We start from the raw sequence: 72,089 nt of genomic DNA, 5'->3' as shown, positions 1-72,089 counted from the left end.
CACATCCACCACTGCTGGCGGCTCACCTCCAACTGCGCAACGCTAAGCGCTGTTAACATCCAGCTGCCCAACACTACAATAGCGAACAACAATGCAAACCAGCCACAGACTGCACACAGCACAGCCAGTGATTTTCATACAGAGCGCTACGTGGCGTTACCAATAAAAAAACCTAAACAGCCTACTTACAGTCGGAGCGGAGACTATGTATAGAAGCAGCTGGAAGTTGCATCGAATAAAATATTTGTGATGTTCACAGTGGCTTCCATTTCGCGACCAATTATACCTTGGTTTCTGAAAAGCACTCGTAAGTAGTATCGCTGCCATACAATAATTAATTACCGCCGGCCGGTGTGGCCAAGCGGTTAAAGGCGCTACAGTCTGGAACCGCGCGACCGCTACGGTCGCAGGTTCGAGTCCTGCCTCGGGCATGGATGTGTGTGATGTCCTTAGGTTAGTTAGGTTTAAGTAGTTCTAAGTTCTAGGGGACTGATGACCTTAGAAGTTAAGTCCCATAGTGCTCAGAGCCAATTAATTACCCATTCACGACCACGAGCCAGTTCCACCCAAGGCCTTCGTTGCTGCTAATGCCACTTCTAATCCCACCAGACCAGTATTGTGACAGAAGTTGTGCAACTTCCCGTGCTAATCCCCAGCAGCGGGCGACAGCAGCGCCAGAGCCCGATGTCGTCGCCGCCGACGCCGTCTGCGCCGCCACCGTCCCCGCCCCGGCCTGTGCCATCGGCGCCGCCGCCTCCTTATGAGGAGGCTATCAGAGACCGACGGTCTTCGAACCCAGGACGCCGGCTGGAGCACCCTCCAGTTACCGCCGTCGTCATTACTGCGAGGCCAGGTAGCGGCTGCGACTTGTACGAGGTCTGCCTACTAAGATTTTACAAACGCAGTGGGGCAAATTGTTCTATTATTTCTCAAAATACTCACCTTTAAAATTAATGTGTTGTCCTTAGGAGATAAACCAGATGAATAGGGGCAGGGAAACATTTACTCGTTGCTTTTATTTCTCAAATATCCAACTGTTAGACGCGCTGAGTAATTGAAGAATAATGCGACGTTTTCCGTTGTTTTTGTTGATTTCGTTGGCGACCTATAGCTTACAAATGCATGTAGGCCCTATACCTTTCAGGACTAATCCTTCTTTCATATTTTCAAGCAGTGGTTCCCTACTTTTCTGAGACCATTACCCTTAAATGCAGTGAGACATCAGCTAGTACCCTCCCCCCACAAATTACACTACTGGCCATTAAAATTGCTACACCACGAAGATGACATGCTACAGACGCGAAATGACTGGAAGAAGATACTGTGATATGCAAATGATTAGCTTTTCAGAGCATTCACACAAGGTTGGCGCCGGTGGCGACACCTACAACGTGCTGACATGAGGAAAGTTTCCAACCGATTTCTCGTACACAAACAGCAGTTGACCGGCGTTGCCTGGTGAAACGTTGTTGTGATGCCTCGTGTAAGGAGCAGAAATGCGTACCATCACGTTTCCGACTTTGGTAAAGGTCGGATTGTAGCCTATCGCGAGTGCGGTTTATCGTATCGCGACATTGCTGTTCGCATTGGCCGAGATCCAATGACTGTTAGCAGCATATGGAATCGATGGGTTTAGGAGGGTAATGCGGAACGCCGTGCTGGATCCCACCGGCCTTGTATCACTAGCAGTCGAGATGACAGGCATCTTATCCGCATGGCTGTAACGGATCGTGCAGCCACGTGTCGATCCCTGGGTCAACAGATGGGGACGTTTGCAAGGCAACAACCATCTGCACGAACAGTTCGACGACGTTTACAGCAGCATGGACTATCAGCTCGGAAACCATGGATGCGGTTACCCTTGACGCTGCATCACAGACAGAAGCGCCTGCGATGGTGTACTCTACGACGAACCTGGGTGCACGAATGGCAAAACGTAATTTTTTCGGTTGAACCCAGGTTCTGTTTACAGCATTATGATGGTCGCATCCGTGTTTGGCGACATCGCGGTGAACGCACATTGGAAGCGTGTGTTCGTCATCGCCATACTGGCGTATCACCCATCGTCATGGTGTGGAGTGCCATTGGTTACACGTCTCGGTCACCTCTTGTTCGCATTGACGGCACTTTGAACCGTGGGCGTTACATCTCAGATATGTTACGACCCGTGGCTCTACACTTCATTCTATCCCTGCGAAACCCTACATTTCAGCATGATAATTCACGACCGCATGTTGCAGGTCCTGTATGGGCCTTTCTGGATACAGAAAATGTTCGACTCTTACCCTGGCCAGCACATTCTCCAGATCTCTCACCAACTGAAAACGTCTGGTCAATGGTGGCCGAGCAACTGGCTCGTCACAATACGCCAGTCACTATTCTTGATGAACTTTGGCATCGTGTTGAAGCTGCATGAGCAGTTGTACCTGTACACGCCATCCAAGCTCTGTTTGACTCAATGCCCAGGCGTATCAAGGCCGTTATTACGGCCAGAGATGGTTGTTCTGGGTACTGATTTCTCAGGATCTATGCACCCATATTGCGTGAAGATGTAATCACATGTCAGTTCTAGTATAATATATTTGTCCAATGAATACCCGTTTATCATCTGGATTTCTACTTGGTGTAGCAATTTTAGTGGCCAGTAGTGCATGAACTTCATTGCCTAACGAAACTTTAGAATGAAGAAGAATTTCCCTTGGCCACTATTATTTTTAAAATGACAGAAAGATAAATGACATTTATTTTTTGTACGCGTTTACGGAGCCAACGACACAATTATTAATGCTTTTTTCTTCAAGCTTTATTTACAGATTGATTAAACAATTCTCAGTTCGTCGCGAATGTTACCTGCAACTCCTCCTGAGAATGGAAAGCCAACCATGCACATTGATGGTATACACACATTAATGCTAGGACTAATCCTCTCCCTAGCAACGCTTGTTTCACCCACACCCTGCATCCACTTTTAAAGACAACCCAATTAAAATGTGTACATTATACTTATTGTTCGTAAACCACTTGACTGCTGGAAGACTTACTTCTGAATTGGTAGAAATTAGGTGTTTTTAGCATGTCAAAGTTTTGAGTTCTGACCACTATCAATAATAATAGTAATATAATAATAATAACATTAGTAAACATTGTAGGCCCTGCAGCAATGTAGTAGCCATAATATAGTACATGTTGTGTTGCGCTGTCAATTAGTTCGTTTCTCTGTTGCGAAGTGAATAATAAAACAATTTCTGGTCAGACCAGGAACTACCTAAAACTCGCAGAACACATTTTCTTGAGATATTTCAGCTGGTGTGTCGTGTATGTCTCAATTTTATGTCATACATGCATCGTACAAAGTTTAATGTAGCTTAGTTGCGAGCGGACAATGTGAGGAAGGCATTTTTCGTAGATTCGTTCCACAGGTTGTAACCTCCTCATACTGTGTCAAGCGTTAATGCTAGTGTTTGAAAAAAATTAATTATGATAACGTACGTAATTAGTATTATAGTGTTACGAAACAGTGGTAACATTAATAGCCGTTTTGTTTTCAGCCCTCAGCAAATTTTAACCTGCTTTAAACGAATGGCCATGAAATCTCCAATGATCATTTTCTTGGAAGTGCTTCACGGAAGAACTACTTTTGAAGGTTTAGGTTCAGACACTTGATTGCTGCTTATTTTCCGGCACAAATGAATATGTCGGAATTTTGTCTGCTGCTGTCACATGCGGATTATGCACTTATTCGGTCGAATTTTTGAGCGTTTCCCTCCACCGATTAACACGAGACTGCTTTTACTCTTCGGTCGAATTATGTGGAATCCGTCTGGAATAGATACCTTTCGCATAAGAATTCTGATGCAGATTCGATTTTATTACAGTCTTTTGTATGTCTAAGGGTGCCTCTGCCTAAGTCAAATGCTGTCCCTTATGAATCATGTCGAGCATACTTTCCTGTATTGACGAACACTCAGACACGATACGGCACCTCAGCTGACCAGCTGACTCACCCGACTTTGCCTGGACCGTGGGTTGATCTTCCTATCTTTTAAGCCCGTTTTATCTCCCTTCATTTTGTTGTTATCTTGTTTGTTCAAAAGCATGTTCCAAGCTTCGCGGAATGATACAGAAACATCTTGGGTGCCCGCCACTCATAAAGAAAACAGTTTTGCTTTTTTTTCATTTCACTAATGAGAGTGCCCGTATACAAAGATTGCATTCTAGTTTCAACGATAGACGGAAGTATCGTAGATTTATGCTTACCTATAAATGTGACCGAGCACGATGAAGATGTCTCGGTGAAAATATTCGTATTAAATGGCAGTTTCTTATTTGCGATTCCCGTTCTCGCCACTTTGGGAAAGTTAAGTTCTACTCTATACCTGCTCATCATTTACATTTTCAGCATGTTCCACCAGGTACGTACGAACCTGTATTGTTGACATTGCTGGACATGCAATAGCCGGCCGGGGTGGCCGAGCGGTTCTAGGCACTGCAGTCTGGAACAGCGCGACCGCTACGGTCGCAGGTTCGAATCCTGCCTCGGGCATGGATGTGTGTGATGTTCTTAGGTTAGTTAGGTTTAAGTAGTTCTGAGTTCTAGGGGACCGATGACCTTAGAAGTTAAGCCCCATAGTGCTCAGAGCCACTTGAACCATTTTTTTGCACATGCAATAATAGTGGGAAACAACACTGCGGTCACAAAAGTCATGGGGTACCTCCCAACATCGTGTCGGAATTTCTTTTGTCCGGCGTCCGGCGTAATACAGCGACTCGACGTGACATGATCTCAAGTACTCAAGTCGTTGGAAGTCCCCTGCAGAAATATTGAGTCATGTTGCCTGTATAGCTGTCCCTAATTGCGAATGTGTTGCCGCTGAGGATTTTGTGCACGAGCTGACCTCTCGATTATGTCCCATATATGCTCGATGTGATTCATGTGACGCGATCAGGGTGGTCGAATCATTCGCCCGAATTCTCGAGAATGTTCTTCAAACTAATCGTTAACAACTGTGACCTTCCGTCGTTGTCTGGGAACATGAAGAACATGAATGGCTGAAAATGTTCTCCAGGTAGCCGAACATAATCCTTTCCCGTCAATGATTGACTCCTTTGGACTAGAGGACCCAGTTCGTTCCACGTTACCACACCCCACACCATTTTGGAGCAACCATCAGCTTGCACAGTGCCTAGCTGGCAACTTGGTCCATACTCGAACTCTGCCACCATACTCACACTCTACCATCAGCTCTTACCACCTACAATCGGGACTCATCTAACCAGCCCGCCGTTTTCCAGTCGCCTAGGATCCGATCGATGTGGTCACGAGCCTAGGAGAGGCACAGCAGGCGATGCCGTGCTATTAGCAAAGGCATTCGCGTCGGTCGTCTGCTGCCATAGCCCATAATCGCCAAATGCAGCCGCTCTATCAGAACAGATACAGGGTGAGTCAGGAGGAAAGGTACATGCTTTGAGACGCGATAGTATTAGTGATTCTGAACAAAAACCTTCCTATGGACATATCCCCTATTGCGAATGGTTTCCGAGACAGAACACGTTTACTATCACTTTCGTACGTTTTTCTTTAATAACTCGACAACCGCACACCCCAGCGAAAACGTGTCTCAGTATACAGTTAAACTAAACTAAATTTTCTACAAAAAGAGGTCCTATTTATTTTTATCTAGGACTAACAGTTTGCGCGGAGAGGTCGCGAGAATATTGAAAATCTCGCGGGACGCACGTACGCTGTAGCTTAGGTACTTTCCGTAGGCAAGTTTGAGCTACTTTCCCGACTTGATTGACAACAAGCGTCCTTATCAAAATGTTCGTCTCAACATCCTCTATATTCCTCTGTTACGTTGTGAGCAATGAATAATACAGAAAATAAACAGAAATGTACATTAAAAGTGTTCTATCTCAAAAACCAATCGGAGTAGGGCATACGTCCACATCAAGTTTTTTTGTTCAGAAACAGTAATTCTATCACCCGTCAAAACACATTCCTTTTCTCCTGACCCATCCTCTATGTTCGTCGTACGTCCCACATTGATTTATGCTGTTATTTCACTCAGTATTGCTTGTCTGTTAGCACTGACACCTCTACGCAGACGCCACTGGTCTCGGTCGTTAAGTGAAAGGCCGTCGGCCACTGCGCTGTTCGTGGTGAGAGGTAATGCCTGAAATTTGGTATTCTCGACACACTGTTGACTCTGTGGATCCCGGAACACTGATTTCCCCGACGATTTCCCACACGTCTAGCTCCAACTACCAGTCCGCGTTCGAAGTCTGTTACGGTAGTTCCCGTCGTGCGGCCATAATCACGTCGGAAACGTTTTCACGTGCGTCACCTGAGTACAAATGGCAGCTCAGCCAGTGCACTACCCTTTTATACCTTGTGTACGCGATACTACCGCCATCTGTATATGTGCATATCGCTATCGCTATCCCATGATTTTTGGCACCTCATTATTAGTAGTGTGCAAGTAAGAACGTCAGTGAACGAATAGCTCTGCAGAGAGAGAGAGAGAGAGAGAGAGAAAGAGAGAGAGAGAGTGACAGAGAGAAGGGTGGGAGAAAGGGGGAGAGGGAGGGAGAACACTATGCGGTGTGTCTGTTGTACGCAACATGCTGCTGCTAGCTGGCATCTCCTGGATAAGCGCCAAATTGGGATACTCTATCTGCTTCTAACTCTGTTAATGTAAAACTTGTCGAGTTTCCTGTATATTCCCCACAATGAACACCAAAATTGCTAAATACCGTAACCATACGTAACTCAGCATGTAAATCACCGTTACATATTCCATGTGCACCAAGAAGCGCGCTCTACAGACAGGTGCGGTAGAATGATGGTATAGGCTGGTATGTGTGTTGCACTACAGATGGATCGAACTCGTCCATTCCCGTGAGCTACTTCATTCATTTCACTCTTTGCCGTGAAGCGTTCAAATGAAGTAGTTCATTCATGAAGTACGGAAGCCTGCCGAAGTTGCCCGCTTCGCCTCGCTCGTACAATAAAGCTTCGCAATACTTCATAATTTTACCAACAGATGGCCGAACTATGCAGTAACGTGCATGCAACGTTTTACGCTCTTACGGCGTCTGAGTTAACTTAAATAGAACATGGTCGAAGGGGACAAAGGAAAGATAAACAGAGAAGCCTGTCACATATAAAGAAGGTATCACATTTAACCTTGTTCCGCATTTTCTCATGAAGCGCCCAAAAAAAGTCTTTATCTGCCAAATGAAACATTATTTGTTGTATTCATGGACTAAAAACTAGGGCTACCAACGAAATGCAGTCCAATTTTATGTTCCTTTTAAAATTTAATCCAAAATAGAATGAGTATGTTTACCACTGTCACAAAGTCTATATACCTACGTTAAGTAATTATTCAGAAGTTTTCCTGTAGATTTTATTTTTGTTGAGAATAATAACCCTCCAGATTGAAAACGTAAACTGTCACCTGTAGTCATTGGTACGATTTCGGGTAAAATCCTCTCTTTCAGTGTTATTAACAAACCTTTTATTTTCATGTTTGCTGTGCGTGCTCACACAGATAGCCTCTTCGTTGGTCTCTTTAATATTCATTTGTCTGCAAGCGCTGCCAACGGTAGGCTACCCGTAGACGTGAAGTTTAATTGCACAAATAGTCACGGCTAATGATGTCACCACTCTAGGAAGCAGCTGGCTTCAAATGGTTCAAATGGCTCTGAGCACTATGGGACTTAACTGCTGTGGTCATCAGTCCACTAGAACTCGGGAACTACTTAAACCTAACCAATCTAAGGACATCACACACATCCATGCCCGAGGCAGGATTCGAACCTGCGACCGTAGCGGTCGCGCAGTTCCAGACTGTAGCGGCTGGAACCGCTCGGCCACTGTGGCCGACAGGAAGCAGCTGACGCTGCCTTCCCCTCGCCCCTCACCTCCCCAACTCCTCGTAAACCTATCGTTCCCCACAAACACCGCACGATGCGTCGACGGGCAGTAGAGGGAGGACTGAAGTGAAGGGAGGATGAGTGACGTACCGCCGATGTAGTGGGAGAGGGAGAGGGGAAGAGAGTGTGTGAACTAGAAAAAAGTGTGGAGTGTGCTATCTGTGAAGAGTTTGAAGTGCCAGTTCATTGAAATTGAGTGGTTAGTTCACACTTCACTGGAGTGAAGCGTTCATTTGGACGACTCATACACGAGCTCCCCATCAGTACCTTGCACCCTCCTTCTTACGTGCACATCACTACAATGCCAGCATTGCGGCCACGAGGATGACAGCGCCGCACCACCGTACGTGTGTGCAGTGTACGGGCGGCGGGGCCTGCAACCGTGGCCAATGGAGATGGTGTGCCCCTACTGCGGCGCCTATATCGTCACCGCCACCTACTCCGAGCACAGCGCGGCCACACACGTCGCCGCGTGCATCCTCTGTTTGCTGGGGTGAGTGCCCGCATCTCACCAGTACGGGATGCGTTCAAGTTCCAAGATCTTCAGCTTTCTTTTCATAAAACAGTCAAACAAAAAAAAAAAAAACTGAAAATTGAAGAATTCCACTGCATCCATGTACACTTTTCACAAGTCGATGTCCTCATTCCACGGCCACGGCGAACGCGGCCCTATGGGATTCGCGCACAGGATTGCCTCTCTGCGATGGATATGGCTGGTCTTCATGTTTTCCGTCGCGGTTGGAGCAGATTTCCACCTTGGCTCCTCCGGAGGCCCAGACTTATTTTAGATTTGACTAATTTTAAGAAAGATAGTACACCAGATTTTACATTCCAATCTCAGTTTTTTAACATCTTAGATGCGCATCACGGTTTTACCGTCGTTTACACTGATAGCTCCAAACAGGAGAATTTCATTGGCTGTTCTGTAGTGTTCCCTGATCATGTTACCCGGATTCGCCTCCCTGATGAATATACCATTTTCGCAGCGGAGCTCCACGCGATCCTGAAGGCACTGGAGCGGATGAATCGTGTTCGGGGCAATCGATTTCTCCTCTGCTCCGATTCTCTTAGTGCCTTACAATCATTGCAGAAACTGTACCCAACTGAGGCGTTGGTCCAGCTGATATATGACCAACTCTACCTGCTCCAACGGCGGGGTAAGGAGGTGTCCTGCTGGGTGCCTGGTCACGTGGGAATATGGGGCAATGAACAGGTCGATCGGGCTGCCAATGAGGCCTGCAGAGAGCAGGATGTGGTCCAGTGTCCTATTCCCATGCAGTCTGTGATTTCTGCACTCCAGAAGAAGTGCATGGAGTTGTGGGAGGAAGAATGGCTAGCGGTGACGGCCAATAAACTGCGGTTGGTGAAGTCAACAACTCGGCCGTGGCGTACCGCTCAGGCTGCAAGAAGTGACCCTCAGGCGTCTTCGGATTGGGCACTGTCCTCTCAAACATAGCTTTCTATTACGGCGGGAGGATCCTCCGTTTTGTGATGTTTGTGGTGTGCACATCTCTGTCCGGCCCATTATAACAGACTGCATTTTATGCCGTGATGCAAGGGCAGAAGCACAAGTTGATGGGGATCTGCCCTGTGTTTTAGCTAATGATGAGACGCGTGTGTCTAGGGTTTTAAAGTTTTGTGATGTGTCTGGACTCCGGTCTAAACTTTTAGATTGGAGGTTTTAGTGTATTGCAAAGTGACAGGCTCCTCCGTTTTTCCTTGCGGTCAGACAGCCACTACCATCTGCTATATTGTTTTAGCTCCCTCTACCACTTTCTTCCTGGATTGTCCATGTTTTACTGCTGGCGGCATTCTTCGTCCCACGCTTCGGTGTAGGTAGGCACATATTTTTCCAAGCTAGTTTCCTGTGTGTTACGTTCTGTTTAATCTTATTGTTCTGAGTCTTTTCTTGACACCCGTCTCAATCTGTTACTGAGCAGGCGCTGAAGACCTTGCCGTCGTGCGCCCTTAAAACCCTCTCAATCCATCCACACACAACATTTAGAATTAAATTACAATGAAATCCAGTCTGTTTTGAGCACTGAAAAATTGCTGATGCAGCAGCGACCCGACTGGAGACTATGTGAGCAGGGAGTGTGTTTTTCAAAACGGTAAAAAGCAAAAAATCTCTAGCGTGAGGTTAGGTGAGGTGAGTGAGGAGCACAAGAAACCACTTCAAATTTGTATTCACGAAGAATCGGTGGCATCGCGTTCATCTGATGCGCTGGTGCATCGCGTTGATGAAAGAGCACACGCACTGTTTTCTCACAATTTTGGAGGGAGCTAGTTCTTCAAAACATCTTTGTAGTCTGCAGCTGCCACTGTGGAACACAATGAGTAAGCATTATCCAATTTCTTCTCTTCTTCTGTAGTGGTCAATCCAAGGATTGGTTTGCAACAGCTACAATGCAAGCTTGTCTCCATTCTGTGCATCTTTCAGTTTTTCTCTTCATTTCCTTATAGGTGTTACATCTCACATCTTTCACAATTTGATCCATGTACCTCAGTCGTGGTCTTCCTCTTGGTCTTTTTCCCTCGACATATCCCTCTATGATTGTGTTCAGGAGTCCTTTATGTATTAATAGATGGTCTGTAAATTGCACTCTTCTTTTAACAATGAAACTCCAGAAGCTTCTCTTCTCATCTGCTCTTTCCAGAACCACTTCGTTTGTGACCTTGTCGATACATTTTACTTTGAGCATGCGTCTGTAGCACCACATTTCAAAAGAATTTAGCTTCTGGTCTTCCTCTGTCCCGAGAGTCCATGTTTCACACCCATTGCATGCCACACTCCAAGACATATGATTTCAAAAATCTTTTCCTGATTTCAAGGCTGATGCTTTTAGATGTTAAGATGTTTTTCTTCTTGTTAAAAGCAACCTTTGCTTGAGCAATTCTACTTCCAACTTTTGCCTTGCTCTTTCCATCGCTGGTAATATTACTGCCCACATAAGTAAATTTATCAACTTGTTCAAGCAGTTCATTGCCTACATGAACTTGGACTTTCACTTGATCTTTTTTGTCGCATGCCATTACTTTTGTTTTTGCTTTATTAATTCTCATATTATATTCTTCCCCCATAACTTGATCCATTCTATTCAGTAGGACTACAAGATCTTCTTCACTTTCAGCTAGGACAGCTATATCATCGGCATATCTTATCATATCTATTCGTTGGCCATGAATTACTACACCTGTCTGTGAATTTTTCCTTACTTTTTTCAGCGCCTCTTCAATGTATAGGCTAAAGATAACAGGGCATAGGGCGCAACCTTGCCGGACACCTTTCCGTATCTGCACTTCTTCTTGTTTTGTCCGTCCACGGATAACTGCTGTCTCGTTTTTGTACAGGTTCCATATCATTTTTCTGTCTTTATAGTCTATTCCTACTTTTCTGGGTACTTCAAACATCTTATCCCATTTAACATTAATAAAGGCTTTCTCTACATCTACGAAAGTTATGTATGTTGTCAGGTTCTTATCTAGTCGATTCTCTATTATTAGTTTTAGAGCAAATATTGCTTCTCTGGTTCCTCTATCTTTCCGGAATCCAAATTGGTCTTCAGAGAGTGTAGCTTCGACTTTTTGTTCTGTGCGTTTTAGGATAATTGAGGTTACTATTTTAGAGGCGTGAGTAACTAGGCTGAGCGTCCTATAATTTTCACATCTTGTAGCATTTGCCTTCTTTTGAATGGGGATCATAATGTTTTTCTCAAAGTATTATCCAATTATTGTACAAAAAATGGCTATCAAAATCTTTTCGGCACTGGCCCGTACCCTACTTTTTTTTGGTCAGTAGTGAGTCTGTGTTCTTCCAACGAGCTGACCGACGCTGCATTTCAGATCTGAATAACAGCATCCACCTCTCATTCATTGTCACAGACATTTATATCTCATCCATTGTCACATTGTTGAAAGCAAGTCCTGTTCACGCTGCAATCAGTTGCCAACATTGTCTGGCAAACTGCTAAGTACGCAGCCTTGACATCATCTCTCAACATTCGTCGTACCCACCTGGAGGAGACATATGGTATTTTCAAGTCATAATGCAAGATTTGCGCTCAACCCGCCAGGGTAGCCGAGAGCGCTAACGCGCTGCTTCCTGGACTCGGGTAGGCGCGCCGGCCCCGGATCGAATCCGCCCAGCGGATTAACGACGAGGGCCGATGTGCCAGCCAGCCTGCCTGGATGTGGTTTTTAGGCGATTTTCCACATCCCGATGGGTGAATGCCGGGCTGGTCCCCACGTTCCGCCTCAGCTACACGGCTCGCAGACATCTGAACACTTTCGCACGATTCCATGGATTGCACTCGACGCAGACAGTTGGGGTACACTACTTCCGTCCCGGGGGGTACGGGGTGGCGGCAGGAAGGGCATCCGGCCACCCCTTAAAACATTAACATGCCAAATCCGATTAACGATGGCTGACCCTGCGTAACTGCGGTACAAGGCTCAAGCGATAGATAGAATGCAAGATTTGAACTCAGATCCCATGGAAATGTCAACAATGAAACCTGTATCTTTCAAACTCAAACGGCGATTCTCCAAAGTAACTGTATCCGTTCATGACCATGTTGTCAGATCAGCTTGTGCGATGATCGGCCTCTTTTGTCGCGCATTGCGAACGCAGATTCTTCTCAGTTATGACACGTTCCCCATGTGCAATGAATTTAGACGAGTATTAAGCCTAACGAGTGGAGAAAACGAACGATTACTTGATGTTCTTGTAATGTAAATGTCACCATTTCTAGTATCAAAATCACTCTCTACTCTCAGGGCAATAACTAGACGTCTGTCTGCCGTAAAATAAAGCCATCTCTGTCAATAATGCACCAAGATTGCCGAAGTGGTTTAAGACAACTTGTGCTTGTATCTGCTCCCAATTCCGAGTAACCTAATCGCACTCCTTAGAACCTGAACACACCCAGCAAAAATGTTAACTCTTCTAGCGCATACCGTCAAGGCACCTTGCAGAGACCACCTCTGACATGTAGCTCTTGACTTATATCACATGATCACATGATGTCCACCCCTGGTAGCTGAGTGGTCAGCGCGACGGAATGTCATATCTAACGGCCCGGTTTCGATTCACGGCTGGGTCGGAGGACTGGGTGTTGTGTTGTTTTTATCGTCATCCTTTCATCCCCATCGACACGCAAGTCGCCGAAGTGGCTTCAACTCGAAAGACTTGCACCAGGCGAACAGTCTACCCGACGAGAGGCACTAGCAACACGGCGTTTTCATTTCCATCACATGATAGTCACTGGTGAACGGGGTATGTCGCTAGTTAACATTTTGCTCTACACCGTCTTCGGTAAAGGAAGAAAAAGGGTGATCACTATACGCAAAGAATGCAGGATTTCTTACATAACGAAATTTGTGGACGTCTCTATAGTAAAAGTCGTATTTCCTCTGTATCAGTGACGCCATTGTGAACACCTGTCGTGGTAAAAGCTGAGCCCCAAGTGACGCTGCTGACCGAAGGAAACATCTACAGGAGGGACAGCTGACATTCTGTGGTGGAGAAGTCACCATAGAAGTGAACCAGAAGTCTCGAACACACTTGTTTATCACGTTTCACTTAACGTTATTGCAGATGGAGCTCTGGAACAGGCTCACGGCAGTGATCTGCTTTCTCTTTATGGTATATGCTGCCTGCAGACAACAGCTCCCTCTCCGACGAGTTAAGTTTTCTACGTTATACGAAGGATGTATGAGAGTCGGTCTAGGGTGAAGTTAATACACCTAAAAGGCAGACGAGAGGATTTTGACAGTTACTCTTCTGCATTTGCTAAGAGAGGACCCTAAATGTAGTCAGGTTTGCAACCATCTTTTGTATTCACAGCACTAAGAGCACAAAGATGGAAATTCCAAATGATGTAGGCATCATGAAAAACACACATGTGGGAATATAGACAGTGAAAAAAGAACACCAAATTACAGACATTCTATTACAAAAATTCTGTTGGATACATTCTTTTGAAAGATTCTGTCAAATACTTTCCATTTGGGTCCCTTGACAGATGTCTGAAAGCAGGAGACTGACTTGCTAGATGAGCGTCAAGACAGACGTAGATGCATGTCCTGAAACTCACACACAGCTGGAAGTACGGTCTGCACAGGTGGTCATCACGTAAATTATCAGTTAGTGGCATACGAGACACACTGCAGCCTCAGCTACAGACACAATGGATGTAACCTGCTACTTTACAAAGCATTCCGAATATCAAAGATGGATAAAACTGTTTACCAGGGAAAGCCTCTCACAGTAGTTTACATAATTTTAGCGAAGGATTCAAAAATTTGTTCCTTCCAAAAGCAATTACGACCTCCTGTTAACGTTTTCGGATACTGTATACTGTATTACAAATGACTATCGAGTAATAGTAATAGAAATAAAAAATGTTAAACTCATGAGATTGCAGTTTGATGTACAAATAAATTCATTCTCATAGTAAACGCGTGTACTGATACGTCGACAGTGTCATTCCCTGAAGCGAGAATATATACTATAATCACATTTTTATTTAACTATATTCGCGTGCCCGTTCTGAACAGTTATAATAACCCATAATTAAATAATTAATTAATTGTAAATTAATTGTAAATCTTCTGGAATGGAGGTTTCTTGAAAGCAGGTATTAGTCACCTAATAGCACACAGTAGAGCGACTTAGCTAAGTGGTTAACATTTGTACGGACGAGAATCGATATGCTAACCCTTATCCCGTCATACTGACTACAATTTAGCTCGCTATCATTAAATCACCGAAGGAGAGTTTTGCGAAGGTTTCTCCATCGTGATTCAACCTTATCCATTCGGATTTATTCGCATTAATCCGTTCCTAATAACCTCGATGTTGACCGGGTGGTAAATTCTGTTAGATGTTAATTGATTCACACGTTCAATGTGATTTTCTTCTGCACACAGTCATATTGTGAAGTGCAGTGGATACGTAGTGGGCACGTGACAAACACCGCCCCCTCTCACTATAGAGGCTAGCAAGCAGGATGAGTGAGGTGTCGTGAGATCCTTAACTGCCGATGGTTTGCTAGAAAAAAAATTTCTCACTTAATACCTCCAGTATTGAATGAAGCTGGTGTATCCCCGAACCCTTTCATTCAATAGTAGTTAATTCTGTCTCTGTGAGGTTTACTAGTTTTGGGTGAAATACGTGATGATGTGTGTGTTGTACTTTGTTCTAATTATCCGCAAGGCTGTGTTTACTGGTAAGTAGTAAGTGTTGTAAGTTTTCGCGTATGTGTTTGCTGTGTGTATATTTCAGTGTACTTTCTCCGATGTGTTCAGTTTTCTGTATCATGTTGATCATCACTTTCGAATTATTAATAAATGTAGCTAATTTGAACGTACATAACATAAAATTCTATTACGCACGAATTTCTTAGCACAAAGTGATTTGATTTCGTTTTCCAGTCAAATCTTTTGTGTGACCGATTTCGTTCTTCGTGTTATCTTTGGGCTGTATCTTACATTTACATTAATATAACCTGCGATTACATTATTTATTTTGCCAGTTTGTTTGAATCTGATGTATTGACTTGTCTTGTGGAGTCTGTTAACTGATACCGTTGACTCTGAGGTCCAAAACCTCCTTGAGAAAAAGGGTTACTGTTCTTGGAAAGCTGCTGTTGGCTCATCAAGGATCTGAGGAAGACGATGTTCAGCAGGAATACAACAGTACTTAGAAAGAGATTATAAACTATGACACCAGCATAATTTAAGTAAGTATTAAGAAAATCAGCTCTGTAGATCTGGAGACTTGGATTTCCCTACGGAAATACAACAGACGATGTGTTGATGTTTGATACCTGATACTGTGTACTGGTCTTTATCTTATACATCATCTCTTATTTTGCAAGTTACATCGAAACTCAAATGAGAACAGAATGGTCCAACACAAATCTGCTGTTCACTGTACACGTTATGATGTCCGTTGCAAATATAGCCTCCTATGATGAATGACACCTCAGATATGTAGTAACTTACTGAAGCCTTCTGAACATCACTCTAGATTACATCACTAGTAGAGTACGATTGTAAAACTACCTGTCCGTCTCTTTCAGAGTTTGGCCTGCTTCCAATCTGTCATGACCTTCTTACAGTGATCGATAGCTTCGTCTAAGTTGGCCATGTCAACATTCTTCTCTCGCTTTCACGTCTCCACGTGACGCCCAATGCTCAACATCCGGTGTTTTTGCTACGTACAGACGGAACAAATACCATCAGTGGCCACTGGTATGCAGGTGATACCACTGTGAGCGTTATTGTACTAACACTTTAAGCATAAAGCACCCCGATAGAGGAAGAGAAAGACGAAAGTAGCACTGTATGTGTGGGACTAGAAGAACTAGTGTGAGAACTGGCAGAGGGGTAAATGAATAACATAATGACTAAGCCAAAGAAAGAGCACAACAGGAAAACTTCAATTAGAAAACAATACTAGCAAGAAATTAAAAGACAAATTGCAAAGATCATAGTCACCATAGCTGATAAAGGAAAACCACAACATCGATCAATAAAGGAAAACACACAGAAAAAACCAAAGAATTGATCTTTTCCAAACGAAATCATAACACAATATGAAATGAAGAACAACGAAACAGTCTTCTTCTTTTTCCTGCCTTTACCCATATCTTCACACAGTCATCATGTTAATTTTCAGATCTAGCTACGTTGGTGGTGGAGGGTGGTCACGTACCCTTCCTGTGACTATCCCTTCCTCCTGTCCCCTCCCTTCACCCGGCAAGACATTTGTGTGCCCCAGCAGTAGGTATCTAGTATTACCCAATGTGAAAATGCAGATCTCAATACCAACTGCAGACACCATAAAATTTGTCGAATAGAACCTCTTCACATACAACAAACTACCTGCAGATAATATCAGAGAAATACCCAAAACCTCTAAAGAAATTACATCTCAGATTTACTTCCAATTTGATACGGAGTATTACTTACAATAGTATAGCCTCCCAGCAAGGTCCACAATACAAGGAACATTGGGAAACATATTCATGAGCCATATAGGAAATGCAATGTTTGATACAACAATCAGCAAGAAAGGATACAAAATAGTTTACTGTTGCAGATTTGCGGATGATGTAATGTTTATTATAGATGAAGCAACATAGAAAATAAATAAACTTTACACAGACATAAACATAAACGTAAAAATATCAAATTCTCCTCGGAAAAAGAAGCACACGAGCAAATACGCTTCTTGGGCATAAGGGCATAACAGTAAAGAGAGATGGCAATAAGCACGAATCTGACGTTTACTGAAAGCCAACAGCAGTAGATGATTGTACGTGCCACATCAATTAACCCACAAAATCACAAACTAGAAGCTCTCCAATACATCATCAACAGACTGAACAAAATCCCACTCATCAAAGAAAACTATGAAAAATAACTAAAAACAACACGTTTCATATCCAACATCAATGGATATAACACCTATATGACAAGAAGACTCAACCCCAGAATCAAAAAACAACTAAAGGAAAACGAAAATAAGCAAGTGACACAAACACTACAAAACTCTGTAACCATTAATGGGCACCACAGTACACGCAAGAAAGCAGGACAGGAACATTCAGGGCATGACTAACAAAAATAAATGATACACATCAAGACATAAACGCGAATTAACACACAGAATAGCAAATATACTCAAGAAACAAGGATTGCACATAGTACAGTGAACAAAGAACATACTCAGATCACATTTACAAACAGTAATAGGAAAGCGAAACAAGTATCAAGGAGCTGGTATACAGTAGCTAGAATGTCGAGATTGCAAATCAGTGCACCAGAGATCAACAGACAGACATTTCAAAGCCACATACGAAGAACACACAAGAATCTGGAAGTACGAAAATAGACGGTCTACCTTTACTTAACACCTTACAAAACACCGAAATGAACAATTTAACACGGAAAAGTATACGAAAATTATTAGAATTAACGTTTACAACAGAAACTCTTATCATTACAGGCAAACTTTCACATACAAGAATCTCTTGCAACGCACAACAAAGTAATAAACCAGCAAATCAATTAGAGTAACAACTCAGTAACCATGTTAACCAGTAATATAATGCCAAGGAGTGATGTAAACCATAAACAGGCTAAATAACGACTTGATGTAACCAACACAGACATTTAATACAAAAACTGCGATTGCCTCTACACGAAATTCTGTAGTTTGCTCAGAGCAGGCACCACTATACCCAATAACATACAAATGTAAAATAGCAAACAAACGAATGTCAAACTGAATACAGATAACTGAAACACAAAAGGACCTAATAACACACAGCGACAGCTTTCAACGTTAGTAGTAAAGGCAAGTGTACAAGTAAAATGTGCTCAAAAACGCTGAAAATCGGACACGTTGAGTTCGCAGGACAACTAACAAGAAAGTACAGCTCCAGGATGACACATATGGAATAATAAGATCACAAAATCGTAAGTCGAACCAAACGGTAATTTAGCCTTACGAAACTTGGACTCTAAATAGTTGTTTGTTACCCAACAACAATAAAATGCCAAAACATTACAATCTAGTAATATATCTGGGAATATTAGGTTGTTGTATAAGTACATAGAGGCTTTGTTTAGCATGTTGGTACTCTTGAGTGATATGGGATAGTTCATCGATTGTCACTTTTTATTTGTAGTTCAATGTTGATATTTGAGCTTACATATTGTCGTACTGTCATTTGGAGATACTGAGTGGAGCTGTGGACGCTAGAAAATGAAGTGCCAAGTGAAGAAATCGGAACATTTCCGGCATTCTGTTTGAGTTAAGTAGAGGTGTGACATCAGCGGAGAGAGCCAGAATTATTTGCACCGTGTTCAGGCATAAGCAGCCGGCCGAAGTGGTCGTGCGGTTAAAGGCGCTGCAGTCTGGAACCGCAAGACCGCTACGGTCGCAGGTTCGAATCCTGCCTCGGGCATGGATGTTTGTGATGTCCTTAGGTTAGTTAGGTTTAACTAGTTCTAAGTTCTAGGGGGCTCATGACCTCAGCAGTTGAGTGCCATAGTGCTCAGAGCCATTTGAACCAGGCATAAGCACGGCAAGAAAATGCTTTTCTCCTTGTAAAAGCACTCGTTTTATCATTAGTGTCTCTCCGAGTTCAGGAAGGCCTTCGGGGTTTGATGAGGATCGTTTAAATGCATTAATCCACAATGACCCATGTTAGTGTACACGGGAAACTGGCAAATGTGATGAACTGTGATCATTTCAGCATCGTGCGACATTTGCATGCAGTGGAAAAGGTTCAGAAATCAAGTGTAGGGATGCCGCATGCTCTAATTCAATAAGCCACAATCACAGGAATCAGCTGGTGATCATATTTCATCTCTGCCCGCCCGTCATCAATTGGCTCTTGAACAACACTGATCATTCCTGTCCTGTATTGTTACTGGTGACGAGAAATGGTGTCTTTATCCTAACACAACGAAAAGAATGGATTGGTTGAGACCACACGAAGCAACAATTCCCCGTTCAAAGACCTGCGCGCATCCACAAAAGTTGATGTTATGCATCTGGTGGAACACCGACGATGTGGTGTGCTACATATTGCTCCCCCTGGGTGTAGTCATCACTCCTGACATTTATTGTCAGCAACGGAGACGTCCTGCAGACACAATCCAAGAAGACGATCAGGAAGACAGCGTGATATGATGCTATTCCACGATAACGCCAGACCACATTCTGCTAGACTGACGAAAAACACTATAAAGAAGATTGGGAAGTCATTCCTCACCCACCTCATTCATCTGATGTTGGGCCCCCCAGATTTTCACCTTTCCTGTTCACTATCGAACAACCTTCAAGGAACTTCCTTTCTGAATGAAAATGCCCTCCGAGTATGGCTCGACGAGTACTCCGCCCCTAAATCAAGTTATATCTGCAGTCACGGAATCGACAGGTTACTCCAGCGTTGGCAGCTACTAAATGTATTTCATAAATAAAAAGAAGCGAAACGCGTATGGTATAAAACAAACAACCTTTTATTTCCTCGCATAGACGGACCACTTCTCCAGGAGCAAGGCAGCAACTAAGGAAGGACAGAAAAACGTAAAAACTTACGAACAGTTTACTCCTTCTCGTACACTAACGTTTTTGAAAACTGCAGTACCAAACGGGATACATGCGACTTCAGTGAACTTTATACCACAGGCTAGCTACTAAACAGTTCACAAACGATTTCCAGCTTTCAGAATCCTGTACCGTGTGAAGCCTCCAAATGCTGCAATCAAAGCCCCTAAGCGTGGTGCCATGGATTCAAAGAGTGCTTCGATATTTTGATGGGGGATCTCAGTCCAAACGGTTTGCATGCGAATCCTCTAAACATTAGAGTTGGTTGAAGGAGGACTGTTACGAAAACATTGTCGACCAACACCACAGCATCTTCAGTGTGAAACTCTCGGATGCAGTTGTTCCAGTCGTTTTTCGAAGAAGTCTCTCACGTCCTGCACCATAAGTAACTGTGTTTTGAACTGCTATAATATGAAATGTGGAATTACTTGAAAGAGGGGCAGTACCTCAGGTTCCAAAAATTCCCTCAATACGTAGTTTCTGCGATAACATATTGTATCCAGTGGTCCCCAGAAACATAACATATGGCACTTTCTGGCAGATTAAAAATGTGTGCCGGACCGAGACTCGAACTCGGGACGTTTGCCTTTCTACAAGATTCGTAGGGGATCTTCTGTGAAGTCTGGAAGGTAGGAGACGAGGTACTGGCGGAATTAAAGCTGTGAGGACGAGTCGTGAGTCGTGCTTGCGTAGCTCAGATGGTGAGCACTTGCCCGCGGAAGGCAAAGGTCATGAGTTCGAGTCTCGATCCGGCACACAGTTTTAATCTGCGGGGAAGTTTCATATCAGCACACACTCTGCTGCAGAGCGAAAATTTCATTCTGATAACATATGGCGTTTGATTGGTATGCCTCTCAATAATTCGCCTGCCACGCTGTGGTGACCACGACAGCTCCTAACATGTTTGCTGCAGTTACTGCAGGAATGACTCAAGCGAACTCTTCCGAAATAGCATATTTGCCGCTGAGCACGCCAATGGCAGCATACACATGCCTATTGACACCTGAAGCGTTTAAGGTTTCTATACCATGGACGATGACGTAAAGACAGTTGCGCCACTAGTCCATACCACACCCGTCCTTAGGCGTCAAGGTAACACTGGATGCAACCGTATGGCAAAAATATCGACGAAACGGATAAGGCGGCGCTTGCCTCATAGTGTGGTCCGGTGCTGACGACCGTCTTCTGCTCACAGATTCCACAGCTGCAGCATGCCGTAGCGCTATCTCCTTTACAAACTGAAATGTCGCTATGAGTAACCCCTGCGATGTTCTAACTCACTCGCTTACTGACACAGCCGCCTTTGATGTCGAAGAGACATAATGGCTCACTCTGTCACGTTCCCAATACGACTGACAGTTCTTCACTGACAAGGGGACCCTCCATACTGTAAATCACGGATTTTGATGCGCTTGAAATATGTTGTAGAGTCACTTACCCGGAGTACATGGCTATCCGGTTTTTTAGCTACGGGCCTTGGTTTTTCAGAAAATTGATTTTGAAGTTCATTGCGCACCTTGTATACCCGTAACATTACATATATTCCGAGCAAGTCAGCGTAGCGCTGCAGGTACCGTGTTCGAATCCTGCTCGCGGAGTAGATTTTCGGCGTATTTAATGGCATTTGTGATTTCGCCTTTTGATTCTTCGTTCAACTCCTCTACTTGTGGATCTTCTTTTGGCTGCACTACTGCAAAGACACTTGGTTCTTCCATTTCACAGAATTTTTCCAACACACGGCACTAGAGACTCTTTGCGAGCAACTGTCGCTATAGTTAGATGCGAACGTAAAGGAATGCAACTCGCGCCCTCATAGGCCGCAACTAGGAGCTGGGGTTCCTTTTACAACTAACGGTATTCACGGGAGAGGGGACGATAATGGGCGGAGATCGATTTCAGGTAATATAAGAAGCGACCGTTGTACGAACATTTGGAACTCCAACTGCGAACCACAAACGGAATGAATATTTGAAAAAAAATTAATAACTGAATATATCTTAATAATTTCGCACACCTTACACTGTTTGTTGATATTTTTTGAAATAAAATTGAAAAATTCGGTCGATTTTGAAAAAAAAAAGTACACGAGCAGGATTCGAACACGGCATCTCCAGCGTGGTAGCCGTGAACTTTTACCGCTGCGCTACGCTGACTTGTTCGGAATATATGTAAGGCATACAAAGTGCGCAATGAACTTCAAAATCTATTTTCTCAAAAACCAAGGCCCGTCGCTAAAAACCCGGATAGCTAGGCTCTCAAGGGTAAGTGCCTCTACAACATATTTGAAGCGCATAAAAATCCGTGATTTACAGTATGGTGGGTCCCCTTGTGAGTCTGTTTGGCGTAACATTGATCTCTCCGGTCGTATATGAAAAGTTGCTGTTTAGCTAACGTACACACCGTCTATCTGCAGTTTTCGTCACGTCATTACTTTGCTGTAAGCATCCCATGTGGGTGTAATCAATCGGGACACTATTCCTGGGTGTTGCTGTTTTCACAAACGTTACTAGATAAGAACTAACGCTGTCGTTCTAGTGATTTGATCTGTTTTGCTTTCTGTGCTAGGCGTGTGTTTGTTTGCTGGTCCCACAGGTGCTGGTTGTGCTGCCTGCTACCATACTGCCTCAACTCGTTTCAGAGGACGCACCACTACTGTCCGGTGTGCCAAAGATACCTGGGAACCTGCTCTCCGTGGGCATAGTAGCTTCTATGAATCTCCAAGTTCACTGTTCCGTCTAAATGTTCGCAAAATAAATGTCTAATGAACAATAACTCCAGTGTAATTCATGCTTTCTGCAGTCTCGACATAGCAGAATGAACATTAATTCTTTCGATATTTCATGCAGTTTCACTGCCTTTCTATGTTTATGTCTATATTTTTCAAATTCTTAGCTTCTAGGTCAACATCAGTGAAGTAGGATAGCACAATGAACACTCATGGAACGTCATATTAACTGAATCTACTGTCGGTTCTTGGTAGAACAACATAATTGTAAATGAAAAACACAATATTATGTATGTTCTACACGATTAATGTACTTAGTTAAGCTGTTTTCGGCTTACAGTGCCATCATCTGACATCAACTAACTATCTTCGTCAAATACGTTGCAGTATCTGTAAACAACATTGGAAAATATTACTCTTCTACAGCGAGGAACGTACACAGAATAAATTTCATCTTTGACAGTGCTGTGGCAATGCAGTTAAAGATGTTAAAAGTTGAGCGGTAAATAAATATAAAGGGAGCAAAAAAGGAAAAACATTAACACTAAACTCGAAAAACAGTGCCTGTATCACAATTTAAATTAAATTAACAATCCCAATAGAATAAAATTAGAACTTGACAAGAGCACTAAACAATGGCTAGAAGAGGCATTACATATGGAAAGTGATACAAACAGAGGAAAAAGATGGAATTGACAATTGTAACAACAGAGTACTGGAGCACATAAGCAATCGAAATAAAATAAGTAAAAGCAAGAAAATGGAGGAACAGGAAGAAAAGGCAGCGAATAAAACAATGGAAAACTTCAAGGATTAAGCGAAGTTTAGAAGAGACGAAGTGTTATGCTATGTTTGGTCATTTGATATTAAATCCAGACTGTGGGCCAGATGTTTGTTGAGTTCAAGGGCTTCCAACATGCTGAGATTTTGGCCTTTGTTTGCTAACCAGTGAATATGAGACTGTGGTTGATAGCTGCAGCCCACACTTCGCACATGCTAAGCAAATGTGGAGTCATAATTCTGCAATTTCTAGCTGCGTTTATGTCCAGCCAACATAGTCGCTGTGTCTCTCTCTGATTGACCAGTATAAAACTTACGTCAGTCAGGACAAGTAATTTTGTATCTACCATTGTTGGCTAATAGTCGATCTTGACTTTGCTACTGATAACTGACTGGGCTGTATTCCCCACACAGTAGGAAATCCTGTAGTTGCAGAATTTCAGTGTTTTTTTTTTTACACTCTGTGCTGCCTGTCCTCGGTATGAGAATTACACAATATCACTTAATCCTCGCAGTTTTCCAATGCTTCCCACACTGTCTGTTCCTTTCTGTTCCTTCATGTTCCTTTCTTTATTTATTTTATTGTGATTGCCAGTGTATTGGGTACATTCCGTTGTTACAACTGTCAGTTCTACCTTTTATCCTTTTTCTGTGTCCCTTTCTTTTGAAACACTTCTTGAAGCTATTCTTCAGTACTCTTGTCAGGTACTAATTTTATTTTAATGGGATTGTTATTTTAATTTAAACTTACGTACGCAATGTTTTTCAAGTTTAATTTGGTTTTTCTTGGTTTGCTCCGTTTATATTTATTTACTATTCAACTTTCAATCTTTTTAATTGCAGAACCGGTACACTTTCAAAGATGACATTTAGTCTATATTCGTGCCTCAAAAAAATGGTTCAAATGGCTCTGAGCACTATGGGACTTAACTTCTGAGGTCATCAGTCCCCTAGAACTTAGAACTACTTAAACCTAACTAACCTAACGACGTCACACACATCCATGCCCGAGGTAGGACTCGAACCTGCGACCGTAGTGGCCGCGCGGTTCCAGACTGTAGCGCCTAGAACCGCTCGGCCACACCGGCCGGTTATTCGTGCCTCACTCTACAAGGATAACAACTTTCGCAGTGATCGAACAGTCCATGGTTGTATTGCCGATTGATAGTGTCCAACGGACACAATATTTCGGCGATCAAACGTGTCGCTATGGTCAGGTGCGCTGACAAACTGCGCACCTAACGAACGCAACACGTTTGATCGCCGAAATATTGTGACCGTTGGGCACTATGAATCGGCAGTACACCCGTGGACTATTCGATAAACAGTTGTGCCCGGAGAAACTAAAGAATCACAGCTTTTCCAGTGTTGTTTACAAATAATGTAACTTCTTGGACTTCGATAGTCAAAGTATGATGATGGCCGTGTACGTCGAAAACGGGTAACCTGAATAAATTAATCCTGTAGAACATACACAATACTGTGATTTTCATTCGTAACATCTGGATTACGTTACGTCTGATCAGATTATTCTCAGATTATTGGCTAGCCACAATTAGTACAAGGTGTGTGGAGATTCTGATATCGCCAATGGTAACATTTCAAGACTGCGAAGCTGATTTCAGAAGGAAGAAATCATTCAAAGCTAAGAACGCCAGGTTTGATATCTAGTTTCAGCTGCCTGAAGGGTTCCAACCAGCACAGCATAAACAGACCTCGCAGTAGCCTCAACGTCATACATGTTCCGTAACATTACGTGTCATTCACTTCGACTGGTTGCTGACTATGGTTGGCGACACGACAGTCGCAAGTCTGTCTCGCAAAAATATTGTGAGGTTCCACGAAAGTGATGTGTTGCTCCTGTTCGCAGTTGAGCTACCGTTTAGGATGGAAGTTGGTTCTCCCCATCTGTTCACTTAATGTGTATATGGGATGTGTAAAAACACTGTTAATATTGTGAAAAGGAACCGGCACGGCGATGTAAAGTTTCCCTGTGGGGCAGCGTCGCTGCATGCGTTTGCCTGGGTCACTGTGACTATTGGGACGTTTTGGGAGTCATCTTGCAGTGGTATGCGCACTTTTCTCGTGGCGCAAATGTTCCTAGGCACTAGCTGATGGACGATGCCTGGCGACACGGATGGCACTGAGTTCCTCGCAACGTGAGGACACTGCATGTCTTGAATATCCAACTGGCTCCATGGGCATAAACCAAATCGAAAATGCAAGTTGAAACGATCAACGCAGAAGGACTTCAGCTCTAACGTCGACACCGTAAGCCTCTAGAAGATGTGTTCCCAGAAGCGGCGTTACTGCAAACCGTGCTGGATGGACTTAACCACGGAACAGGGAACAGCTGTGCTTCCAGTATTGCCACAGAAGGGTGGGTATAACAACTCTCGCTGGACTTCTGTACCACACACGGTGAGTACCATCCACGTCCGGTTTTACAGTTCACTAACATCCCTGTGTCACGTTAAGCAACTTTGATTTATAGTGCACACGTTATTGGTTTTCCTCATGTTAGTTGCACGAATGTCAAAGATCCAGTAACTGAAGGACATTAAATATTATCAGTCTCACATTGTAATGTCAGCATTATCGATCGTTTACGTTTTACAGCACAGTCATCATCTAAGTACAAGAGAATCAACGCTGTCTTTTAACTTAATTTAAGAAATGATTATGTTAATCCTACTCTTCCTGGGCGTTACACTTACTGTCTCCATTTCCCAGCTTCGACTAACAAATGGTGTACGAAATAATGGAAACGTCGTTTGCGTGCAGTGATGGTTCATTCTGAGTTGGAGGCGAATGAATTAGAATTCTCATCGTTACTGTCCGTTGCAGTTTTCTGAGTCCACGGCAGCGATTTTTCGATTGGCAATGGCACAGGAGTTACCAGATTCTGCTTTAAAAAGAATACATAAATAAGTAAAAATAAAAACATGAGTATGGAAGCCACAGACCCCTGTGTCCTACACAGGTAAAGAACCGCCTCTCCTATCGCAATGGCAAGTACTGCCGTTAAAACGTACTTTTGTGTACCTTTCTCTGCACCTCAGTAGTGGCGGGAATCAGCCCCGAAGTTTTTATTTGCTGATATCCCATCAATAAATACGCCATTTAATGCTTTAGACATCACCCACTTGTTCAAAATCAATGACCTTAACATTCTACCCTGCTGATAGAGATTACCCAAGTGTAATCCGATTTGCTCCAGGCGATAGGTAACGAATGTCGTTTCCTCAACTTTGAGCAACACTTCAACTGTTAACTCTCATGTTATCGACAAGATGTCTGATCAAGGCAGTATCAACGAAAATTTATTTTGAATGTGTGTTCAAAACTGGAAGCGAGTGGCGGAAACTGTAAGCTTTATGTAATTATGTTTTCAAGATGTCTATAGATCACATAATTCGTTGATTTAAGTCCACTTTTATCGATTTGTGAATCTTCATACTATGTTGTTCCATTGTTTGGTTGATTGCTTCGTGAAATAGGATATTTAACATCATGCAAGATTGCATTCATCCTCAAAGGAACTAAACAGAGGAGAGGTCGTTTGGTTGCCTGTGCCCTCCAGTAAACACAGAAAATGTATCAATCAAACAAGATGACCGCATATTAATTTTATCTTCAGTATTTCCATACTCTGAAGAAATCCGTTTTTCAATGTATTGTAATTGATTGCATTGTGAGAAAAAATGGTGAAATAGAGAAGCAAACATTAATGAGGAATGATGTTACTGATATCGCTGTCATCCAGAATCTAATGAGTATAATTCGCCAGATATATTACGTACTGTGACAAAAGAGCCGAGCTACATATTACGAGGGTATTTGATAAGTCTGGTAAATTTCCATGAAAAAACGAAAAATTTTACTGCGTCTTCATGGATGGTAAAGTTGATCATTCCAAGTCTCTTATAAAGAATTTCAACAATATACAGAGCATATTTCATTGTTGGCAACCGTCTTAATTGGTCAGTGTGTCGACTGCAATTGGAAATGGAAACCTTGAGTTTAGTGTTGTTATTAAACATTTTCGTTTGAAGGGTTGCATTGCCGCACAGACCAAAACAGAATTGTATGAAATTCAGGCAGACTCTGCACCATCGATGAAGACTATTTACTTTGGGATTAATGAATTTAACAGTCGTCGGGCAAGCGCCGAACACGAAGCGTGCTCCTGTTGCCCAGTTGAGGTCACCTCAGAGGAAAACATTGACACACTCCATCACGATACGGTAATGCAAGACCGAAGGATAAGAATTTGTGACACTGGTAACAGTGTAGGCATCTCAGCTGAGCGAGTGCACAATATCCTGCACGGAGAATTTGCTACGAAGAAGCTGTTTGCGCGGTACTGTTCACAGTCGACGGAACAACATTTCAACGCGATGTTTAATCGCAATCCACAAGACTTTTTGAGCCGATTTGTGGCTATTGATGAAACCTGGAACCATCATTACACACAAGTCACAATGGCAGTCATAAAGACGGACAAAGGCTGGCGAAAGTATACCGAAGAGGGCAAAGACCATTTTGTCAACTGGTAAAGTGATGATCGCTGTTTTTTGGGATTCTCAAGGGATAATCCTCATAGATTACTCGGAAAAAGGCCGAACCATAATTGTACCTAATTTTCCTTCATTGTTGGATCGTTTAAATCTTCCATTGGTTGAAAAAAGACCAAGATTGGCAAGCGAAAGGGTGTCCGTTCACCAGGATAATGTACGATCCCACACATCAGCGATAACAATGGCGACAGTGCAAGAATTGGGCTTTGAATTTGCTTCTCATCCACACTATTCACCAGACTCAGCCCTACAGTGAAACTTTGGCTTGCTGGGAAGAAATTTTCATCAAACAGGAAGTGATAGTTGGAGTCAACGAGTAGTTTCCAGAGTCTGACAGAATCTATTTTTCCGATGGGATGAAAAAGCTGAAGGATCGCTGGGCCAAGTGCATACCCCTCACAAGAGGCTATGTAGAGAAGTAAGATGAGTTTTACTCGGAACAAACATTTTTCTTACTTTTTTACGAGACTTATCAAACCACCATAGTACTTCCTTTAGCATGCGTCACGCATAATGGTTACAACGAGAACATCCGCGAAATTAAACTCGGAGATTTGCCAAATTCTTTCCACGCGTTATTCGTGAAGAAACAGGGAAAGGGGGGGGGGGTGTCAGTAGGGGTACCCCAAATGATCACCACACACCATGAAGTGGCCTGAGGCGTCTAGATGTGTAGCTGCAGATGTTTCATAATTTGATATATAAACTTCAGTAGATGCCTCCATATGGCTCTTTTTACATCGAAATACTTCTCTATTACTGTTTGTAGTATCCTAGTGTGTCTTATTGGACGATCGGTAATTTCAATAATGAAGAAGGAAACCAAAGAACCAAATATCCCAGTGGCACACAGGAATGCGGAAGAAATGAGGATACATTTCAAATCAGAAATCGAAGCTGTCACAAGTTCATAGAACAGTATTAGATTGAGGACAAGATGCGAGGAAGGTTAAGGAGAGAGAGTGAAAGCCGGCCGGAGTGGCCGTGCGGTTCTAGGCGCTACAGTCTGGAACCGAACGAGCGCTACGGTCGCAGGTTCGAATCCTGCCTCTGGCACGGATGTGTGTGATGTCCTTAGGTTTAAGTAGTTCTAAGTTCTAGGCGACTGATGACCTCAGAAGTTAAGTAGCATAGTGCTCAGAGCCGTTTGAACCATTTGAAGACAGAGTTAAAGACTATTGGACAAACAAAAACATCGAAAGGAAAGATGGCGATCCGAATTAAAGTGCTCCACATATGGCATTAACGAAAAGAAGTTGAACGCAACTTGGAAAACATGGGTGCAGTTACACAGAATTATATCATTAACGCCGATTTGCTTCACATTGGTGAAAGCCTTTGCCAACTTTGCTATAAACAAATCTGAGACTTGTTTAAGCAAATAGTCTGTAAACGCCAGAAAGGAGCATGGCGTAAGTATTGTTTGAATGCGTGCGCCAATATTGTTAACGTAAGGCGCGCAGAGCTTCAGAGGTTCCAGAGGCGAGATAACATCTCTCCACCACACAAATCGACCGTGCTTGCCGTTTTCCAGCCTATGCAGTAACCAGGTGTTGTTGTGTTGGACCAAAACGTTGGTGGTCGACTAATACAGTGAAATTCGGTTGCTTTATCAATCTGCATAGGCAGAGGACGAATGAAGAGCTCAATTTCGTTCGATATTATGCGTCTGGTGACGATTTATATGAAAGCAATAAGGTGAAAAAGCGACAAATAAACTACTGTTCGAGATGTAGCAGCTTACATTCCTTTCACTTAAAAACAGATATCCAAGAATGTAAATTCTACCGTACTACATTTTTCTGTCAACTAATTCATTAACTTGAGTGAATTTCATTTTTACTTCATAATAGATATGTTGCTAATATTGCTTAACTTTTAACTGCCATTAATAATTAACTGTCAAATAATGATTTATGACTGATTAACAACATTAAAGAAACTCTGCAAAGTAATTTCGTATTACAGGTAATCAGTTACTAGGTTTGGCAATACTCTAGGCCAGGGCCGGCCACGCCATCCCAAGCTTAATGCAGACCAGTATGTGGGCCGCGTGCGTTGCCAAGTCTCGGCTTGTCTCAGTTTTACTCAAAAATGGTTCAAATGGCTCTGAGCACTATGGGACTCAACTGCTGAGGTCATTAGTCCCCTAGAACTTAGAACTAGTTAAACCTAACTAACCTAAGGACATCACAAACATCCATGCCCGAGGCAGGATTCGAACCTGCGACCGTAGCGGTCTTGCGGTTCCAGACTGCAGCGCCTTTAACCGCACGGCCACTTCGGCCGGCCCTCAGTTTTACTCGATCGTTCTCGGAAGTACCTGGCATAGCACGACATTTCATTTATACTCCGCTGTGGGATTTTTCGGTTGGCACGACTGTCTTCAGTTCGGCGTAATCGTGGTTTCGGCGCTGTTTACCCTTTGCTATTTGTTCATGATACGTAGACCATTCACAGGTCCAGTGGCTGTTTTCAAAAAAGAGGAACGTCTAGTAATCTAGCTCACAAACCTTTAAAAATGAGTGGGAATGACAGAAGAGAGGGATCACAGTCTCAATATACCGGGTGGGTCTAAGGCGCTGCAGTCATGGACTGTGCGGCTGGTCCCGGCGGAGGTTCGCGTCCTACCCTCGGGCATGGGTGCGTGTGTTTGTCCTTAGGATAATTTAGGTTAAGTAGTGTGTAAGCTTAGGGACTGATGACCTTAGCAGTTAAGTCGCATAATATTTCACACACATTTGAACATACCGGGTGGTTATAATTAAGTTTCCCTATTTAACAAGTTATAACACCTGAACTAATTACCGTACGAGAACCAAACGTGGTAGCATTAATGTGAAGGACATCGGGAAGAAAAATAACGCAGAATCAATTCATTTGAAACACTTTTAATGTGTTGCTACGGTACATCATACCAATCCATACCAACTGCTACAAAAGGGGCTCCTTATGGCGCCCATCAGTGTTCAGAAGAGTCTTAAAGCTCAGGATTGCCTTCTGCACAGCAGGTCGAAGCATGCCCGTAGGTATGCTGGCTTCCTCTCTTCATATGTTGCGCTTCAGATCAGCATATGTTTGACTGTTAACCTGGTAAACCCTGTCCTTCAGGTAGCACCACAACCAGACATCACAGGAAGTGAGATATCGTGCCGGCCAAATGTGTTTCGGAGAAGCAGGTGAATCTCACGAGCCATGTGTGGTGGGGCCCCATCTCGCATGAAAACTGTTGTGTTCAGTGCATCTCTCTCCCGTAGGGGGGAGGGGGGGGGGTGTGACATGTTGGCGTAGCATATCGCAGTAACTCTGGACAGTCGCACTGCACGTCTTTGGTCCTTGAGCGCCAACCTGTTCAAAATAGAATGGGCCAATGATGAGAATAGCCGTGAAGCCACACCATACGGTGACATGTTCACCATACAGAGGAACTTAATGCACAGTGTCTGGACGCGAAGATCCCCACACTCCCCAGTGCTGTGTGTTTACTTCACCCGCCGGAGAAAAATGAGCTGCTTCTGTCCATAGGATGGCCCTGGGCCAGCACTCGTCAACCAGCTTCAATCGTTGAGAGAAAGTGGAGAGCGAAGTCAACACGTCGTTGAGCGTCCTGTGGTAGAAGTTGCTGTAAGATATGGATCTTTTACGGATGGTTAGAAGCATCCTCCATTCAGTGGACCACGGGATGTTCAACTCTCGTGACACAGCACGCGCACTGCCTAACGATCAGGAATCGCGTGCAGAGCTGTCTTCCATAGCAACAGCGATTTCATCAACCAGTTGTGGTGCACCCCGTATTCGGCCTCTTCCCGGAGCGACCCCCAGTTCTCCAGTTGATTCGAATTTCATTATACTCCGCACAGCAAGTGGAGAAAGAGGACTCTTCCGTAATCCTTTCAGCCGGCGATATTCTCGAAGCGCAGCTGCGGCATTACTGTTCTTTTCACAATAGAGCTTCACCAATAATGCCCTGCTCCTTTCTCCAAGCTCGTGTTGACACGTCAATAAGTGCACTGGCTCCTTTCTCCAAGCTCGTGTTGACACGTCAATAAGTGCACTGCGACTGGTCAGGTGTGTGAGACTATGAATCACGGTGACTGACCACGGCACCTGGTGGCCATAGTTGGAACTGGACGGTGGTCCGCAGCTCGAGGTCGTGCGGTAGCGTTCTCGCTTCCCGCGCCCGGGTTCCCGGGTTCGATTCCCGGCGGGGTCAGGGATTTTCTCTGCCTCGTGATGACTGGGTGTTGTGTGATGTCCTTAGGTTAGTTAGGTTTAAGTAGTTCTAAGTTCTAGGGGACTGATGACCATAGCTGTTAAGTCCCATAGTGCTCAGAGCCATTTGAACCTGGACGGTGGCGCTGTGACGAGTGGAAATCATGCACCCCATACTCTGGACATTAATGCTGCCAAGTTTGGTACTCGTGCGGTAATTAGTTTCCGTGTTATAAAGTGTTAAATAGGAAAGTTTAATTATAACCACCGGGTACGTTATGCAGCTGCATAAACGATGGGTTCTGCATATTTGCTATGAAATGACATTACAATACCATGCTGAAAGAATATAAAGAGGAAAAAATTACAATGATCGACAGACGAGATTCATTGCTCAGTACATCAAGAAGCGCTCTGTCTGATACCGGGATTTTAGTTCTGAATAATCTGTATTTTTCGGTATTTGTTTGGGAGTGGTTATAGCAGATGCTTTTTAATTTTTACTAATAACTTGACTAAAACACCAAAATATTATTTAGCCTTAGCAGAAGAGCTAAATTTTTTGTTTTGACAGAAGCGAACAACAAACACATGGCTTAAGAAATGGTACAGCGTTGCTGAGACAATAATGTACCTATTATCATGTGGGGTGGCCTATTACATGGTACAACTGTACGAGTACATGCAGTGTGCATTACTCGCCCCATCCTGTCTACATGGTAGTTTCTCACTCCTGTCGTGATTGTATTACAGAATGGCACCATCCCTAGTCTGGAACTGTTTTATGAAGTCAGTGAAATACAATGCTCCATTCGCTTTAAAAGATTAAGAAAAGGGGAACCACAATAAACTTGTGACATCATGTGAGGAGAAAATTTAAAACTTAGCAATTCATTCATAATCTGCAATAAAAATAGAAAGCAGCTGATCTGCTTTTCGCGTCTACGTAATATACCTTTATTTTTCGCACAAATTTGTCCGTTTCCAAGGTCTACAATCAGATAGTTTTCAACTTTAGTTTTCACTCTTTAGCACTGACTGTTTGTAATGCCCATATAGTGGTTATAATACGATGGTTTCTGTGGTGTCATCGCCAGGCACCACACTTGCTAGGTGGTAGCCTTTAAATCGGCCGCGGTCCGTTAGTATACGTCGGACCCCCGTGTCGCCACTATCAGTGATTGCAGACCGAGCGCCGCCACGCGGCAGGTCTAGTCTAGAGAGACTCCCTAGCACTCGCCCCAGTTGTACAGTCGACTTTGCTAGCGATAGTTCACTGACTACTTACGCTCTCATTTGCAGAGACGACAGTTTAGCATAGCCTTCAGCTACGTCATTTGCCACGACCTATCAAGGCGCCATATTCAGTTACTATTTCTTCTGAACATATAATATTGTGACTCATGTACCTTCAAGAGTGACGTTCATCATTAATGGATTAAAGTTAAGTATCAAACTAATTACGTCCGCTTTCTGAATTCTAATTCCTTGTCATGTTCCAGACCTCACGTCAGTATTGTTCTTCCCTCCTCACGCCAGCCTGCGTGAGCTAAAACGCATGCATTTCGGCCTCCACTAGTAATGCGGTATTGGCGCTTCTGCCAACACAATAGTTTCTTTGCAGTATTAAAACTCTTATCATTTTTCGAAAAAAGCAGCGAACGATGGATCAACAAGTTTTATTTGTCTATTTAAAATTTTGATTTTGTGTGTCTTCGGTCCTGGGGAATAAAGATATTAGTTCAATTTTTACATTTACTACTGGAAACAGTAGGAATAAAAATCCGAAAATCAGTTATTTCAGAAACCGTTTATTGTGAGCGGTCTTAACAGACCGGTTATGTTGGAGTTGAAAAAGCAACATAACCGAGAACCAGTTGTTTCGGCGATAATCCCCATCCCTACTTTGTGCTAAATTTGCAGGCATACAGCATGTGAAGAAGTTGGTGGCACGAATAGTAAAATTATTGTGTATTGTGTGTGGAACAGAAGACCTAGAAACGATTGAGAGGCTTTGACCGGCCGCCGTAGCCCTCAGTGGTTCACAGTCCCACAACAGGCCACAACAGTTCTCCCACCCCACCACCGCCCCACACCGAACCCAGGGTTATTGTGCGGTTCAGCCCACAGTGGAACCCCCTCCCCCCCCCCCCACCCCCCCTCGGGAACGTCTCATACCAGACGGGTGTAACTCCAAATGTTTGCGTGATAGAGTAATTATTGTTTACGGTTACGTAGAGAAGACAGTGTTTGCGCCGCAATCGCCGACATAGTGTAACTGAGGCGGAATAAGGGGAACCAGCCAACATTCGCCGAGATAGACGGAAAACCGCCTTAAAAACCATCCATAGGCTGGCCGGCATACCGGACTTCGACACTAATCCTCCGGGCGGATTAGTGCTAAAATTGCTGTAGGCAGCCGGCCGCTGTGGCCGAGCGGTTCTAGGCGCTTCAGTCCGGAACCGCGGAGCTACTCCGGTCACTGGTTCGAATCCTGTCTCGGTCATGGGTGTGTGTGATGTCATTAGGTTAGTTAGGTTTAAGTAGTTCTAAGTGTAGGGGACTGATGGCCTCCCATAGTGCTTAGAGCCATTTTGCCGTAGTCACACTCATTGTTCCACAGTTTTCGATGGAAATAAACGAAGAGTATGGAGACTATTATAACCAGGAATAACACAAATATATCACAGCTCTGCAGTTTATTAACACAACACTGATACAAATAATTCTGTTACCAACCGCCAAGTGCTCGGCGAGACTTAATGGTAATAATGTAAACCGAAGGTGCCTCTAACAAATTGCAGGGTGTGCAAGTCGAATGTGGAGTTCCGGTGTAAATCACAAGTCTGTTGACATACTAAGCCTAGTGAACCTATAAGGCCAAGTTCCGGTATGGGAGCCCGATTCTAAGTCCAGAGCGCGGCCAAGTTATCATCGAGCAGCAGGTACACCACCTGTCCATGAGACGAAACAGTCCAGTGCAGCGTAACACTTCCCAGTTGTGGTGGCCAATCGTTGTGGGTTGAAACGCGCGCACCCGCAGACTGCCTGCGATGCTTGCAGCTGGCCGCGCACGGAAAATTGGCGACAATGATGAGTTCCCCGGCGCGTGTAATGGAGTGCGCTGGAGATTTGATAGTCATGGACACCTCAGGGACCTTATATATTATTGCAAAGTCCGTTGGTTAACTCAAGGGACATATGCTTGGAATGATTTTTTAAAATTCAAAGCTTGCTATTGTTGAATTTATGAAGGAAGAAGAGTGCAGCAACGAAAATTGGAACATCCGGAATGCATTGTAGACCTTGAATTGTAAATGGATTTGACTGCCCACTATCCACAGCAATACAAAACAAGGAGAGAAACAACTTCTTCCTGGCCGGCCGCGGTGGTCTCGCGGTTAAGGCGCTCAGTCCGGAACCGCGCGACTGCTACGGTCGCAGGTTCGAATCCTGCCTCGGGCATGGATGTGTATGACGTCCTTAGGTTAGTTAGGTTTAAGTAGTTCTAAGTTCTAGGGGACTGATGACCACAGAAGTTAAGTCCCATAGTGCTCAGAGCCATTTGAACCATTTGAACCAACTTCTTCCTGACTTTATGGGGACTCATTTAAAAAGAAAATTCTGTTTTAAACGGGACACATTCTGACAAAGACAGTCCAGTTCCCTAAACTCACTGGCGTTATAGAAAAATTCATTGTCGCAGTGAAAGAATTACAAGGACAGTTTCCTAAACGCTTTCAGGACACTGACAATCTTAAATCAGTTTTTGAGCTGTTTTCGAGAACGGTTGGCGTTTCAGTTGAATGTGTTATTAAGCATTTGCAGATCTAACTGATTGAGTTGCGACGTAATTCCCGTTTCAGAGACAAATTCTTCTACGTTAAAACTGTCCAGAACGCCTACATAGCTTTCTTCAGGTAGTGTTCTACGTCTCCATAATGAGTTGCAAAAGTGTTACGATATTTCGATTGACATGAGTGTGAAAGACTTTTTTTCGACTATGAAACTAAATAAATCACGATTATGTGGCAACCTGTGTGCAAAATCTATGAAATTACCTGCATCTGTCCGTATACCCACAATTAGTACCAGACAAAAGCTATATCATGTCTTCAGCATACCAAAAATAAATAAATAACACTGATATTTTATTTTGTTTGTGATCTATATTATTGAGAAATGTGAAATATAAGAGAAAGTGGTATGCAGTGCAACTGCACTGTCACTTAAACACGGCGCGTTCGGAGTTTGTTTTTCTATTCTCCCCCCCCCCCCCCTGACCTAGTGGTTAGATTCTCCCCTCCCCCCCCTGACCTAGTGGTTAGACAGCATAGCGTAACCGTGGGCTAAATAATGTGCAGCGAGGCAGAGCATTATTATGGCATTGGTACCAGGGCACAGCTTGCGAGCCGGATTCTTGGCCACTCCTGGTCTAGACTCATTTCATTTTTGAAGTTGTATTTGAAAAATATTTGCAGCGTGTAATGTATTAACCGCTCATTCTAAAAAGATTCTTGCCACGGTGGCTGACGGGAATGGCTTTTTCGATAGAAGTAGGAAGACAGCTTGTTGACTTCGTACTGATACAGTATGTATTTGTTTCCAACCGTTGCCAACAGTAACTGTAAATACTTGGAGAAAAGAGTATCTCCATCGAACTCACCTGTTAATTTTAACTATTTCAAAGTCAGTTACATGTCATATTTATGCCGTCTTTAATCATTTGCTTGATAAGGCTGTCTACTCTGAGAAAGCTCTGGCCGACACTATGGCTATTTGCCTTTTACAGATTCAGCTACTTCTATCAGCCAATGAGCCAAGTTGTCTTAGAGTGACAAATTAGTTTGTTCATGTACATAGTTCATGCGGTATGAACTTGGTGAATGTGCAATGAGTAAGTGTTGTTTTATTCCAATCTACGTCTATCTTTTTTGCTGTGTGTCTTATGAAGTTGATGGTGTTGATGGTGATTCGTATGCCAGATGGGGACGTTAAGCCTGGCAGTCCCTTTGGTGCTGTTCGAGAAGAGTAAGCTACGTGTTGGTACTGCTATTCACCCTGTGTCTGCTCTCACTATCATACAATACAAACATGAGACTACTGTACATGCACACCTATTATACTCACCTACACTAAACAGAAGTACACTGCCAGATAAATAATTTAAGCTCCCAGAAGGGGAAGAGGAAACGAAATAAAGCATCATGTCTTCAGAGAGTATGTGATGGTATTTAAGTGAGCACAAAATCGAGTCACATTTACTATGAATTTGGCAGTGGTATGGGTATGGCATTGCAGCCCCTCTGGCCTGGACACATTGGCGATTCGGTTTGGAAGGGAGTCATGAAGCTGTTGTATCCTCTACTGAGGCAAGCTAGCCCACAAACGTCATTACAGGTCCTTGAAATCTTGGATACTGGTACTGGGACAGAGCTGATATCCGAGCTAGTCCTAAATGTGTTTTGCTGAGGATGGATTTGGGGATCTAGCTGGCCACAGGAGTATCTCAATATCATGGGGACAATTCAGAGACAAATGTAAAATGTTTGGACGAGCATTGTTCTGATTCAAACAGGCACCACCTTACTGTCACATGAGAGGTGACATGCAGGCACAGGATGCCCGTGGTGTACCATTGTGCTGTCAGAGTTCCCTAAATTAGTAACAGCCATGATCTGAAGTCACACCACGGCACCAAGAGTAGTACTATTGTGCCTCTCCAAAACAATGGTAGAGTGGGATTTCTCTCCAGGTTGCCGCTCTGCTCGCTGCAGAACAACGATTAATGGCTGAAGAGAATTGGATGTCTTCCCAGTTACAGCACTACTACAAATGCATCCGTTTGTGTCAAGTTAGCCTACACGTGGGACGATAGTGTCATAGTCTGGCTGCTGCTAGGATTCGACCATTGGTGTGGGGTCATACAAAATGTTGCAGGCAGTCCATTACTTATTGTCAGATTATAGGCACAGATGTGAAGGGATTACTGTGTGCTTGCTGTACAATATGGCGATACTGCCTTGTGATGGTCAGACACAGTCGGCCACAGCATTAAAGTCAAGTTTGCATGCCATCATGTTCCCATGCAGTCCAACATACTGCCAGTCATATATGAATGCCCCAAAAATATGGATAAGACACGATTCGATCAGCTGGCTGAATGGAGACCCACAATGAGACCTTTCAAACTCCAGTGTGACCTGGTAATGCTGTCTCACACGAATACATGGCCTCTACATATCTTCATTGCGATCACTTGAAATCTGACACTGTCCACGCCACTCATATATACTACCAGGCCTGGTAACAGCACACAACGTGAACGATACTAAAGCACTCCGATGACTATTCTATGTTTCACAGAGAATTGCATCTCTAATCATTTACGTACCCACCAGTGTTGTGTGCATGTGCGAAGTTAGATTGACATCTGACCATATCTTCTGGGTGTGTTACTGTTTTTGCCACACAGAGTACTTAACATAACTCTCATGCACTGATATGCATGTGTGGGTCCACGGAAATGTGTGGAATATATTGTGCTGTATGTAAATATTTTTACATTGCTGTAGGTTCACAATGCCTAATGGGATGGAAAGTAGCCAGCTGCTAAATAGTGAAAGTATGTGTTTATTTCAAAATAAAACAACAGCCTATGAAGAACAATGACTTCCGTCAGGATCTGTCGTATGTGGAAAATGATCATTGTGTGTGGAGGAAGAAAATTCTTTGCTATTAGGAAGTTAGAGAACCCTTTGGTGGGTCCCTGTCAACGATTCTTTCTCTTCCTTTTGTCACTGTGAGCTGCACTGTAATCAGCTTCGTTAATCATCGTTATTGTACCACGTTTATCTTACATTAAAGCTTGCTTTTGTTATAAAACTATGAGAGAATATTTAGTGTTTTTGTGTGTTTGTGTTTGACGTGAGTGGGGGGGAGGGGAAGTAGGGGGGGCAGAGATATGATAATTGTTCTTTGGTATGTGAAGGAATAGATGATTCCCGACTGCAGGAAGTAGGGAGATTTAGGTGGTACAGACCGATTCCCACATTTGCAATAGTTTTCCCTTATTTACAAGCCATCTGGTTCATGGGCATGTAGGCATGCTCACGTGTTGAAGTCAGTAAATGTATGTGGAGCTGATTTGTTTCGGTATTGAGCAATCTAGAAATGCCTGCTTGCTGATTGGAGAAACAATATGTCAACTTCATGTGAAAAGATCAACGGTCTGTAGCATTTCCACCAGTGTCAGAGGCCTTGTTGAAAAGTTTGTGCTTGGCTATTCAGAAGTCTGTGCTTAGAGCTTTACTGTGTACCTGTTTCGGCGTGAATACACCTGTCAGTTGTTCTTCACAACACGAGTACCACTTTCTGCAGCAGGATTCATTTTATGCTCAAAACAGAGAATTGCCACATTCCTGTAACTTGAGGTCACTACTATTCACTCAAGTAGCTCCTCAATTAGTACACAAGGCTGAGTGCGCCCCACCTCAGTCCTCCCACCAATAAAAAACCGCAGGGTGAACTGGCAAAAGAATACAGGACCCCCAATGTAGTAGTCAGACACACCGAATAATAATAAACATAGCAGAAATATCATGTCATTTGAGGATTTAATGATAACGGTTTGTATTCATTCAATGCTGTTTCTGTTAGATGCACGTTTTAACAAGTTATCTGTTGTAAAGCCATTGTACAAGTGTATCGCTATTGAGTATGGAGATTATTATGCACCAGTTGTCGAAAATGTGTGATTTACTTAACACAACATGTTTCGGAACTACATTATTCCATTATCAAGCTCTATTAAACAAGGAAACACAAATTCATTACTTCGCTTTACTACGCATACTAAAACTCATGTAATGTAAATCCTCTGTATTGCCATGTACTATTACATACCTTAAAATCAAAATGCCATCAGGTACAATCAAAAATAGTAAGCAAGCAGCAAATATGCGTTATCGAGCATATAACACTCTTTCTTGTTGGCGCATAACACTCTCACAATACCAAGTTTATTAACTAAAGTCAATACTGAAATACTAAACACCTTTTTCCAGAGCTGTTTCACAGAGGAAGACCGCACTGCAGTTCCTTCTCTAAATCCTCGCACAAACGAAAAAATGGCTGACATCGAAATAAGTGTCCAAGGAATAGAAAAGCAACTGGAATCACTCAGTAGAGGAAAGTCCACTGGACCTGACGGGATACCAATTCGATTCTACACAGAGTACGCGAAAGAACTTGCCCCCCTTCTAACAGCCGTGTACCGCAAGTCTCTAGAGGAACGGAGGGTTCCAAATGATTGGAAAAGAGCACAGATAGTCCCAGTCTTCAAGAAGGGTCGTCGAGCAGATGCGCAAAACTATAGACCTATATCTCTGACGTCGATCTGTTGTAGAATTTTAGAACATGTTTTTTGCTCGCGTATCATGTCATTTCTGGAAACCCAGAATCTACTATGTAGGAATCAACATGGATTCCGGAAACAGCGATCGTGTGAGACCCAACTCGCCTTATTTGTTCATGAGACCCAGAAAATATTAGATACAGGCTCCCAGGTAGATGCTATTTTTCTTGACTTCCGGAAGGCGTTCGATACAGTTCCGCACTGTCGCCTGATAAACAAAGTAAGAGCCTACGGAATATCAGACCAGCTGTGTGGCTGGATTGAAGAGTTTTTAGCAAACAGAACACAGCATGTTGTTATCAATGGAGAGACGTCTACAGACGTTAAAGTAACCTCTGGCGTGCCACAGGGGAGTGTTATGGGACCATTGCTTTTCACAATATATATAAATGACTTAGTAGATAGTGTCGGAAGTTCCATGCGGCTTTTCGCGGATGATGCTGTAGTATACAGAGAAGTTGCTGCATTAGAAAATTGTAGCGAAATACAGGAAGATCTGCAGCGGATAGGCACTTGGTGCAGGGAGTGGCAACTGACCCTTAACATAGACAAATGTAATGTATTGCGAATACATAGAAAGAAGGATCCTTTATTGTATGATTATATGATAGCGGAACAAACACTGGTAGCAGTTACTTCTGTAAAATATCTGGGAGTATGCGTACGGAACGATTTGAAGTGGAATGATCATATAAAACTAATTGTTGGTAAGGCGGGTACCAGGTTGAGATTCATTGGGAGAGTGCTTAGAAAATGTAGTCCATCAACAAAGGAGGTGGCTTACAAAACACTCGTTCGACCTATACTTGAGTATTGCTCATCAGTGTGGGATCCGTACCAGGTCGGGTTGACGGAGGAGATAGAGAAGATCCAACGAAGAGCGGCGCGTTTCGTCACTGGGTTATTTGGTAACCGTGATAGCGTTACGGAGATGTTTAATAAACTCAAGTGGCAGACTCTGCAAGAGAGGCGCTCTGCATCGCGGTGTAGCTTGCTCGCCAGGTTTCGAGAGGGTGCGTTTCTGGATGAGGTATCGAATATATTGCTTCCCCCTACTTATACTTCCCGAGGAGATCACGAATGTAAAATTAGAGAGATTAGAGCGCGCACGGAGGCTTTCAGACAGTCGTTCTTCCCGCGAACCATACGCGACTGGAACAGGAAAGGGAGGTAATGACAGTGGCACGTAAAGTGCCCTCCGCCACACACCGTTGGGTGGCTTGCGGAGTATCAATGTAGATGTAGATGTAGATGTAGAACTGTATCGCCTATCAAAGTCTGTATTGTTTATTCGTCTTGAGGTTGAAGTTCTTCTGTTCATATTTGCTTGCAAATAGATTTATTTTTTGAGGGGTGCACTCTATTTTCCAGACATGTTTTGCAGAAGTTTCAGAATCATCACTGGGCCTTTATTTACTTTCTATTAAAGTTTGCTTGTGTGTATGTTGGTTTTCACAACATGTTTCACTTACTTTTTCTGGGTACCCCCATTACCTTTACAGTAAAGACATCCACTATGTAACTTTCACTGTCGCTGCTAACAAACTGCGAAAACAAGATGGAGGACAAGTAAATAGTTGAATGTGTTCAGGGTGGCATTTTGAATCTTTCAGAGGCGTGTCTATCATTTTGTATGTGTGTGTGTGTGTGTGTGTGTGTGTGTGTGTGTGTGTGTGTGTGTGTGTATGAGTGTGTGCATGCGTCAGAAAGGGAGATTAGGTGAATAGGTGTGGGTTTTATTTATTCAATTACTTTTTATCTTTATATTTGTTTTATTTTTTATTTATTATTTGTTTATTTATTTCGTTATTGTGTGTGCATGTGTGTGTTTATGTGTTGGTGTGGATTTTCACGGTAAATGATGACAGCCAAACAGTTGCAGGATAAAGATTTATTGAAATCCTTGACCACAGTTTCGGTATACCTAAATTAGTTTCATATTTTCTATTGTATGTAGGTATTTTAAATGGTTCTGATATGTTTTACTTATTAAGACAGAGGGTTTGAATTAGCACAACCTTTAAAATTTTGATGCGCATGAGTATGTATCCCTGGGTTTTAATTTGGGCGAGTGTCTTGCACATACCGCAAGTGCTCTCTCTTGGTGAAACTGTCTGCCCTAGGGCTTCCACACACTCTTCACGCTAGTTCACCGGCTAAGTACTGACAACAGGCCGTGTTCGCATCGAACTTCTCTTCATAATTAATGCTGTGCAGATGGACGTAATATTTTAATTTTAACTACTGGAGACGCCTTTGGCACGATTGTTTTATGTATCTTCACTGCAGGATGTGATTTTAGTAAGTGACTACAGGTTTTTGTGCTTGTAATACTTCGGTAATTTTCACTGTTACTTAAAGCCATAAGTGTTTCTTTTTTTCTTCTATCTCAGCTATGGTGCTACGTTTTTTGCTAATGGTTGGTTGGTTTGTTGGGGGAAGGAGACCAGACAGCGAGGTCATCGGTCTCATCAGATTAGGGAAGGATGGGGAAGGAAGTCGGCCGTGCCCTTTGAAAGGAACCATCCCGGCATTTGCCTGGAGAGATTTAGGGAAATCACGGAAAACCGAAATCAGGATGGCCGGACGCGGGATTGAACCGTCGTCCTCCCGAATGCGAGTCCAGTGTCTAACCACTGCGCCACCTCGCTCGGTTTTGCTAATGAATGTGTCTTCCTGTTCAGGTGTATTTTTGCTTCTGATGAAGGTATATTTAGACATACCGAAACCGTGGGCAAGGATTTCAATAAATCTTTATCCTGCAACCGTTTGTCTGTTATCATTTGCCATGAAGCCACCAATTGTTATTTGTTTCCTTCCGACGTTTTGTAAAGCCTGTTTAAAAAAAATTGCCTGATCTCAAAATTCCATATTTATTGAAAAAAACATACTACAAACATGGCACGAATCGCAAAATCCTATCAAAATTTTAACCTTTGGCTATGTTATTGCAAATGCTCTGTGTGTCCACCAACAACAGTACGAATAACATCTTTTTACATTTTTACCATGGTCAGTTTTCAGCGATAAAGCAACATTTCATGTTAGCGATAAACTGCGCACATGGAGACTCCAGAAACCTCATGATATTATTGAACACGAAAGAGGCTTACCTAAAGTGAACGTTTTTGTGCCATTTCTCGTGAAAATGTGTATGGCCGCTCCTTTTTTGAAGAAAACATAGTGACTGGTATGAGCTATCTTCAAATACTGCAGAATTGTTTTTACCACAACTTCAGGAGAAGTTCCACTAGGCTGGAGCCCTGCCACACTGGCAGAAGAGTGTACGTCAGTTTCTCAATGACACTTTGCCTCAACGCTGGATAGGGCACATGGGAACGTGAGACACTGCCCAGAGCTTTTGGCCCCCAAGATCGGTAAACATGATCCCATGCGACATTTTCGTGTGGGTATATATGAAAGAAAGTGTGTTCATCGTCCCTTTACCTCGTGACACAGAAGAAGTGAAGAGAAGAATAACAGTTCCCATAACTTCGGTAAAAGCAGCTATAATGTATAAAGTTTATGACAAATTTAGCTATCATCTAGATGTTGTTGATGCTGCTGTGGGTTGACACATAGACATTTGAAATAGCATACCTAAAACTTGAAGATTTTATGAGTATTTGCAATCCATACCATGTTTTTACGACATTTTTCTCAATAAACATGGAAGTTTTAAATCATGTCACTCTTTCTGAAACACCCTGGATTTGATAGTCTTCCTCAGTCATCAAATTTTGTGGAGAGCTGTTACTGGAGTTGAGAATTTTCAAGCCAGTGCTGATGTGTGCTGGACTGTACTTCAGGTCCATAAGGTGTTCAGGAAATGTAGAATGACAGCTGCTAATTTTTAATGCTTTTCTGTGTTCTGTGTATCTGGTATTAAAGTTTTTGCTTGTATGTCGTACAGTAATCGATTTGTAGTCCTGGCATGTCAGTTGGTAAGTTCCAAATGTGTTATGTTTGTGTTGATTGCCCTTAGTTTTCTCTCTATTGAGTTACCTGTCCTGTAGGCAATTTTCAGTGCTTGTTTTTATGAGTATGTCGTCTATTCTGCTGGTTGCTTTATTGTTGCAAGTGATAGTGTGTAATGTGCTTGTTTTATGGGTGTTTCTTGTTCATGTGAGCCTGGTATAGCTTCCGTGTGTTTGTGTTCTCCGTGTGTGTAAGTTGCTGATGAGCTGCTTGTTTTTATGTACAAGGTCTCATCTTTATTTTGTTTCATTTTGTGATTCAGCTTCTCTGTAATGTTTTTTATGACATCTATTCTCTACAATTATTTGCTTGATTATCTGTAATTCATTTTTGTGTTTGTCTTGACTGTGTGGAATATTGTTTACGTTTTGCAGCATATACTGGAAACCAACTAGTACGTGCAGAATCAGATTATTTTAGGATTTGTCTATGGCTGTACTGGTGGTGGTGACTTTCCGGAAGGTGGACAGCTGGTGTTGGTTGTTGTGTGTGTTTTATGAGTCAAGGAAATTTAACATTTTGTCATTTTCTGTTTCTATGGCGAATTTTATTTTTGAGTGAACTGTGTTTGTGTCATTGTGCAGTTTTTGGATGTGACTGGGTGTTTCTTTCAGAAGGCACATTTCGTGTCATGTACATAGCAATAGCAGTATGTTATCCTGTGTTGTTTGGATCTGACTATTATTTCAGTTGTTTTGTTTTCAATGTGACTGAGAAAATTGTTGGGTAGGAGTGCATTGACTAGTGAGCCCATGCAAAACCAATCTTATTGTGAATAGAACTGGTTGCCAAATGATAAATAGTTTTGCTGTGTGGTTAGTTTTAGAATACTTACTATTTCTTTTAAGTTGTCTTTGGGAATGTCTTTCTGAACTTCTAATTGTTGTTTGATTACGTTGAAGGTTTCAATGGATGTGGCATTAATGTACATGGATGTGATGTTGAATGATGTGAATACGGCAGTTGTGAGTATGTTGATGTCTTTGATTTTTTTGTATCAGCTCTTCAGCCTTGTGTATGTTTCTGTTGTTTGTGTGCACATAACGTCTTTTTTTTTTAAAGTATCTGTGTATTTCCCTGGCTAAGTGATACGTGAGTGCACGTCTGAAATTTATCACGGGACATGTTGAAATATCCATCTTGTGGAGCATCAGGAAGCTGTTCAGTATGAGTGCCTTGGGATTCTTTTGTTTTAGCCATTTCACTTTCTGTTTTGTGAATATGTGTAGGATATTTTTTAGAAGTGTCTGTGTGTTGTTTTGGTGTCTTTGTGTTGGATCACTGGTTAGCTTTGTTACGTTGTTGTCTTCTGGGAGCTTTAAAGCGTTATCTTTGTAATCCTCCTATTTGATTTCTACTATGTTGCTGCTCTTGTATGCTCTCTGTCCTTTTTAGGTTTGTTCAGGAGGAACGCAAAGATGAAACATGATAATTTCTGGAAGACAACAACATCACAAAGCTAAAAAGTGACACAGTACTTGACCTCACAATACACAGACTCAACAAGCAACATCAATTCTCCATATTCAGGAAAAGTCACTGCCTCCAGCGCTATCATGCGCAAATATTCAGATCGTCTGATTGTACAAAAACTATCCGGTTTCCAGTACATGCTGCATAGACTGAACAAAACTCCACTCAGTCAAGGCAAATACAAAAATGAATTACATATATTCTCTCACGCACAAAATTACAAAATAAATAAATAATACATAAAAAAAGTAAAATATTAAAAAATAAAAATATAAAAGTACGTAATTAAATGAATAAAACCCACACCCATTCACCCACTCTCTCTTCTTCTTCTTCTTCTTCTCCTCTCTCTCTCTCTCTCTCTCTCTCTCTCTCTCTCTCTCTCTCTCTCTCTCTCTCACACACACACACACACACACACACACACACGCACACGCACACACAGACAATCTTCCACATAGAATTAGTTTTATTAGGCCTAACCACAGCATTAAAGTCGCAAAATTAGGAAGCAAATACGTTTCCCCCACATTAAGTTCTATATGGTTGCAGACGACAATCTGAAAGAAGACCAGCGCCATTAAAAAACATAAAATACCTAGTAAATCCACAGCGTGTAGTGCAAGGTATGTACACAGAGCTTTGTCTGTTTTTGAAATTTGTAAATACAGTAAATTATCGAATATTCGAGGGCGGATTATACGCTTTGCCGATTATCCGCATCCTGCTTCTTCCACTTACCTTTTCTCTTATTTCTGCTGAAAATGTTCCATTAACTCGGGAGTGGTCGCGGATGAGCGTAATGTTACGTTACAATACGAGTGTTGTAAACGATGTGCTGCTTGAACACTGCAAGAGCTGGACTGTATTTTGTTTCAAAGTAGTGTAAAGTAATATGAAATTGACTGTACTGTATTCATTGCGAAAACCGAATTTTCACATGTTCTATGACAGAATTTATTATAAACATTAGTTAATGATTTTAATTATGATACTGTAATTAATTTTGATTTCGGCCAACCCTAATACATTACTGCGTAGTTTAATTACGGATTATCCGCGGAATTCGATTATCCGCAGTTTTCAAATCCCCAATTATTGCGGATAATCGAGAGATTATTGCACTGTCCTCAAAACTCAAATTTATTTTGTACAAACGGTAAAGAGCTTTTTTCCTGTCTAACAGAAAGAAAATAAAAGCCCACTTATGATGCTGAAACTTCAGTGAAACATAGCTAGGAAACAGAAGGAAAGAAGAAAATGTGTTTTGCTGCAAAGATTATACTATGTAATTACTTATGTATCATAGCCAGTGTTTCTGTAGATTGAGAATCACCAGTAGCAGACATTGAAACATAACTACTACCGAGAAGATTAGGAAGTTGGTGGCTGGTTTTCAGGAGAACATGATTGAAATGGGCCCATGTGTGTACTGTGATGATACATTCGTCCCTTAAAGAGTAAAATATCTCCGTTTTCTCTAAATTTGACAGCAATTAGTCTTTTTCTTATAAATACAATACCTTAAAGCTATCATCGATGCTTCCTAACGAATGTTGGCCGTTCTTAATACACTTCCGTGCCATTCTCTTTATTTTGTGTCCTTGACGGCCCGCAGCGATGTGAACGTCTCTACATTGTCTTTATTATTGTACTCTTTGGAACTTATTTTAAAGTTTTTCATATTTGGCCCACGTTTTTCATCTCACAATAATGATACAAAGATTTTACTGTCGACAGCAGCATCGTTGGTAGGTATGACGTACGCGTAACGAGTTACTACAGTCTTTGATAGGTGAGGGCAGTTGACAGTAATTAATAAACTGAGCTTTGTGAGATTGTTATGTTCCACCAAGAGATGTAAAAGGGATAGTCATCTATGCGTGTTTGCTTATTTCTTTTTACTGCGCGTAATGGCGTATTAATTTTGAGGTATGTAATACTACAGGGCAAAATGGATTATTTAAATTAGACTGTATTTATATATGTAGTAAGCGAAGTAATGATTTATATCTCATGTTTTCTAGAACTTGGTCATGGGATAATGTAGTCCCAACAAATGTTGTACTAAATGAATCACATATTTTCAACCAATTGTGCATAATAATCGCCGTACCTTCTAATCAAGTAGAAACACAGAAGTTATTGGGAAGTGTGTGTTTACTGTTTCATTGAATCTGTCCATTTTAACTGTTCGGTTCATATCGAACTAGCTGTCTGCCTTAATTGTATAATCAGCGAAAGTTGCAGTCGATGCGTCAAGAGTGAGGAACTGAAGTCATTCACGTTAGTGTCATGCAAAGTGTTCGCTGCTATGGTAACGAAGTTTACTTGTTTGCTGACAGAAGTGTCGCACAAAACAGCCGTGTGCACGGTGAGAATAAACGCGCGCGCGTTGCCATGACTACAGCACAATCGCAACACGCTACTATATATTTATTGTCCGTATCAGCTGAGAGCGCAGTTGCAGCACACGCGCTCCGGAACACGTACGGTAAGCACACGCGGCTGCTATTGCGACTCTAAAAGTACAACGACCAACACGAAAACGGTGCACGTCTTGGCATTCAAAACTGTCGTTCGATTACAGTCGCCTACTGCATTCACGACATCGGTCTGTTGTAGAATTATGTAACATATTTTATGCTTACGCGTTATAAGGTCTATGGAGAACGAAAATTCGCTCATTAAAAATCAACACGGGTTCCGTAAACTAGGATCTTGTGAAGCCTGCTCGGTCCGTCCATGAGATCCACTGTGCCGTAGAAAAAGACGCCTGGGATGACACCGCGTTCTTTTACTTCCGAAAGTCATCCGATACTGTTTCATGCTGTTGTTTTAGTGCGAAAAAAAGAGCTAACCGAGCATCGGACACCAGATTTGTGATTGGATTCGGAACTTCCTTGCAGATAAAGGTCAACACGTCGTTCTTAATGGAACAGAATGGACAACTGTAAATGGAATTTCCTGAGTACCCCAGGGGAGTATTACAGAGCCGTTTCGCTGTTTCTGTTTGCAGTTTATGTTAATCATTTGGTGGATAACGTTGAAAGCTGTGAGTTGTTTCGACCGCTGCTATAGTCTACTGGGAGAATGGAATGCCAGAAGAGTGTAGCCAGAATTCGGGTGGGAATGCTAGTGGATCCTGAATGTAAATAAATGTAACGTTTTGCGCACAGGTAGGTAAAGAGATCCACTACTGTTCTCTTGCACAATTGGCTGCAAATCACTGGAAAAAAATAAGCACCGTAAAAATACCTAGAAGAAACGGTTTGGAACGTCTGACCATCAAAACACAAATACAGACGCCAGGCTGAGATTAATTGAGAGTATCTTAAGGACATGTAATACCCACGAAAGAAGTGGCTCACAAAACACTCGTTCGAGCAACTGTTGAACACTATTTCTCACTCTGGGACCCTTATCAAGTATGAGAAAAAATAGAGTAGACGCAACGAAGAGCGACAAGCTTCGTCATAAAATCTTAGTCGGTGCGTGACCTTTACGGAGATACTCAAAAAACTTCAGTCGTCGACGTTACAAAAGAGGAAGTGTGTTTCACGAAGAGGTTTACTGTTAAAATTCTGAGAGCATATTTTCCGAGAAGGATCGGGCTACTTATTACTTCCTCTCGTCGTTGTTTCGCGGAATGGCGATGACGAGAAAATCTGAGAAATTAGACCACGTACGGGGTTTTGCCGTCAATCATTCATCCTACGCGCCACCCAATGGAAAAGGGAAGAGGTGAAAAGATGATGGTATCAGAAGTATCTCCGACACGTCTGCAAAGTAGCTGTAAAAGCAGGTATAGCTGTCTCTGTAATCTGCGTATTGAATAGTGATATGTTGCTGTTTCAATGACGTTTCTTAATGCGACGGCGTATTAAAAGACTAATTAGGACAAATGTTATTAGGCTACGGTGCAGACACTAGGTGACATCGCCTTCAAGACGCATTTATTGATGTGAAGCGTCATCGTCATGCCTCAGATGCAGTAACATGTCAGTTGGAATGCCTGAGTTCTAGACTTGTCCTGGAAGTTTCTGTTCCTTCGTCAAAGAATAAGTCTATCTAGATGCATGCATTACACGTTTCTTAGAAACTGGATCCTTGCCTAACTCGCAGTATACCATATCTACGAAGTGTTTTGAATCAATGAATAAACATGTCTCTCTTCAGTGCCCGTTAGTTAAGGATCAAGTGTGTATTTGTCTCGTGTGGTTGACTCAAAGTAGTAATATTTATTGTGCTGGTGTTGTAGTTGTAGTAGGTATGGAAAGAAAGGGAGGAACAGGATGAATGTCGCCATAATAACAGTTTCTTTTGCCTTTAATGTAATAACCTTAAAGAAATTTAAAAGAAATTTCATCCTATCAGCACTTCGTGTAGCACTGGCTTCTCTTTACTTGATTCATCAGCAAAATGAGATTATGTGTAGGTAAATTACAGATAAGTAAGATAATGGATGACAGATTTCAGTTCATACTAGGTAATTGGTAAATAATTGTAGTGTTTGTTACACTAATGAGGTCATGAGATTTGACAGTGGGTTATAGAAACAACAATGTGAAATACGGCTCTCTTTCGTATGGTGTGGTATATCAGATCCCTCCCCGTTTCCATCAAGAGTTTGCATCCTGTAGACAGCATTGTCGGAGGCAAATTGAAATGACGCGTTTGGATCAAATTCCAATCACTTTGCCACCCCAAAATGTACTGCCCCTGTGTAGGAGGCACTGTATCCTAAAGCAGACAGTACATTAACTAGTTTCCGAGAGCCCTACATATTACAAATGAATGTGGCCAGGCCAGCTTGCAATGGTGACAAGAAAGATTTCTGTATGATAGCTGCCACCACGCTGTGTACTATGGGCAAACCTTTGGTCTTCCATTTTTTCAAGTTTCCTCACTTCCTTTTCATCACTAGTTGATTAACGAAATTTTGAACAGTATAAGGCATGATGACCTCGTTACCTGTAAGAAACTGGTCTGGGGGGGGGGGGGATATTTAGTTGTGCTGTAAAAGTGCTATCAAATACGTTCAGCAAGTGCGTCTGATGTTGTTTAAATCACATTTCGACGCTCCTCCTCTCGGGATGAGCTTTTTGCGTGATACCACCTACCTGTACGAATTTTACTAGTGTTTCTGAAACAAACAACACAGACGAAGTAGTCATTATATCACTTCCATATTTCTTCAACAGCCCAGCTTTTACAGTCTTGACGTAAGGATGCCAGCCACCGTGGATCTGGTCTATTAACTGCTGACGGCAAAATTGACACTTCTCATCACTTTCACTGAGATCGTGGCAAATTCGCTTCATAGCACCATCAATTACTGTGACGTATAGATATCGTTTTTCTCCATACCTGTTTTGGACTGCCCTGCAGGACCTTCATGCATTTGATGTGGTACTGGGCATCTGCTGCAACCGAGCCATGAACTGGTCCAATCCGAAGTATTATTGAGCGGCCTAAGTCACTGTTTTGTCTCTCAGCAAGATTCACGAGTCTCTCGTATCCCCAACTTAAGCACACAATACCGTAGGTTCCGTCGATTGGATGGTAGCCTGTTTTCTTGAGTCAGAAATTCTGTCATAATAACCGACCCACACACAAAAAATGGTTTTGAAATCAAAATCTGCTTAAGGAGATAAGTTTCTTTTCAGCTGCAACCATCCGCAATCTTCTTAGCCTCCGTACCCATTAATTTTTCGTTAACGTACTGCCTTCGACATGGTTCACGAACCTTAACCAAACTTTTGCCCTTCAAAAGAGCAGCCATCCAATCTGTCCTCTTCTTAATTGTTTCAAGAACATTCTTCAAGCCCACTTCATTCCTAAGTGATGACACTGTCCTACCATCATCCAGTACGCCATCACATGGAACACACATCTCACTTAACTCATTATATACTTCATGTCCGCCCTGATATCTGAATGGCTGCCGGCACGGTAGCTCAGCGTGTTTGGTCAAAGGACTGTGTGCTCTCTGTAATAAGAAAACTGAGTCAAGGAATCAACGATCAACTTGAACTGATGTCTTGTGACGTCCGCCCAGACCGAATGCAACGAACTATATCGAACAAAATGAAATAAAAGTAAAAATGTTCAGCGTGACGGACTGCCGTTCTAAGGGGGCCTGGTACGATTCCCCTGGTGGGTCGGGGATTTTCTCCGCTCAGGGACTGGAACCGGCGCGCAGGTCGCCCAATGTGGCGTCGAATGTAGTAAGACCTGCTCCGAGGCGGCCGGACCTGCCAAACGCTCATTTCATTTCATTTACTATTTTATACACTTACACTGAATTTAACGACCACAAATACATTCCAAGCAACCATACGAGGGCGAACTCGTACACAGCTGCCGTCGCAGGAGACCAGCAAAACGACCGGCCTTACCCCTGTCGGAAGGAGGGAAATCACTGGTATCTCATAGACATCCTATCCCTCCAGCAAGGCAAGTATCAACTAACAACTACTCCAATATCATCGTCATACTGTTGGAGGTTGGAATTCGGCAATGGATGTACTAAAAAGTAAGGTTAGGGCGCGGCGGTTAGGTCCTGAGATGACCCATCTTCTCAGCTTTGAAATCGCGCTAACTTCAACACGCGCTACACACCATACGGTTGGTATGATGAAAAACGTCACTCAGATATACTTTGTTGGAAATTTTATCATCTTTATTTTAGTTAATTTTGCCGAAAATTGCGTCGTTTCGTAGTTAAAAATAAAAATCAAAGAAAAGTCGAGGTGTTTTTCCATTTCCAGGTTTAAATTTTGGTTCGCCTTTGAAAATTCGGATTCAGCACCCTCGAAAACAAATAGAAAGCTCGTTAAAAGACTTTTACGAAGCCGCGCGGAGTTGCCGCGCGGTTTAGGGCGTCATGTCACGGATTGCGCAGCCCCTCCCGCCGGAGGTTCGAGTCCTCCCTCGGGCACATAGCATAAGCTAGTTTCAGTAGTGTGTAAGTCTAGGGAGCAATTACCTCAGCACTTTGGTCCTTCAGGAATTCACACACATTTTAACTTCCACAAAACTTTTCGCTATTTCGTCATTTTGAGCACCATTTAACTGGACTGCTAATGATTAGTAAAAATCATCTATTCTTGCTATTCTACCATAGTTACCTCTGTGGCTTTCGTTACCACACGCTGCATCGGTGCTGTCATCGCCAGTTTTTAAACAGCGGGGGGGGGGGGGGGGGGGGGGGTGAAGAGGTGTGGCGTGACGTTGCTGAGTATCAGATTATACACCAGTGTCCTGTATTAGACTCTGAACCTCGCAGTGGTGTTTCGTGGTGGACGAGATGAGACACTGTCGATTGTATTCTGCCCATTGGTTGGGTACAATGGTTTCGCGGCTCCCTTTTTGTTGTTCGAACTAAACAGGTCACGTGCCGACAGAGTGTTAAACCCTCCTCCTTATGTTATCATTACCACCACAAACAGTGCACAAGTTATCCTCACATTTAGAAGCAGTTAGAGGAAAGAAAATCGATAAGAAAACTACACAAATAGCATAAAAGAGGAAATCTTGCACCAGGGCGCACGCCAAACGAGCAAATCAATAACTCTAGTTGTCACCTTGAGGTGATTTATTCAGAAAGCTCACTGTTTCCGCCCGTGTTTGCTTTAATTAACAAACAAATTTTGAGGCTTTCCCTCTGAATAAAATATCAGTTCTTGTCTGCAGCACATGGCCAACCAAATGATCTGTTAAGGTCTGTAGCACCAGCGTGACCATCAGATTGTACCCCTTACTATGATGTTATCTGCAGGAAAGTATCGTTGTTAGACGATCGTACGGAAATGCAGAAAGAGTTGTACAAAATTTCCGTTTGGTATAATGAATAGTAGGTGTCTTTAAAAGTGAATAATTGGAAGATAATGCCTATACCGAAGAGAATGAATTCGATTATGGGATTAATCCTGAGTACGTCACACCCGTGAGTATTTAGACATAATACTAAATACTACAAATATAAATGTGTTAGGGCATGTTTTTTGGCTGGGAAATCCCACGCTGCGCGTTAAGCTACCTGTCGGAAATGGTGTTATTCCTCCGCGTACATAAGCCCCTTTCCTTGAGGATAAGTTAGAGTTATGTCTTATGGGTATATGTCAAGTGTAGGTGGGTGTAATGGATGCGTGTATACTATAGTGCTATGTTTGAGAGAAGGTCACATAGTCTACTCCTCTCGAATAGGACCAAGGGAGCCGCTGAGCTTAACGTCCCCGTCTGACGGATCACCATCAACCGTGTCACATGTCCTCGCTTCATGAAACACTACGACGAGGCCTGCAATTTATAGCAGGACAATGACGAAAATACTGGTACTCAGAAACTTAACGACATCTCCTCTCTTCCCAAACTTACATCCACCAGTAGGGTTGGAAACGGTGTACATCCCCCCTGCGAGACGAGAATGAGCCAGTGTCCACAGGCAGGTAAACACGTGAACTAAAAATTTAGTTCAGAAATAAATAATAAAAAAATAATCATTAAGCCATGTAATTCCTCCTGCACACATTCAGGTCGCCACCCTGGACGCGTTGATACGCAGCATCGTTGCATGCCAAGAACGTAGGACGTTGGGTAATCACCAAGTACCGATGGGAATGCTGATCACGTTGCGCTAATAGCTGGCAAAGGTCCAGCGGTATGTAGGGGGACGTTTGAGAGTACTGTGAGCTTCCATTACACGCCACCAAAACTCAAGTGTGGAGTGTTTGAGATAGCGGAAAAGGTAGGCGATCGTCGCTTGACCTCGGAACTATGCGATAGCTTGGTGTTTAGCCAGGGAAAAATGAGAAGTGTGTGGTAGAAGTAGGAGATTTGCTTCCTCGGCTACGGAAGCAGATACTATTGAGAAGTTGTGTGAAATAAGACGATCAATTAAATAAGTTTAGGAGAAGACTTGTTGGAAGGGTTCTGCGAAACTGCAGTGTATGTGGAAAAAAAATGCATGTATGAAGCTAGTGGAATCAGTTCTAGAGTATTGTTCGGATGTTTCGAGTATTTATCAAATAGGCATGACAACAAATACCTTGCCGCCACCGTCGTATATCTCGTTGAGGGATACTGAAAATAAGATCAGTGAGGTTACTAAGCTCACAGAGGCGTGTGGGTAGCAATTCTTAACACTGTCAGGAGAAAAAACTGATAGTGTTGGGACGATGTGCCCTCCGCCATACACATTTTTGTGGCTTGCGAAACTGCAGATACAGAATCTGTGGGACGAACGTCACACAACAGTTCTTTTGTAAATATGTATTATTTATTTTCGTTTTTCTGATGTGTTCCGCATCCCGAACAATGTACGCAGTACGGATCTACGAAACAGTGTATGAGATTTGATCTCACCTAACAGAAATGGCCAACAAACCACAGGGTTAAACGATACAACGGCTATCATAAATGCTGTTTAATGATCACCAACATAAAATCCGGTGGTATACTCGTGGATAGTAAGTTGCCGAATTTTAGGATCAGAAGATTAGGAGATACAGCTGCAATTTGCATGAAAATGATGTGAGACGACGTGGTCATCTGGATGCACTTTTAATATATTTGCTTCTGTCTTGACCACACTTTTATTTTTCATCACCGATACGCCTTTCGACTTTCCGTCATTTTCATAGGCTACAAAAATACAACGTTGAACTTGTATCAGACGATATGAAAGTATGATAAATTTCATCTTTAATAAGAGACGTACTACAAATACTACACTAGAATATGGCTTCCTAGCTTACTATTGCTATGTCAGTCATATAAAAACATTAGATACACTGTATCATGTCAAGATTTTCGAGGATGAGACAAGTGCAAACTGCTACCAAGTGAAAATTTTGAGCCGCGCGGGATTAGCCGAGCGGACTGGGCGCTGCAGTCATGGACTGTGCGGCTGGTCCCGGCGGAGGTTCGAGTCCTCCCTCGGGCATGGGTGTGTGTGTTTATCCTTAGGATAATTTAGGTAAAGTAGTGTGCAAGCTTAGGGACTGATGACCTTAGCAGTTAAGTCCCATAAGATTTCACACACATTTGAACTTTTTTTTTTTTTTTTTTAAATTTTGGTAGCCAAGTGGACTACACTGCTAGGCGGCGCTGGTTACACTGTATATGCTGCAGTTTTCTCCTGTTTACAATCATAATTTTCATCGTTGCATGGTATAAAATGATTTCATCAGTCAATATGGGAAATATTTACAACGTCAGACAAATATATTACTTCACAAAACAGTGCGTTACAGCTTTTTTTATCGTCTAATACATTGGTAAAACGCGCTGATTGGCGCTGGGGCCAAATGTCTGTTAACAAACAAACCTTACAGGACATAAATTACTTCCATAAGTAAAAGTTCAGTAGTATTTAGTAAAACTTAAAATTATATAGATTGCTAGAGGGTTGTAAGGAACTGATTAAAGCTGTCGCACTTAATATACCGTACATAAGAAATTCTGTACTTGTATGACGGTAAAATTGTTTTCTGTGAATAACTGCCGGCCGGAGTGGCCGAGCGGTTCTGGGCGCTACAGTCTGGAACCGCGCGACCGCTACGGTAGCAGGTTCGAATCCTGCCTCGGGCATGGATGTGTGTGATGTCCTTAGCTTAGTTAGGTTTAAGTAGTTCTAAGTTCTAGGGGACTGATGACCTCAGAAGTTAAGTCCCATAGTGCTCAGAGCCATTTTTTTTGTGAATAACAAACATTGTAGATCGCTATGTTACAATTAAGAGAAGGGAGAGGGGTCAAGGTGTACACAACATTAATGTTAACATTTCAAAAAATCCTGTAAAACGGCTTGCGCTAATGTGACTGCAAATGTTTATAAAATGACAGTTTAAATAAAATTACGCGAAAGGGTTGTGAAGCAACTATAATAGCTCTGTTGTCAACAGCTGTCAACTTGTACCATGCAGCGTGAGGCGCTGAGCAGCCACATATGAATACTCTATCGGCATACGTAAGGTAACGTTCATTAGGTCCTCTATGGTTGACCATAAAACTGTTTTTCTTAGAATAATAAGCGTTGTAGAATGCCCTGACCCAAATTAAAGACTGGGCCCCCAGCGCCAATCAGCGCGTTCTACCAATGTATTAGACAGTAAAAATATCTGTAACACAATGTTTTGTGAAGTAATATACGGGAGTGGGGGACACAAACTGTTGCCACCTAGAATAACTCCGAAAGTATGACAGTAGCGGAAAAGTTTGTGGGACAAATACTGCATGGGACAATGGGGGCCATAAATGACGTTGGCATTTTGTTGCTAGGTGGGGTCGCGCCACAGATTTGAAGGTCAACTTCGTTTTTTTTTAATGGGATGTTATAGTTTGGTACTAATTTTCTGATAGCGGCTATCAAGACGAATTCAATGATATGTAACAGTAAGGTCAACGAAGGTCAAAAAGGTGGCATGAACGTCCATTTACAGAAGGTGTTCGAAGTGATGACCATTGGCATCAGAGCAGTGCTATAATCTTATCATGGATTGAGTGGTATTCTTTATCACTTCGACACATACTCTGACAATTTCCTCTCGTATAACGTGCAAAAAGTAACTATTCGCCGAATACGGCGTAGCCATCCAACGTGCCATTGACATGTAAACACCATTCAGCGGTTTCGCAATACAACACTAATAGGAATGGTAAGACTACTATCGTCGAATCAAACGAGTGTGAATGATGTATTTCTTCGAAGAACAAGTCGATATGCTTCTCTTTTACGGAGAGTGCCCACGAAATTCAGTGAGAGCTCGAGACTTATACGCTGGAAGGTATCCTCAACGTACTCACCCTACACGTCGTACATTTAAATATGTGTATGATAAATTGAGAACAACTGGATCTTAAATGCATCGGAAACATATACGACAAAGGAAAGTTACTAACGAGGAAACGGAAATTGGCACACTTGCCACAGTGGTTATAGATCCTTGTGTTAGTTCGCGTCAAATCGGAAGGGAATCTGGCACGAGGCAGAGTAGTGTTATTAGTGTTCTGCATCGCCATAAATATCATCCTTACCAAATCAGTCTCCACCAAGAATTAACTGGTACGGATTGTACGCGTCGCACTGAATTCTGCCGATGGGCTCAACTTCAGATTCAGGGGGATGACACGTTTATTAATTTGATTTTATTTACTGACGAGGCTACATTCACGAACCATGGAAACGTTAATTTGCATAACATACATTATTGGGCAACTGGAAATCCATGTTGGCTGCAGCAAGTTGTACACCAAAAACCGTGGTCGGTGAATGTGTGGTGTGGTATTGTGGAGGACAGAATTACAGGCCCTTATTTCATCGAAGGAAATCTTAACGATAGGAAGTACACCACATTCCTGCAAGAAACATTAGGTCTGTTATTGGAAGAAATACCTTTAGGAACAAGGAACAGAATGTAGTATCAACACAATTGGTGTCCGGTACATTTTTCGCTGATGGCTAGAAATGAGTTGCAGAGACAGTTCCCAAATAGTTGGACTGGACGCGGAGATATGTCGTGGCCGGCTCGTTCGCCAGACTTGACGCTTCTGGATTTTTTCCTTGTGGGGATTCGTAAAAGACATTGTTTATAAACACGTTACAGCTACATCTGAAGATATGCGAGAGAGTTTTTTCAGAGCATGTGCGTCGATAGGTACCAATGTGATTAGGAATACCACTCAGTCCATGATAAGAAGATTGCAGCACTGAAATGGACGCTGATGCCAACTCCGTGACCTTCGTTGAGCTTCAAAGACCTTACTGCTACGCATCATTCGATTCGTCTCGATAGCCGCTATCAGAAAGTCAGAACCAAACTATAGCATCCCATTAAAAAAAAAACAAAGCTGACCTACATATCTCTGAAGCGACACTCCTTAGCAACAAAAAACATCATATTATGGCCCCATTGTCCATGCAACTTTTGTCCCACAAACTTTTCAGCTCCTATCATACTTTCGGAGTTATTCTTGGTGGCTATAGTTCGTGACTCACCCTGTATTTGTAAAACATTGTAAGTTATTACCATATTGACTGATAAAATCATTTTACACGCTGCAACAATGAAAATTATGATAGTAAACAGAAGAAAACTGCAGCGGGTAACGCATACCCGGGTCGCCAAGTGGTGTAGTCCATTTGGCTTCCAAAATTTTAACTTAGTAGCAGTTTGCACTTGTCTTGTGCTCGAGTATGTTGACGTGATACAATGTATCTAATGTTTTTACGTGACTGATATAGCAGTGGTAAGCTAGGAAGCCATATTCTATTCGTCGTAGTACGTGTCTTATTAAAGATGAATTGTATCTTATTTTCATATCGTCTGATACCAGTTTTACGTTGCATTTCTGTAGCCTTTGAAAATGACGGAAAATCTAAACTCGTAAAGTTGATGAAAAATAAAAGTGTGGTCAAGACATAAGTAAAGTCATCAACAGTGCATTATAACATTCCCTGCGAGTGTAAAGATATTCGAGAGTGAAGGAAGGGAAGGCTCCTGGAGACGTTGGTGTTAAAGTAGAAAGAGATAAAACTGGAGGCAAATAATGGGGAAGGAACATGGAAAATTACTTCCATAATTCCGGGACTGCGTCTGACAGCCCGCAGTGAAGTGTGCGCTGTTCTGAAACTTCCTGGCAGTTTAAAAGTAGGCACCGAACAGGGACTCGAGATTATTACACTCCAATCAACTCCCTGCGCGCAATCTACATCACATTTACACGTATACTCAGCATGCCCCCTTGCGGAGGGTCCTTTGTGTACCACTGTAGCTTTGTCCTTTTTCTCTTCCAGTCGCGAGATTGTTCGCGGGCAAAATGACGGCTGCTAATCCTCTATTCTCTCTAAATTTACCCTCATAGTCTTTTCGCGAGAGATACATAGGAGGAAAGAATATATTCGTTGACTATTCTAATAACGTACGCTCTCTAAACTTCAGCAGTAAACCACAACATGATGCGGAATACCTCTTGCAGCTTCTGCCATTGGAATTGGCTGAGCACGTCCGTGACTCTTACGTGTTTATTAAATGAACCTGTAACGAAACGCGCTGCTCTTCTTTGGATGTTCTCTACTTCCTCTTTTAATCCTAGCTGGTGCGGATCCCATTCTGAAGAGCAATATCCAAGTATTTGTGGAACGACTGTTTTCTGAGCTAATTCCTTTGTTGGCGGACTACATTTCCTGAGGATACTGCCAATGAATCTCAGTTTTTCGTGCGCCTTACCTGCGGTCAGTTTTACGCAGTCGTTCCAATTTAGTCGCTCCGTATTCACACTCCTGGATATTTAATGGAAGTAACGGCTTCTAGCGATTGATCTGCAATCGTGTAATCATACAACAAAGTGTCTGTCTACATATACGCAGTACGTTAGATCTGTTTATGTTGAAGATCATTTGCCACTCCCTACACGAAGCGTCGAGCCTCTGGAAGTCTGCTTGCATTTCGCTACAATTTTCCAGCGCTGAGACTTCTTTACACGCTGAGTCACGTAAGACAACACACCTTTCACTTCGTGAACGGTTACACATACCGAAACGCGGTTTTCGGCAAAGATTAGAGCGTGGTGGGCACTTATTTTTTTTTTGTTTGGTTAAAGTTTTCAGAGCTGGTATCAACGGAGATACTTAAGCAAATACGGTTTTAAAATGGAACTGTATGCTTTTATAACTGCATTCGGTAGCTCTCGAGAAGAAACAGTGATGTAGTGCCGCTGAAACCTACCGTAAAAGAATTCGAGAAATGTCCTAGAATTCGAGAGCACGGTGGCATGAATCGGCACAGCTGTACTCTCTTGCTACGCTGTGTATGTCAACACATTTTCCTGTTTACTTGTCTTCACTGCAAGCTGGTCATTTCTGCTTTAACATTCCTTGCTTGTACACAAATGAGGACAAATTGGATATACTACTTTCATGTGGTGAACGTAAAAGAAATGCCGTAAAAGCAGTACAGCGGTATAGGGAGGGCTATCTATCCTGATCGCCCATGTCCGACGTGCCAGGCAGCTGCTAGAATTATTAAGACGATAGTGCGGAGAGGCCGACTCAACGTCAAAAGCAGGACAAGAATGAAGACTGCAACTTACAGAGAACACGAAGAAGCTGTTCTGCCTACGACGGTAATGAATCCGCACAGCTGTACGAGACCTGTTGCCAAGAAATATGGAATCAGGCATCCTACGTCGACAGAATGTCCATCCCTGTCATCTGTCACTCCATCAGGCATTCGATCACTGTGATTTCGAACGTCGTACACAGTTTTGTCGGTTTGCTCTTCATCAACTGAGCCGGCCGGGGGTGGTCGAGCGGCTCTAGGCTCTACAGTCTGGAACCGCGCGACCGCTAGGATCGCAGGTTCGAATTCTGCCTCGGGCATGGATGTGTGTGATGTCCTTAGGTTACTTAGATCTAAGTAGTTCTAAGTTCTAGGGAACTGATGACCTTAGAAGTTTAGTCCCATAGTGCTCAGAGCCATTTCATCAGCTGAGAGACCACCCTACGTTTTTCCAACGAGTGCTCTTATCGCTGAAACAAAATTCACTGACCACGCTAATGTAAATTTGCATAACATACACTACTGAGCAGCGGGAAATCCACACTGGCTTTGTCAGGTGCAATATCAACGGCCGTGGAGCGTAAACGTATGGTGCGGTATCGTAGGAAATTACATTTTGGGATCTTTCTTCATCTCAGGCAGTCAAATGGACATCCGTACGCACACTTTCTGACGAACATTCTGCTGGGTCTTCTAGAAGAGGCACCACTGGATATTTGACAGTGTATATGGCTGCAACTCGACGGTTGTCAAGTTCATTAGTCCAGTGTTGCAACGAAAATACTGAATGAGAACTTTCCTGGACTTTGGACTGAACGAAATTCTGTTGTCAAATGACCTGCGAGGCCGCCCAATTTGACTCCTCTTGATTTCTTTCCTTGGAGAGTGGTTCAAATGGTTCTGAGCACTATGGGACTTAACATCTATGGTCATCAGTCCCCTAGAACTTAGAACTACTTAAACCTAACTAACCTAAGGACAGCACACAACACCCAGTCATCACGAGGCAGAGAAAATCCCCGACCCCGCCGGGAATCGAACCCGGGACCCCGGGCGTGGGAAGCGAGAACGCTACCACACGACCCTTGGAGAGTGCTCGAAGATACAGTCTGTGACGAAGTTCCATTGACACCAGCCGATGTGTGTTGTCGAATCGCCAGTGGGTGCTCTACCATATCATCCACTGTACTTATATCTGTTCGTCGTTCTTCCTAACAGCGATTGCAAATGTGCCTGTTCAAACTGTTGACCATGGATTGAAAATCCATGAGCCATTTAGATGAGTACTGCTGGAGGAAGAGTATTCCTAACGGTTATTGTTTATTTCTTACATTTATGAAAGTTGTCAACAAAATGTACAAGCCTCGTTTTGTTAGTTAGGTGTTGGTGGGTCTGATACTTTATATTTTGTTTTGCGTTGCGTTTTTTTTATGTTACTGTATTGTGCAAGTTCTACTTTTTTGGTTTCTCTGGAGGGAGGTTTTTCTGTCCTTTTAATATTTTATGGTTACAATGGTGGGCCGAGGGGTATTGCTGTTTCTTTGCCGGAGGGTTTATGTGATTGACTCGTGGTTTCATTTTTTCTTTTTTCTTTTAAAAGTTTGCGTCTGAATGAGGGCGGGTGGGTACCTCATCCGTGCCAGACAGTTTGCGTTTCTTATTATTTTTTTTTTCATTTGTTATTCTGGATTTTGCTTCTTTTGTTACAGTTTCACCTTCTAACATTATTATTTTCTGTTATGTCCTTATTTTGTTCTTGTCAGCCTCGATCTTTGACTCCTTTGGAAGTTCATATGCGGCAAGTTTCTTTTTATGTAGCCACTTTTATGTTTTCCTTACCGTTGTTTCTGTTACACTTCTTTTATTTTTACTGTCACTCCTGGTGTATCGATTTTACTGAGTGTTATTTGGAGCTAATGTAGTTGTTGTGACTTTCGTGTAGTATAGTTATGGGTTGCAAGGCTAGGTCATTTTTGCGTTTTATTTCTTTGCGTGTCCAGTAATGTGCGTAGGGATTTTCACTTTTTGAAAGTCTAGTCGTATTCTGTAGTTCACTAACAAGATAATTTTTAAGCACGTTTCTGATATGTTATACGATTTTTGCGCAACAAACAGCAGTATTGGAATCCGTAACTACAAACGACGTCCTACATAGGTTGCTTCTAGTTACCGATTCCAACTATTCGACGGTTCATTATTTACACCGTTTTTGCAGTACGTGCGGAAAATATAATATATGCACTCGTAATTGCTCTCGTTTTCTTAGTTACTTTAGTCATCTTCCACTCGTTTAACTGAAATTCGCTCGTAAATAATAGTCGCGTTAAATGTATTATTTTATGGCATACTACATTCGTTTGTTTACAACTATGATCCGTTCCATCTATAGATAGTCCATTGGACCATCTTCGCCTTACGTATGACGTCATTGGTCAAAGCTGACGGGTGGTATCGGACACTAGAATTTATCCGTGTTCGTATTTATAACCTTCCAAAGGTATCAACAGATTATCTCTTTTTTTTAGAGTCAATTAAAGTGTTATTAAATGAGTTATTTACATGAAATAGTTACAAATGATTCTGGTGCTAAGGTGTTTAGATTAAAAACATAAATGGTGCATTTTACAAAAAACTACAAGTGTCAACCAAGTGAAATAGCTGGATTACAAGGCGTTGAATATGACCTTGCATAATATTGGGGCTAAAAAGTGTAAATCTGTAAATTACGTGAGTATACAGTACAAAAGTATTATTAAACTTATTTGTTTTTCATACTAAGTGTAGTGAATAATCAGGTTTTCCTGGCCAAATTTTACAACGAGCAATTTCGTAGTCACATATGTTGACACTTTGAATAAGCCTATGTGAGCAAAACATAACAGTTCCTAATGAAATATTCGTGTTAAAACAGTTAATATAAATGTACCATGCTTTTACAATCTCTTTTGGATCGAAATATTATATATTAATGACATTGAAAAACATCGCATCATAATTGCACCCATACGAAATTTAAGTAATTTGAGTTTAATTTACTGAAAAATCGTAATATTTCCTCAGTATCGTATACTTCCATACTTCTTTTCCCTCCTATCGGGATCATTACATACATCTTACGTGACTCAGCCTGTATATACAGCGGCATCAACCGCGAAAAGCCTCTTGGAACTTCCGACATTGTCTGCATGTAGTGTGCGAACTGGAGTACTGACACCACTTTCGGAACTCACGTGTCTCTTTCCGCTGATTTCAAGTGATTTTTTACAGTCGCCTTCCGTAAGGCCCGTCTGTCCCTGCCCGTTGGTACATCGTGTATGCATGGATTTGGTTTAGCTGCGGTTGCTGCTTCGCATTTCCACTTCACAGTCACATCACAAACAGTCGAAGGGTATAAATGTCCCTGACGCGTCTGTCACTCAGGTGAGATGCGTAGTCTCTGAGCTCCCTGATCGACCCTTCTGCTGTTACAGCTTCTCTGTTGACTACGTAATACTCCACATCTCCTTTTATTCTGCCGGCGCCTCTCGTGACATCTAGTGATCAATTTGGCATTACATCGGGATGTCCGGATACTTCTGATCAGATAGCGTATGCTTCATTTATAGAGCTTACTTTAGTCTTTATTTACGATAGCAAGAGATTCAGAATTGCAAGAGGGATCAGGCAAGGATGTTCCATATCACCAAACTATTCTCAGCAGCTCAAGAGGATATTTTAAGTCTTCTTTACGGAGAAAACGAAGAAGGGAACATGTGTTAATGGGTGGAAAGGTCTTGGCGCATCATGTGCTCTCCGCCCCGATCTCCGTTTGCTCGCGAGACACCCGCGGATTTTACCCAAGTAGGGGAGATTTATGTACTTTGATACACTTTACAAACTTAGCCTCGTAATGCAGTCTTTTTGAAATTAAAAAATTTCACCTGAATATTAAGATTTTTTTCCAAAACGAAAACATGTTTCAAGGTACAAGATGGTCATGTACCTAGGAGCAAATACTCGATTGCAGTTTAAAATAGCTGCAATAGAGAAAATCTTGCCAGTACTGTTTTCAATAGTGTATATATTATATTATTGCTCTGCTACACATCATTACTCAGTAAGCAAAATAAAATTAAGCAGAAGCATTATAAAAAAACAATTATAAGTTAAATACATTCTGGACTAGAAGATATTGGAAAGTAAGACATACTTCCATTTTCAGGATGGGTAAAATTGGTAAGACATTAGAGAAACTCAGTTCCTTTGCAAATATCACATATTCCATGATAAAATACCGTCTTTTGTTTCAAGGTACAAGCTGATAAACGACCGACAAAGTATGATTTTACTTTCCAATGTTATATAAATAGCTTTAAAAATATATAGTATTTTACTCACCATAAAATTCTATACCTGAAGAATTAACTATGTATATTCCATACAGCTTTAACATATTAAACAGCACTTAAATATATGGAACGCCAAGCATTTACAAATGCTGCACAAAAGACACCTTCATATCTAACAAGATCAAAACTGTAGAAAATGGCGGTCTCTAGTGTGCATCCCTTCCATAGAATATGTATATCTGTGGAGTGAGCATACTCTGCTCGCGTGTTCTCAACATAACACCGGCCTAGTCATCTTATTTTGGGAGGAAGCTTCTTGTCTACAATTTGCGGTAATAGCGAAACTTGAATATTACACGAATTCGCCTTGATAGCGAAACTTGAATATTACACGAATTCGCCTTGTTTCATGTACGTTTCTGGACGTTTGAGTTTTGTTAACAGCTATTGTGCAACATTGTCGTTCCTACGGATGTAGAGAGAAGTAAGTGGAAGGTCGGTTATTTTTCATAGGTGTGTGCAACAAGTGTATGATCGCAATTGTCATATTAATATCAGGCACTTCATACGAATGGAAAAACTAGTAGAAGCCAACCTCGGGGAAGATCAGTTTGGATTCCGTAGAAACACTGGAACACGTGAGCAATACTGACCTTACGACTTATCTTAGAAGAAAGATTAAGGAAAGGCAAACCTACGTTTCTAGCATTTGTAGACTTAGAGAAAGCTTTTGACAATGTTGACTGGAATACTCTCTTTCAAATTCTAAAGGTGGCAGGGGTAAAATACAGGGAGCGAAAGGCTATTTACAATTTGTACAGAAACCAGATGGCAGTTATAAGAGTCGAGGGACATGAAAGGGAAGCAGTGGTTGGGAAGGGAGTAAGACAGGGTTGTAGCCTCTCCCCGATGTTGTTCAATCTGTATATTGAGCAAGCAGTAAAGGAAACAAAAGAAAAATTCGGAGTAGGTATTAAAATTCATGGAGAAGAAATAAAAACTTTGAGGTTCGCCGATGACATTGTAATTCTGTCAGAGACAGCAAAGGACTTAGAAGAGCAGTTGAATGGAATGGACAGTGTCTTGAAAGGAGGATGTAAGATGAACATCAACAAAAGCAAAACAAGGATAATGGAATGTAGTCTAATTAAGTCGGGTGATGCTGAGGGAATTAGATTAGGAAATGAGGCACTTAAAGTAGTAAAGGAGTTTTGCTATTTGGGGAGCAAAATAACTGATGATGGTCGAAGTAGAGAGGATATAAAATGTAGACTGGCAATGGCAAGGAAAGCGTTTCTGAAGAAGAGAAATTTGTTAACATCGAGTATAGATTTAAGTGTCAGGAAGTCATTTCTGAAAGTATTTGTATGGAGTGTAGCCATGTATGGAAGTGAAACATGGACGGTAAATAGTTTGGACAAGAAGAGAATAGAAGCTTTCGAAATGTGGTGCTACAGAAGAATGCTGAAGATTAGATGGGTAGATCACATAACTAATGAGGAGGCACTGAATAGGATTGGGGAGAAGAGGAGTTTATGGCACAACTTGACCAGAAGAAGGGATCGGTTGGTAGGACATGTTCTGAGGCATCAAGGGATCACCAATTTAGTATTGGAGGGCAGCGTGGAGGGTAAAAATCGTAGAGGGAGACCACGAGATGAATACACTAAGCAGATTCAGAAGGATGTAGGTTGCAGTAGGTACTGGGAGATGAAAAAGCTTGCACAGGATAGAGTGGCATGGAGAGCTGCATCAAACCAGTCTCAGGACTGAAGACCACAACAACAACAACAACATACGTGGAAATATTTCGAGGCACGGTAACAACGTAAAAAATAATATTGGCTGTCACTTCTTTTATTACTCCAAAATTCGAGCATTGATCTTGTATTTTTTATTTCTTTGTGCGTAGTGTATGATTTTACTTTTCTGCTGGGGTAGCGAAAAATTGTCTTGTATTGTAGAGATAATTTCTGTGATTTTATGGCCATGTGTTTACGAGACAAGAGCTGGATAAATTTGGAAGTGCGATTGAGTAAACCGACAATCACTGTATATATACTGGTGCTATGTTCAAATAGATAAAATTTATACATGGTAGTCTGACGAATTTCCTCCATTTTACACAGGTTCTTAAACCCGTGTGTGTATCTAAGGATTTCTGCATGAAACAGTTTCCTACTCTGTGTCATTGTAAGGTAATTAATTAGAACAGTTTCTAAAGTATGAATCAGTGCAACAAACAACGTAAAAAATATTATTGACTGTCACTTCTTTTATTACTCCAAAATTCGAGCATTGATCTTGTATTTTTTATTTCTTTGTGAGTAGTGTATGGTTTTACTTTTCTGCTGGGATAGCGAAAAATTGTTTTAGATATTTTACTTGTCTATAAAGAGCAGATGGGTCAATAAACAAAAACTGAAAATAATAATGTAAAAGAAGGTGGTGCAAACTGCAGCTATTTCATAGTTCCAAATGCGTTGTTTCTTTGTGACACTTCGGCGACGTATACAGTGTCATTGTAACTTAATTAATTAGAACACGGATTCGACAAAACAAATAAGTGCAACAGAAAACGTAAAATAATGTTGTTGGCTGTCATTTCTTATCCTGTTACCGAAAAAAACGTAAATAAAGTGGAATCTGATCTGTGATACTGTGGCGAAGAAGCACAGTAGCATTTCTCGTCACATCTTTAAGCCAACTTCATTTTGTGGCGTCAAATTGTTAAGATGTCTGTAAAACGCATATACAAAGTTTCGCGGTGACCTATCTGTAGCACCGAAGTAACAACACTCAACATACACTAAGCGGTATATTAGCTAAAAACGCGCCGTCCCATTGTCACGTAACTTGAGCTGCAGTAGATGTTGCGGACAGAATTCTCGTTCTGCTCATCCGAATGCTCACTCCATAGATATTTATACTCTATAATTCCTTCATGTGATTCTAAAATCAGTCAATATACTGACGTCGCAAACAAAACATCGCGTGTTTCTAGGTATACTATCCTCTACACAACACTATCCCATACAGGTCGACGTATAGTGAAGGCTTTAAAGACACAGTTGTGGTCTGGAACTAAACGCTTCACTTGTTTTATCTCACACTCCCTATGGATACTGATGTATTTTTATATTTACTGATTTACATGTCAGGCGGACAATGGTGACGTAACATCTGTGTGACTTTCATGTTTCCAGATATACCAGCGTTACAGAACAGACAGTTTTTTCGCAACCCAGTATAGCAGCAGTCAATAAGCGCAAACATGTTGCCATGTAATATTTACACGGTGTATTTGCTGACCCTCTTGCGATATCGACCCTCCTGTAGCTATGGAGCGCAATTGCTGTTGCCACAACAGTGCAGCACAAAAACAGCGAAAAGTTCTGTGTTCACCACTCTTAATGTGGTTCACAATTTTGGTTTTCCTGTGTCCCTGCAGGGCCAGAGAGGCTAGACAGTAGAAAAAAAATGCATTTATCAAGTTTAGACAGTAAAGTGTGTCCGGATAAAGCTTGCCGTATTCATTCAAGCAAGATAAGACCATACGGAGTACCAAATCAGGTATATGAGTAGTTCGGTGAATGTTTGACTAATAGACCTCATTGCATGACGACCGTTCTTCAGAAACAATAATACCATCAGATGTGCCCTCAGGAAGCGTAATAGGATTCTCTCACCATTTCTGCCAAATAATGACAGTAAAGTCAGCTGCAGAAACAATTCCTGAACTGTAGGCCTGGAAAAGACTTTTATCAAAAATCAAAATACAGGATTTTTCAAAAGAACTAGCAAATCAAAATTGTGAGGAATTGTATAGAGAAAACAACGTAAATGAGAAATTCTCTAAGTTCTGATCCTAATTTGCATGGAACATTGAACAGAAATTTCCAAAAATAGCCACAGGAGTAGCAATAACACATAAAACCAAATGCACAACAGTAGGCAATAGAAAGTCCTTCCAAATCCTTAAATACCCCAGTTCCATGATAAAAGTATCATAATGAGCCTCAGTTCTTAAATTTCTGCCACCGGTGCAAAAGATTTATGTAGGGTCTGATTGCTACAGAAAAAGTCGTTTAATGACAAAGTAATATACAATGCAGACAATAAAAACAAATCAGTCTGGATGAAGTTAAAAACGAAACAGGGAGACAAGAACATACGTTTATCGTGTTGCTAAGGGAGAGGATGAAGTAATGTATGACCCATATCACCTAGGAAACTATGTGAGTGGGCAGTTTTCAAATCTTGCAGAGAAATTACAACAAAAATTCACCAAACATGTAAAAGACTTGTAAATATGAATGTAGTAGGTGCGATGATGTTATTATAGATCACAGCGCATGAGCTCAGTAAAGCTGTACAAAACTTAAAAAATAAAAACCTCAAAAATAAAATTCAAGGGAGAGGTTTCTGAACCTTATCAAATTAGGACAGGATTGAGACAGGGTGACGGATTGTTCCCACTCCTCTTTAACCTGGAGCTGGACAAGAGGTGAGAGAAAGAAATACCTGGAATAAATATGGGAACAGAGGACAAACCAATCAACATCAAATGCCTTGCTTTTGCAGATGACCTAACAATAATTACGCGGACCCCCCAGGAGGCCAAACATGCCATGTATAAACTTCATGAGGTTGCCATCAAAACCGAACTCCAAATTTCTTACGATTAAACACAGTTCATGGACTCCGAAAGTTCAAAACAGAAACCACTTGCAACAAAATATGATGACCTCAAACAAGTTAAGTACTTCAAGTACTAGGGTGCAATGATGAGCAACACTGGCAACGAAAAAGTAGCTCACAAAACACGAGTAGAAAAATTATGTAAAGCTGGAACACATACAATAAGAAATCGCTATCCACCCAAGCCAAACTTCACCACTATCATGCAGTCACTCTTCCAGAAGCGCTCTACGCAACTGAATCATCATCATCATTAACCATCAACATCAAGGATATTGAGAAAATGGAAAGGCAAATACTCAGGAAAATATTTGGACTCAAGATTCAAAATGGTATCAGGATGCGCCAAAGCTCTGAAGAACTGTACTCAAGAACTGAACGTTACACGTTAGTTGCACGGTAAAGTCGATTGAAATTCTGCAGACATTTAGCAAGAATGTACGCCTCTAGAGTGACCAAGAAAATCTTCCTTATCATCAAAGGAACTAGAAAAACCAGGGCACGCTGGCTAACAGAAACCCAAAATGACCTCACGGAACTCCGTATTGACCCACTAGAAACCACACGGACTGTGTACAGATAAAAAATCAACTCTCATAAGTTCACAACCAAAAACCGACGGAAAACAATCTGAAATTGAAAAACGCATGGACACAAGAAAGAAGACCGGTCCATAGTGAAAGGATGAGGAAGTTTTGGGAAGAAAAGAAAACAAGAAAGCTAAGAACACCAGTGCTCCTTAGAGGGCGAAACGAATAAATAATAATAATAATAATAATAATAATAATAATAACAATACAGTAATAAAAAGCCAGTAGGCTTAGATGAAATACCAGTATGTGTGCTGAAACAGAATGCACTAACTTCTTAACAAACGTAATTCGCATCAAGGACGTTTTCAGAGTATTGAAAACAGGTAAGAATTTTGTCTATGCTAAAGGAAGGCACTACAGAAAACATGGAAAACTGATGGCCCATTTCACTGCCGTTATCGTTCTACGAAAATAATGCTAATGAATTACTCGAATAAATATGAAATTCTCATTGGAGTGGTACGATTAGAGAGTCAGACATGGTAGATTTCTCAAAATTGGCATTTGATGCTCTTGACAAAGTTGAGTGTATCACAGGTATATTCAGGTATATTCCTAGATCTTTTTCAGGCTTTGGATAGTGTTGACTACAAGATATTTCTTCAATCTCAGTGAACCGGTGGGCCTTCGTTCTTAACAACTGGGCTTGTTTTCCGATTTATTCACAGTGGTTTGCCTTGGAATGTTTAATTTCCTTGCAGCTTCCATCTGGCCAGTACATCCAGTAGTAATTACTTCTAACTTTTTTCTGCAGTGTTCATTCGAATTACGGGTATTTGTGTAATATTTCCGAGTACTTGGTTTGAAAGATTTCTGCTGTCACATTTCTGTAGAAGGAGAACATAGTAAGCTTACTGTGCCATTTAACTTGATGGCTAAAGGGAGGCTTAGAATAAATATTTAAGTCTGTTTATTATTTAGCCTACGGTAATTTTTGAATAATTAGGAATGAGTGACATCAAAAGTTGTGCAGTCGTTTGCAACAAGTTTGTTTAACTATTCATACATGAATTTCCAAATTTGTACTCAAATAAATGCCAGTATCGTTGAGCCTAACCATCAAAATCAGGGAATTCGTGCTGGACCAAGACAATGTCTCAATTTTAATCTTGATTTATTATTCTAGTTTCGATCTGGTAAACATATAACCATGATCTTGCCCTAACTCTGTACCAG

The sequence above is a fragment of the Schistocerca americana genome, chromosome 1 (assembly GCF_021461395.2).
Source record: "Schistocerca americana isolate TAMUIC-IGC-003095 chromosome 1, iqSchAmer2.1, whole genome shotgun sequence".
NCBI lineage: Eukaryota > Metazoa > Arthropoda > Insecta > Orthoptera > Acrididae > Schistocerca > Schistocerca americana.
Note: the sequence above shows the minus strand (reverse complement) of the source record.